We start from the raw sequence: 72,089 nt of genomic DNA on the forward strand, positions 1-72,089 counted from the left end.
ATCTTTCATCAGTTTGCTCTGTTCTGTGGGGTGTACATGTTGATCGTAAACATGACTCTAAACGAATGATGCCATGCTAATACGTGCACCTGTTACTTATAAGGTCCATAGCTGTCGTTATTTTATGGTCGCCTCTGCAGATTGGAACAACAATTTGTGGATGCACATGTTCATAAAAGTTGCTGCCTGATAGAAAGCCAGGCTATAGGTGATCGCCAGGAGCCACAGCCAGTTGAACACACTGACTAGTCAATGGTTGGGATGGTAATTTGCTTTGGTGAATCATTGAATGCCTTCCAAGGTCTTTAAACAAGCTGAACATATCTTAACGATCCGTTTGTAATGAAAATAATGTTAACATCGTGAACTGAAGGTAAAAGCTTATCAAACAGTTAAAGGTAACGGACAGATCACTTGGATTGTTCATGTTGCCGTGGCGTTGTTGTAAAGGGGAGGAATCTATTATTTCCAACTTGCCGACTGGTACACGGGTGCTGTGGGCATTTTCCTGTTTGGCATATTGGAGTGCATCATTTTCATGTGGATATACGGTAGGTGTACACTAGAACAACACTGAATGCTATGTCTACCACATCTACAGCAACCCAAGTTTGTCGGGTTGATAACGTCATCGGGTTGTCAGGCTCATTGCATTGGTTGATGCATCGTAACTCAATTGCGTAGATCGATGCTCAAGATGTCAATCACTGGACTGTCTCGTCCAGACCGGGTTAAATACAGACACAATACAATACAATAGATTATATGATATAACAATTATTCTTCGACCTGGCATTACAAGTACCAGACCATTATGTAGGGTATTAATATTTCTTTTGCATGTCTAAATTGCGTAACCTGGAGTTACTTGTATCCTTCTTAACCTATTCGCAGGCTCCAGGAGATTCAGTGATGACGTGGAGTTGATGCTGGGCAGGAGAGTCCCTATGTTCTTCAACATGCTGCTGGGCTATGTCACGCCTTTACTTCTTACCGTGAGTTAGTGAGTGAATGAGTTGGGTTTTAACGGTTATATCACGGCGTGTCAGCTTTAAGCCCGAAGTGATGCCACATTACTGAAACTACGGGTATGGGTATCGTGACGCAAAACCTAGAAACATAATCGGGGCGAACCGGGATTCGAACCCACAGTCATAGGTTTCTGGCGTGCCGTAGGGACGCGACTCGTGTACGACTTTGCCACCAGTTCCCCATCTGTTGCTTTGCCTTTATATTGGGAACCTAAAGCTTGATAACTAGTAATCGTATTTCTAAGGTTAATTTACACATTATATCAACTGAAAACACGTTTAGCTAAACTGAAATTGGAAACGCTAATATAAAACCAGATAACCTGTACTGGGCAAAGATTAACCTGTTACTGGATATATGTTTGAAATCACCCGAACATATTCATTGGTGTGACTTGATAGATATATGGGAGAAGTTGCAATGCAATGAAATCTAATTTCACAACTATGGCAATATGTACGGACACTAACATCTGATAGTAACGCACTGATGGTTCGGTTTTCAGACAATTAATGCTCCTTTGTTGGGGCCATACTCAGTAATATTCCAGCAGTAGGGTGCTGCTGGTAAATATTCGAGTGTGGACCAGACAATCCTATGATTGAAAGTTTGAGCAACAATCCATACTGCTTGGGTAGAACAACACACACCACCCCATCCATTAAGTCGCCTCTTACGACAAGAGTAGGTTCCCAGGAACCAGGCATAAGTTAGAATCTTGTTCACTTCTACATTTCGCCTAGAGGGTTCTCAGTAGGCTGTTTTACCGTTACTCTGTATTGTTCTGGAAGCGGATCCTTCCAAACTATATACTATGTTATGACGCCCTAAACGTGAAATCTCACAGGGTATTAAATATGCATTGGTATTTTGATAACAATTTGAAAAGTGTATTCATAAACAATGAGAATGTACAACACAGTATTCCAATTACACGTCATCCAAGTATTGCCACCACGAGGGTGTGGTGACATATATGTAAGATACTTTAATCAAGACACTAAGTCTTGTAAGAAGTATTGACAAAACTGTTGACAATCGTTGCGTTTGTGCATTGGTTTACAGGTGGAAACAGAATAATTAATGTCTGTTTTCATGAAACCTCACAAAATATGTTGTCTATTCACCTTGTCCTGAGATCGACCCCTGTCTTCTCACCGTCCGTCTCAGCTAAAATGATCAGTGTCAAACTACTGTACAGAGGAGATAATTCCGTTCACTTGTTCAAACTATTAGTACGACCAGCGCCTAAAATGTTCCTACGCTAATATATCTAACTGTTTTTCTTTTCTTCTGCTTAAATTCAATGATTATGTATCAAAGTATTGCATTTACTCATATCATATCATCTATATGATTAATTCTGGTTTTGTTTCCCTGGCAGGGAACAATTTTTAAATGTCTCATTGTTTGATAGATGGGGCGGGGAACGGAATGCACAGTCGTCTAAGAAGTTGTTTCCGTTAGTTGTGTCAGGATCCATGAATATAGTTGGTTTGAAACCCGGTTTGATTCGACCTGGTTATGTTCCTTGATTTGGTATCCCTCAAATTAATTTGAAACATTACGAAAGAACTGAAATACTGTTCAAACATCACAAAAACGTGTTATGCTGTGAGTTGAGCTTTTGTTTTATTGCGAGAGAATAAAAACAATGGCTGCCTATTTTCCAGATCGCCTTGTTCCTGGTTCTGTGGCAGTTCAAACCACCGACCTATGGCGACTATCAGTACCCCTGGGTGTGCAGGATAGCAGGGTGGATCTTAGCCTCCTTGCCTGTCATTCCTGTACCTGTCATTGCGGCTGTCACCGTGTACAAGGCCAAAGGGTCCTTCATCGAGGTTGGTACAAATTACTGATATCATATTCTGATATTTCTAGGAAAGTGCTATTGCTTTGTAGCTTGCCTTATTTGCAATATTCATAACAACATGCTGGTGATTGCTTCGTGTACTATTATCTTGTGTCCTTAGAACTGTGAATACAATTATAAAACAATAATAATACCACATTGTCAGTGAATGCCAAGCTTTGGCACAAAGTATCTGAAACGACATGATGGTGTGGCTCGAACATTGTATTACCGTCTTCGCCATGCTTGTGGTTTTGACGCAGGAGTCCATCCATGGTACGACCCAAGATATGAAGAGGGCGTACTGGAAAATGATAAATACAAACTTCTTTGAAATAGACCCGTATACAGCCTCAGACGTATCCATGCTGACAAACCAGATCTTTCTGATAAATCCAATGAAATCATTTTATATATTTGAATTTGCTGTAACTTTTGGCACTAATGTGATAGACAAGATTTAGGAAAAATATGACAATTATGCGGACATCGCTTTCAAAATGTCACGCTGGCATCTCAAATACCAAGTTGTCCGACTCCCCATTGTCCTCGGTGCCTTTGGTTTGGTACCCTTTCGCTGTCTGAGCTGCGTGTAGAGGGGGCAAGGGCCCTGAGCTGATGAGCCTAACCAACCTGACTGTGCCAGGATCACCCAAACACTCTTTGCTGCATTTTTTATTTTAATCTGTACATCATATTACTAATAATAAACGACTTCGGGCAGAGTACAAATATAAGACCCGTGAAGATTCCGGGGTAGAATAGGTCTTCAGCAACCCATGCTTGCCGTAAAAGGCGACTATGCTCGTCGTAAAAGGCGACTGACGGGACCGGGTGGTCAGGCTCGCTGACTTGGTTGATCCATGTCATCGATCCCAATTGCGTGGATCGATGCTGATGCTATTAATCACTGGATTGTCTGGTCCAGACTCGATTATTTACAGACCGCCGTCATATACTTGGATATTGCTGAGTGCGGCGTTAAACAACAAACCAACCAACCAATCCTATCTTTTAGGATCTGGAGTTCACATATCTTGCTGTTGCCGATATATTCAAATAAGATAATCATTTCTGATGACCGAACACATTGCATCATGTTCCAGAGGCTGAAGGCAAGCTGTACACCAGACAGTTCCTGGAAGCCCTCGCTGAATAAATACAAGGAGCTGTATAGAAAACAAAATGGCGACATGACTGGCGATTGTTGAATCCTCTCACTCCCTAGATCAGAGCTCATGTGCCAGGAAGGCAGCGCTTTTGTAGCCAGTGTCGGACATGATCTTATATAAACTGTATGTTTTGTATATCGAATTTTGTTTCGTCTTGAAGTTAGCATTCATACTGTTTGCTTGATTGTTTGGTCCATATAGATAATATTTTGATATTCTTATGTTTAAATACGAAGTGCATGTCCTAAATTATATAACTGCATTATGTTACAGTTTGCTAGCAGCATCTAGCTCTTTTAATTTTTTTGCAAAATCAAAAAGCGACTAACTTCAAATATCTTCAAACATTTGATTGTTAACTACTGACTAGATCTCTTAAATCATAACACCCTTGTCAAAAATTTACTTTATCAATATCATACCATTAATGATGCACATGGTCTACATGTTCCTATATTTTAGACCCGTGAAGATTCCGGGGTAGAATAGGTCTTCAGCAACCCATGCTTGTCGTAAAAGGCGACTAACGGGATCGGGTCGTCAGGCTCGCTGACTTGGTTGATACATGTCATCGAACCCAATTGCTTGGGTCGATTGCCCATGATATCAATCACTGGATTTTCTGGTCCAGACTCGATTATTTACAGACCGCCGTCATATAGCTGGACTATTGCTGAGTGCGGCGTTAAACAACAAACCAACCAACCAATCCTATCATTTAGGATCTGGTGGAACCAATACAACCGCTAAAACTGTTACCACTCTTTAGCCACGGGTGTGGTTGGGAATTGTCTTTTGTATTTCAAGGCTGTTTTACCAAGTTTGATTTACCGGGTTTGGGTTTGTGCCAGACTTTTCACCAAGTTTCCATTTCTTGGTTTTGGTTTGTACCGTTTAGGATTTTGGCCACTATTTTGGAAAACCAACGTTTTGTTTAGTTTGTTTGGTTTGTTGTTTTACGCTGCACTCAGCAATATTCCAGCTATATGACGGCGGTCTGTAAATAATCTAGTCTGGACCAGACAATCCACTGATTTACATCATGAACATCGATCCACGCAATTGGGATCGATGACATGCATCAACCAAGTCAGCGAGCCTGACCACCCGATCCCGTTAGTCGCCTTTTACGGCAAGCATGGATTGCTGAAGACCTATTCTACCCCGAATCTTCACGGGCTACGTTTTGTTTGGAAGTTGATTTTGTATATTTTATCGGCAAAAGATTTCGATCATTGTAACTGCTTAAAATCCGGAAAATCCAACAATAATATCTATATGATGTAAATAATGCTGTCTCCAATATGGTGTAAAAATATGGTATTTTCATGCTATTTTCACATTCATGTATGATTTCTTTTGAAGATTAATTTAATTTGGTTTGACTTCTATACTTTTTAGGCTTTGTTTATGTTATTACAGCTTGTACCAGTCAATGTACCAGTCTCAGTCATTCAGTCAAAGTCAACTTTGTAAACCAGTGAACATTATCACAGTCGGTCTGTCAGTCAAGATTATACAGTCGGTAAATCACAATATGTTGTCAATGTTGAATTGGTCAGCCAAACTGTTTGAATGATGATTTGGAGTAATGTGAAATATGTGACATTTGTCTTTCTGTCTACGGTCAGTTGGAATTGTGACATGGTTCGAAAAATTTGTTTAACAGGTGCGATTGTTGAATAAATGACTGCATACAGAAATATTGCCTTAAATTTCATTACCTACAACTATAGGTGTTCTAATGTCAGGGAATGTCTCCCTTCTCTGTAGCAGCAGAGGGAAGCTATAAAGTTCAAGGAACAAAGTTTCCCCTCGGCTTGTCCAAGTTTGCTCTCACTTGAGAATGAGGTCAGTTTCAAGGCAGGAGCAAAGTGTTTGGCTGACAATAATTTTTGGTTTAATATAAGGTTTACAGTACATGTTGCTATAAGATATTAGTTATATGATGTGTGTGAGGAAGATACGCACACTGGAACTTTATACGTCTCAGAACAATGTAGAGTTGCGTCCCTTGGGCACGCCAGAAACCTGTGATGGTGGGTTTGAATCCCGATTGACCCAGATAATGTTTTTAGTTTTGACAGATTATATTTGCCCTGATTATGTTTATTGGTTTGTGCTCATGGGTTTCACCAAAGCAGTAAAGTCTGAGACCTGCTTCGCTACCGGCTTTCCCCCACATTAAGTTAACAAGCCGTGATATAACTGGAATGTTCAAAGCGGAGTTAAAACCCTACTCACTCATTATTTGAGGAAACCATTAACCAATTTTCAATGCTTTTCTCGTTCGTTATTCCCCAATCTTCACGAATTTATCATTTCCTGTCTAAAATTATTGAAACCACCAACAAAACTATTCAAGACATCTTCTTTGTATTGTGTTATGATAATTTTCTGTCTAATATCTAAATAATAATTATTTGATATTTACATCTTCCATTTGTTTTTCGAATTATATATGATCCTTCATGTCCAAAAAATTATTTTGTATAAACGTATTCAAAATTTAAGTAAATTATAATCGTAGAGATTTATAATTAGAAAAAACCTTCTGTTAGAACATAGGCTGTTAGACATACTGAGATTTTAGAGATACAATTAACTGCAATACTCTGCATTAAAATGACAGATAGTAGCTAAGAAACATATATTTGAATGGCACAAGTGTATAAAATCTTCATTTGGAAAGAAAGTCGTATTTATGCTAGCATGGAAAGATGACATTTACCTCAGTGTGCTTTGTAAAAAGGCCAAGCTGAGCCTGTGTTCTCTGGTGAGCACAGTAAAAACTTAGGCCAGGATTGCTTACTAGCCAGTGAGCTATTCAAAGTGTTGTGCCGGCCACATGCCACACCCCTTAACGACACTGACAGTCTGCATTGTCCAACATGGTTCAGTTATGCTGTGAGGAAGATTCAACCAGGGGTATAAGATTACAAGATATGAGGGGTGTCCCTACATTATTCACACAGTAATTCCCACATTCACGTACTTACATTCACAATCACACAAGAATGTTTTGCAAAAGTGTATTATTACAAAAACAATTAATAATTATTCGACGAAAAGGAAAGATCAAGAATGTTGATTTACACATTTTAGAAGCATTGTGTCCACGGAGATCTTGGACAGACGACTTTCTTCATGCTCGGCTTATCGGTGATTGGTTGGTGGCGATGCGGGACCTGCCTGAATGTATGTCCTTTTGTCCATCTGGCATGGTCTGTCTGATCAAGGAGCAAACCGTGATACACATGCCACTCCAACCTTAAGTAACGAAGTAATAGCAATGTCAGTAAAGGACAGTATAATAATCATTGCAATTTATAACTTATCACTTCAAATACAAATACAATTACATGTTATTATCATGTATTTCAGTATTTAAATGTTATACCATTAAATATGGACTTCTAGCAACCTAACGTTACCATGAGGACTTTCAGCACATGTGAGATGTGCATGACACGGCTGCAAGATGGGTGTGATGATGTAGTGTTTGTTTGTTTTGTAACGCCACACTCAGCGATATTCCAGCTACACGATGACAGCCTGTAAATAATCGAACGTGGACCAAATAATCAAGATATTGATAACATAAGTAGCGATGGTCTCTGTCGGGGTACGACGACATGCAATCAACCAATTCATCGAGGCTGACAATCCGATCCATACATCCACATCATGAAAATGAATCTTCCTCAATATACATTAAATAAATTAGGTGTAATTTGCATCGCGTGTGAAACTATCCCTTGCATATCCATCTAAGGTGGCAGCAAAATAGTAGGCATGTGTAAAAAGTGAACATAGAGGTTGTTAATTACTGTGCATTACCAATTACTCTTGAAGATAAACTGTCACATGACTATACCATCTGTCACCATCCTATACTTTTCTTTACATAGGTGTAAAGAATCAGGTTTAATGGTATAGTGATCTTACCAATCAGGAAAATGAAGCAAGCAATGAGCTTGAGAGAAATAGATACAATAATGAAGGAATAATACGTCACGGCAGTCTGTACATAAATGAGGCAGGCAGAGCACTATGGTCACTGGCTGAAGGTACACACCATGTGATTACAGACACAAATTTTCACCAGTACTAATAATAGTATGGCGACTTCTGACTAAACGTGGTGGCCAGATGTCTACACAACATTTACAACACTTCTAATTTCAAAGTTACTTTTTTCTTCTTGTTTAGATATATTAAAACGAGAGTTGGGGAATCAGATTGCTTAGCAGAGGGACCACTGTACACGACAAACCCACACAACACAAGATCTGAGCGAATAAACAGTCAGCTTATTAGTATTTATACCAATTCTAGCTACTACAGATAATCTCATTTGCTTAATAAACTCACGATAAAGTTGTTATTGTGAACTTTAGTGGTGCAATCTCGACACAATTACATAATTTAGTTTGACCGAGGCATTGATGATAAAGGTGTTTAAAGTGTAGTAAGAGTAATAGCTTACTAGTTGCTAGTACCAGGGCTGGGCAAAGGGTTTCTAAGCCCAACTTCAACTATGGGCCATAACAAAGTGAACTAGTCAATGTAGTGCATTGTTTGAGTAGTTAGTTGCAAGTGTATTTGGTCTGTTGGGACCCTTTGTATATTTGTGACAGCCAGTTGAACGAGATGGGTGTCAAAATGGACACAGAAATGGAAAAGAATGAGTACAGAGCAGTCATGAAGCTTTTGATTTCAGAGAAAAAGTACTCCCCACGAAATTATTGACCACATGTCACAAGTGTATGGGAATAAGTGCCCTAGCTATTTCACTGTTAAACGTTGGGAAGCTATGTTTAAGGCTGGGAGAACAAGCCTTGATTGTGACCCTAGGTCTGGACGTCCCTCAACTTCCATTAATGAAGATTCAATCAAGGAAATAGAAAAATGTATACCATCAGATCACCATTGCTGGACTTGAGGGATACACAGGTCTAAGCCATGGATTCTTGAAACTATTATTCATGAACAGAAACCGATGAATAAGATATCTGCTCACTGGGTGCCAAAGTTTCTATATTCTGATCTTAAGGGCAAAAGAGCTGACATTGCTAGAGAACATTCAGAGCTAATTGAGGAGGATTTCGTCAAATTCAAAAAGAGATTAGTAAAGGATGATGAAACATTGGTCTTCCTCTACGATTCCGATTCAAAACGTCAATCCATGGAATGGCACCATTCAACTTCTCATGCACCAAAGAAATTCAAGTCTTCAAGATCAGTGAAGAAAATGATGGCCACTGTATTCTGGAATGCAAAGGGTAAGATCCTTGTTGATTACTTAGAAAGTCAAAAGACGATTACCGGTGCCTACTATGCTTATTTGCGTCATCGTCTGAACGATTCTATCAAAGAAAAGCAGGAAGGAATGCTGACTACTAGAGTTCTATAACTTCATGACAATGCCAATTCTCACACACATCGACTTGCGAGGGCTGTTGTGCGATAATGTTGGTTCGAAGACCGCCACACTCGCCAGATCTTGCACCAAGTGATTTCCACTTAAACTAAAAAAAATATAGCCCTTACAACGAACCTCAACGGCTTCAAAATCAGAAAACTCCAAGAAGCCATCCACATCAAAATACAGCAACCATCAGTCAACCGTGATCAATGCTATTACATTCACCCTGCGTACCATCAACTCATCAAAGACTCCAAATCAGTCATAATCCGCTTCACCCGTTAAGATGTATCACCCCTTTTGTTTACATAACAGGCTTCTCCACCCCATTGTAACTACATCCCCATTCACTCATATGTATAAACACTGCCTCATATCGGTTTGTATATATATACAGGCAAGAATGTAAACACTCAGCGGACGGCCAAACTGGCCTACGAGACACTAAAAGACTCATACAGACAATATTTTATATATACTCTTAAAAACACACACAAAGACAGATCTGTGTGAGGTAGGAAAATACAATTATACGAGAAACCGTACAAGGTATTGAGCCAAATGTTGTGGAGAGAACACTTGATGATTGTATCCCAGTTATCGTTACATAGGAAAAGTCCAAGTTGAAGATCAATAACGCGTATGTCCTCCATTGGAATCAATAGCAGCCTGACATCTCCTGCCCATGGAAGAGACGACTAAACGAATCACATCCCGTGTAATGGTAGCCCACTCGGCCTGCAACGCAAAAGCCAACTACTGCAACGTCTGGGGTTAAGGTTGACGTCGGCGTAGCCGTCTCTCCAATTCATCCCACGGGTGCTCTATCGGGTTCATATCCGGAGATCTGGAGGGCCAGGGGAGAACATCAACGTTGTTCTTCTGTAAACAGGTCTTGTGATGCATGCTGTATGCGGTCGAGCGTTGTCCTGCTGGAATACATCGTTGCCCTTAGCTGCAATTGGGAGGACGTGTGGTAGGATAATTTTCGTTTATATATCGTTAAGGTGTAAGATTGCCCTGGATATAGACCAAACCTTTCCTGCAATAATGAGAGAAAGCCGCCAACATCATAACACTAACCCCACCAAACCTGTCCACTTCCTGTGCGCAGTTTCCGGCGCAACGTTCTCCCCGAAGTCTGTAGACCCGTGCTCTTCCATCCCCTCGACGGAGCAGAAATCTCGTCACTGAACCAGGCATCTCTCCATCAAAGTTGAGGCCATACCCTGTGTTGACGACTCAATATGATGCGTCGAACAGGACTTCTCCTACTCGTAGACCTGCTGCTCTTAAACGGTTTTGTACGGTCTGGTCGGAGATTATGCGCAGTCTGGGTATTAGGGATGCGGTTGAGGCTGCTGTGCTCGTCCTTTCACGTAGGTGGCGCAGTCGGATATAGCGATCTTGGGCGGGGATGGTTACTCTTGGTCCTCCCGACATTGACCGATCATGTGTTGGCCCATGCTGTTAAAACCGATCCCATAGCCTTGTGATGGTGCTGGGCGCTACAATGAAACCCCTGGCTACAACTGATCGGGATTCCCCTGTTTGCAAGCAGCCTATGACGTTTTTTCTTCGTACTTCTGTTAATCGTGGGATGTTGCACTTTAATACCGTTCATAGTGCTGTGCACGTGCAGTACGTGAGGCTCCATGCCCCTTTTGTTAATGCACTGGGTGCGTTTTTCCGAATCGAAGGTGGTTCCCGACTAATGGTTTGCATGTCCTTGTTGTGATCACTTTGATCCAGGGAATCTGTCACTGACACGGTAACACATTATACTCCTTCATTTTGCACCTCTTGGTTCGCTAATGTTGCTTTTATGGCCAAACACATCTGTATTGCGTTTCTTATTTTGAAGAGTATATATACACACCACATTTAATAATAATTATGAAACTAACATTCATAAAATCCCCCGTACAAGCATCCTGTATAAATACAACCACATTCATTCATTCACCTTGGCTGCCTGAATAGCATACGATACATTGCAGTGCGCAATGGAGCTGTTCGGGTAAGGGAGATAATCACTCACTCTCAGTGATACAGCTTGAATAAGATACGATGTACAGCATTGCAAGCTTAGTGCTCTATACCACACCTACAGCTCAATGAGATAATCGCTCATTGCTCAATAGTTTATTCCTACAAAATATTAACCGGTTAACTTTAGCAAAAGGAGATATATTTCACCTACGCACTTTTACCTCTTTTAAAAATAAAATGAACAAATTGCATGGATTATCTACATTACGAAACATGACTAAATCACAGAATGTGAAAGGTGATTGGTCAAAACATGTCTGGATTAAGTCTCTCTCATTTCATTTTCAAACCTCTAATTTTTTAGAGAAACCAAAACGGCGCTCCTTTTCCGTCAAAAACAAACTAACCCTTATGCTTCCCCGCCTTCAGACTAAGACGTTATTAATATATCACTGTTCTGTCATAGGTGTACCATATGAAGCTTAAAATTGGTTAATTGACATCGATAAATATGCCGTCAACTGGACTTACAGGTATAACCACCTATAAAAGTAGCAATTGAGGTTCACCTGAAAGAACCCATAACACATGAATTGGAACAGATACACCCATCATGTACCCCGTAGTTATTTATGATATTCTTTCAAAAAGACATTCTTCTTCTTTGGCTGATAGAGTGGGCTCAGTCTCGCTGTCTGATATGGCTGGGATAATCAGTAACTCATTGATTTCGTACGAAATTGATAATCAAAAAGACACAAGTAGAAATAAAACGATTTCATGTGGGCACAATTGAGTTAAATTGATATTTATGTGGGCAATTTCTTTCGATAAAGGAATTATTACTTCGTGGAATTTAATCTGATCTGTCATTATCAAATATCACCTGAAACCATATAACCAGAGTATTCCATTACCAGTAGTGATCGCGTACGATGTTTTGTGAGTTGATGGTATCGTGTTTTTGCATGAGCTTCTCGCTGAATATCAGACATTCAGCGTTCAATAACATCAATAATTCCGTACACAATAACATACCTGTGTAATAATGTAGCATCAATTACTGCGATAAAACAGCTTAGCCATTCTGTGAAGGACCCCGGGGAGATTCAACCCTCAGCACTCTGTCCGGTCTCAGTCAATGGTAAATACAAACCTCAACATGCTGCTTTCAGATATACCGAGGCAGGCAAAATGAATCAAATTATGTATTTTTTCAACAAATGAGCCATTTTGAAAAACTTCATTTTTTTTTTGACAACACAAAAGGTATATAAATATATAGAAGTGTCATCACACCTAGTTATAATTTTTAACACAATTTACCATTTATTAGCGTATAACATCATTAGGCAAATTAGTCTTTGCGCAGGAGTTTCATTACTGAAGCCCCTACGGTTTAGTAATAGTATTTCCTATTTTTTTCTTATCCATATGGATGAGGTATACATTTTCCTACACATCTCTAGATAGGAAAACTGTTATGAAATATATGTGTCATATCGAATACCAGGTCCATAATTGGTTTCTCCATGGTGATGACCTTTGCTCAGATTAACACGGACTAATTTCCTGATTCATTCATAAGTCGTGCTTCACTCGAATTCGCCAAACTCTGTGCCCGTGTCACGAAATATATTCGCCCCCTGAATAAAATCTCCCCCCGGCGATTTTTTACCGGTACAGTTCCGCCCCTCTCGAACTAAACTCTCCCCAACCCTACGAAATAAAATCTCCCCCCAGAATATATCCTCCCCCGGTCGTTTTATAAATTCTTGTGTTTGGCTTGTGTTGGGTCCGACTTGGGCCGGACTGTCAAAATCCACTTTAAACACACAGATGTATCATCAAATGTGTTTACATCCATAGACAAGCCAAACACTTCTGATAGAGACGATGTTGAGAATGTGGAGTGAAAAGGGCTTCACTTTGAGCACTGTGTTTTCTTTAACTACCGCAATATGAGACAATAAAGTGGTATATAGGTAGATATAATACTAGTCGTTAGATATAAAGAATGTTTAGTAACTTTAGAAGTTCTAGGACAGTTATTATACCCCCGACAAAATGTCGGGGGTATATAGTTATACCAAGATTCCGTCCGTCTGTCTCTCCGTCCGTCCGAAAACTTTAGCCGCGCGATTTCTCTTAAACTATTCAGTGGATTCATCTCAAATTTAGTACATAAAATCTGTGTAATATGGAGGGGTGCAGTCAAAAGAAAAAAATTGTTTTTATTAATGTTCCATTTTTTTAATGAATTTTTCAAACCCTAACGTCCGTCCGAAAACTTTGTCCGCGCGATTTCTCTTAAACTATTCAGGGGATTCATCTCAAACTCAGTACATATAATCTGTGTCATATGAAGGGGTGCAGTCAAAAGAAAAACAATGTTTTTATTAATTTTCCATTTTTTTAATGAATTTTTCAAACCCTAACGTCCGTCCGAAAACTTTGTCCGCACGATATCTCTTAAACTATTCAGGGGATGCATCTCAAACTTAGTACATATAATCTATGTCATATGAAGGGGTGCAGACAAAAGAAAAAAATTGTTTTCATTAACTTTCCTTTTTTTTAATGAATTTTTCAAACCCTAACCAGGGTTTCCCCTGATGCAGAATTCTTGCGTATATGACTCTCAATTAAGGAAAAATACGTCCAGAAATAAATGACTGCGTCATGACTGACGCAATTTCAAAATATCTATGTTGTTACATAGGTTACAACTACTCACCTGAACTTAATTTATAAACCGATAGCCGGTAGAGTATTTGGTTGCAGTTTGATGTATGTTTGCACATGTGTTGGTCATATTAGATCGAGAAAATGATATCCATTTTCTACACCTTTATCCGTTTGTTAGCCTTACCCTTTCGTTTTACTATACTTCTCACCGTAATCATTGTGTTCTTAAATCAGAAATGCGGAATTGCTTTGAGATAAATCAAGTCCGCGAAACTAGCATGCGTTGAACGAAAAATAATGAACAGCTGAGTGCATAATCGGCATGCGGTAGAATTCAGCACTTTCGCTGGGAACGACGAGAGGCGCATCAATCAAATGTCATTCAAGAAAGGGGAGGAGCTTGATAAAATCATAATGTAAATTCCGATGTCAAAGAACGACACGTTTTCGGTGCAAATGCGATGCTAAGAAAGCGTCCAAAAGGCAACGTATTTCCATCCAACCAACATACGGGTAAAACAATCCAACGGCTTCGTGTTTGCAGTGACAACTAGTTCTCTGTGAGCATATTTTCTTAATCAGGATTAGCCATTCTTTTGCGTGATGGAGGTTCATGTAGTTTAATCGTTCAATCTATTTTCTGTGACCATTTGTGAAGGAAAATATCCTAGTATATACACAATGTCATCTGAAATGACATGTATCATTCTGTGTACAGTATTGATGATGGAGCCATTGTTCAGCGAGCCTGCTGTCCATTTCCATACCATACACTATGAGAAGATCGCTTCACCATTTAGGGATGAGGTACGTAAACAGGTAACGGCACTGGCACAACAGAAAATGGTTTCACTCATAGCGTGCACCATACTGTCCATACAGGAACGAAAGTGTATAACATATGAATACAAACGTTCAAAATCAAGCTGCATCACTTACCGCATCTTCAAGGCAAGCCACGGCAACACTATTCCGGTTACTCCAAGTTCAAGTGCTGAAATCTATTTTCCTATAGGTAAGTATAGTTGAAGGCATATCTTATAACATCCCAAACGAGAACGTATTCATTGATTGCGTAACACAAAAGAGAAGATGCTATTTCATCTTTGATAGGAAAGATGTCCCTGATGACGTCATTACTGCTTTACAATGTGAGCTTTCATGTTGCTACCTCATGCAGTAACACTTCTGTATCGTAGGACAAACTTTATGTATGTATAAAATATGTATTCACAATATATAATACTTTACTGATAATCCCCGCGAAGATACGTCGTAGAATTGGTCTTCAGCCACCCATGCTTGTCGTAGTAGGCGATTGACGTAATCGGTTGGTCCTCCTTGCCGACTTGGTTGATGCATGTAATCGTACTAAAAGCTTTACTTATAAACATGTTATGTCTTATGTGCAGACATTATTAAGTTTTGTCGTTGGTCCACAATCACCAGAATCATCTGCTTCAGCAACATCCACACTACGATTCCGAGTACATACTGTGCCAAACATGTAGGGGATAATGAGAATCATCAAGATATGGGTTCTAATTGTTGGTGTGATGAGATGGTGGCGCACTAAGTCTTTAAAGAGGTCGGGGGTCATATTCGAAATTTGCATTTTGCAGCACGAATATTGCTTAAAACTGACTCTGTTGGCCAGAATTCTTCGAGGCATGCTTCTGATGAGTCGACCAATGACAGTTTGACTCATGTTGTTCCATTCATCAAGGAGAGCAACATCGAGTTCAATTAGAGTGGTGGTTGGTTTATGACGTCCTTTTAGGGAAAGGTCAGGACTGATGGCTAGCCATGACAGGACATGGATGTTTTGCTGTTCGAGGATTTGGGTCACAATCCTGGCATAATGAGCATGTGCTTTATCATTTTGAAGGGTGAAACGTTGCCGAACACGTTGTGCAAATGACACCACGAGTGGTGCAATGATGTACCGATAGTATTGACCTGTGACTCTGCCACGGACAACGTGGAGCGCAGTTTCGACGACGTTAACGTCCATAAAACGCTCATTAGGACGTCTCCAAACTCGATTCCTTCGGTCATGGCAGCCGAGAATGAACCACGATTTGTCGGAAAAGATGACAATAGCCCAACGTTGATTATCCCAGTGCTGACGCTCCCTACATCGCTGATGCCTCCAATTCAAAAGACGTGCAGTAAGACAGGGATGACACGTGGACCTCATGCACACAAATGCTATCTGTGCAGACAATTTCGCACTGTGTGGGCATGTTCTCTTTCGGTGGTCAGATTCGCTGATTTGGCTGATGCATGTCATCATGTCCCAAATGCGCAGATCGATGCTTATGATGTCAATCACTCGATTATTTACAGACAGCCGTCATACAGCTGAAATATACGCTGTTAAACAACAAACAAACAAATTCTTACACCAGCTGTCTGTTAGAACCAGTTCCTTATTTGAGTGGCAGTTTGCAACCGATTTCTTAATGCTACGTTCTGACAAATCTGTCCTGCTCTGGAGTTGTTACCCTTGGGCGTCCAGAGCGGTGTCGATCATCCACGTTGTGTGTTTCTTGGTATCCATCGGGCCCACAATCTGCTGATGACAGATTGAGAAACATGCAGCGTTTGGGCAACAATATTCTGACGTGTGCCCACCTGTAGCATGCCTTTGGCACATTAACGTTCAGCAGGTTGCTAACGTCGTATGACCAATGCTTTTGCTTCCTTAATGATTAAATGTATTTGCTTAGGTGTCTTTGAGCGTTTGCTTCCATGAAAATATGCGTCTGTTCACAACCGAGTCTGAGTGGCATTTGCAGATTGGGTGTACCATCTCTTGCACGTGCTCTCCGAAGTCATGTGCTTCAGGACTGTCACATTGTTGTGTTTGGGAGCGTGATGTCCTCGGAAATGTTTTTGCCACATAAATCACTTTCATTGCCAGACATTGGTGTATTTTCACCTTCGTTTTTTTGCATAGTTTATTATAAGCATGTTTTACAAACTATGCTCATATTATAAACATGGGTGGAAGTTCTGAATTTACAAAATGCTCTTCTCGGTGCTTTATCTTCTACAACAGTTACCTATTTCTTGACGTTTTGAAATTTGAATATGTGGATACGGATATATAATGATTATGCCAATATTGGCGAAACAGTTATCGTGAAATAATAGAATAATACTTAATAATACCAAACGTCTTGAGAGATACACACACATAATCAGAAGAAAATTCGTATTCCTACTGCAGTAAATTATTCTTTCAATTCTCATCTATATTGCATTAACGTATGATTATATTCAATACAACGCCGAAACATATCCATCAATAACAATTCAATTACATATTTCATAACTCATAACCGAATAAATAGAAAATAATGTAAAACAACCAGTTTCACCAAGGATGGCCTTCGAGAACCAACGCCAAAATATACTCTTAAAAAAAAGAAACGCAAAGTAAGATTTGTGTGAGGTAGGAAAATACATTTATACGAGGAACCGTACAAAGTATTTGGCCAAAATGTTGTGGAGAGAGTACTTGGTGATTGTAGTCATCTCAGTTATCGGTACATAGGAAAAGTCGAAGGTGAAGGTCAGCTACCATCTGCAACGTCTAGGGTTGTGGTTAACGGTGGTATAGCCGTCTATCCAATTCATCTTACAGGTGCTTTATCGGGTTCAAATCCGTTGATCTGGAGGTACAGGGGAGAACATCAACGTTATTGTTTTGTAGACAGCTGGCTCTTGTGGTCCGTGCTGTATGCGGTCGAGCGTTGTCCTGCTGGAATACAATGGGGAGGACGTGTGGTAGGAGACTTTAGTTGATGTATCGTTGAGCTGTAAGATGATGAGAGATAGTCGTCCACACCATAACGCTACACCCACCAAACCTGTCCACTTCCTGTACGCAGTTTCCGGCGTAACGTTCTCCTCGATGTCTGTAGACCCAATCTCCTCCATCCCCTGGACGGAGGAGAAATCTTGATTCGTTGCTGAACCAGACATCTCTCCATCGCAGTTGAGGCCATACCCTGTATTGACGACACCAATGCAGTTGTTGTTGACGATGTTGTCGACTCAATATGACGCGTCGAAAAGGACGTCTTGCTCGTAGACCTGTTCTTAAACGGTTTCGTACGGTCTGCTCGGAGATTTTGTACGGTTTAGGTGGCTGCGGTCGTCCTTTCACGTAGGTGGCACAGTCGGACGTAGTGATCTTGGGCGGGTGCGGTTACTCTTGGTCGTCCCGACCTTAGCCGATCACGTGTTGACCCATGCTGTTGAAACCGATTCCATAGCCTTGTGATGGACCTGGGCGCCACATTGAAAAACCCTGGCTACAGTTGATCGGGATTCCTCTGCCTGCAAGAGGCCTGTGACGTTGTTTCTTTGCACTTCTATTAATCTTGGCATGTTGTTGAACTGTGACTGTTCGATTGACGCAGATGGCAGGCACTGCAATCGTGCAGTGCTTGTAGCTCCATGGCCCTTTTGTTGATGCACTGGGTGCGTTTTTTCCCGAATCGTACGTGTTTCCCAACTATTGGTTTGCGTGTCCTTGTTGTGATTATTTTGATCCGGGAAATTTGTCACTGCCACTGTAACACGTTAAACCTCTTCATTTTGCACCGCTTGTCCGCTAATTTTGCTTTTATGTTAAAAAATATTCGCATTGTGTTTCTGTGTTTGAAAAATATATATCTTGAACTTTTTCCACATGTTTTCGATATTTGGTCCCTAAAAATACGGAACTATATAACAGAGTAGGTGCAATTATACTATCAAATAAAGAGGAATCAGTTGATCATATATACACGATTTTCTTTGAACAGTTGGAAAAAAGGCATAGATCCATTCGCTTGATTGCCCATATATCACATTACTCTGGGGGATAACATCCAACCTAATGTATAAATCAGGATTTGAACTGGTCAATAAGGCCTTTCGTCAAGGGATATTTCTTCTTTATTCGTATTTGAGAGAAAAAAACTTTGCATTCTTCAGGATCTTTTGCTTAAATACGATCAGGGTTTTGAAGCGGTGCACTTTGCTAATTTGGGTTTTCAAATGTTTTTCGTTTCTTTTTACATTTCCATACAAATAAGGGGTGTGTGGGTTTGGAAGGTTTCTTCAGAAGAACCTAAACACCCTTCATTAATCATTTATGGAACAGTGTTCCTGTGCCAATCGGGCTAGATATCGACAAAGAAATTGAATCTGTCCATCTTTTTGCATGTGAGCAGTTTTTAGTGATAAAGTCATCCACGTCAAACCAAGTCTAAAATTAAGCTGCTTTTGTATACTGTACGTTTGCCTTTGGGTATATTTGCCAGAGTCAGGGTGCCGATTTATCTAAACTGTATATTTCTGAATTTGTAAAACATTTGAAATCGGCTTATGAACAGGACTGGCACTCAGCAATTATTAGCTCAAGGATGCACCAATATGTTCTTTTTAAATCAAACTTCACTGTGGAATATTATTTATCAGTTGTAAATTGAGATAAATTCCGCTGCAGCTCACATTCTTTACATAAAAATAACACATATGTTAAGCTTCGCCAGCAGCATATTCCAGAAAAGTTTCATGTCCATCCCACATTATCTAAGTTTAATATTCTAGTGTCAAACCCAGATAATCTGTTATTAGAAATGTTACACTGCGTACACTACGTTTAAAAAGAACACGATTATAACGAACTGGCGACCTTATTTTGGGGTCCCAGGCAATTGCTGTATATATGCTTATAACGAACTACGGTTATAACGAACTAATATTAGTATTCCCTTTGAACTCGTTACAACCTTAGTTTACTGCCACGTACAGCCATGTTTGTACATCACGCAATGAATCGCCGTTTGATCATACTGTCTTCTGTCGACCCTCAATTGTACCATTGGCCGCAGGTCTACACAAGCACTGAATAAAGAATAAGAAAGCTATCCTAAAGGTAAGATTGGTTAAATCGCCAATAACCTTTCATTGCCTTTCCATCCGGAACCAGAACTAGAAACCAGTGACACCGTGTCAACTGGTTGGTATTTAGATCTATGCATAAATATTCATAGTGACAAAAAAAATCTCTACCAGACAAGAGGGACGAAATGGAGTTACCAACACTGAGTAATTGAATTGCCCTTGCATGTGTTTGTGATGGGTGCCACAGCTCACTCTTTATGAACACCTGGTACAATGTACAGAAATGGTTTGCTCGCTCTTATCTATGAATGATGTTGCAGGAAGGAACTGTCCATCCGATTTCTGGTATAACTTGAAGCTGAATTTGTGCTTCAAGCTGATCCATACCCCCCTAACTTGGAAGAACGCCCAGGGTGACTGCTCAAAGTATGGTCAGGGTGGACGACTAATTATTCTGGATGACAATAAAAAATATGATGCTGTCCAGGAATATCTACAGGAACCAAATCAGGGTATAGTTCTGTTTTTTATCATTCAATTCTATTGTTACTTGGTTCTATACAGAGTTCAAATGTATCTGCCCTTACATGTACTTATTTTTGGGAGTCATGGATTTAAAGTACACATTCAAGTGTTTGTATTCTGAAAAGTGTGCCAAGCCACTATAGCTCACCTAGATATGTAGACAACAACATGTCTGCAATAAGAGCAACAGAGCAAACGCAGCTGTTGACAAATTGCAAATATTTTCTCATACATATTGAGAACGAATTGAGAAATATCAAACAAGTAACTAATGTAAGATTCTATAATTTAAAGTTTGTGTCTGATGTTTCTTTGGATATTGATGTCAAGAATTACCTCCTATTCTCCCCCAAAATATATAACCTTCCAGTTGTGTTCAGCCCCAATCAATATAAGTCAACCTTCACTTACAGAAAATTTCAGGTAACAGTAACTAGAAATGTTTGTATAACATACATCATCATTATGACCTTTTATCCCATACTTGCTATTGCCTTTGGCGAAAGAAACATTAATACATTTTGGTATGAAAATGTTCTTACATTTTTGTGAGTATCTTCGATCACATATTGTACCCTATTCTTGCAGACAGTGTCTCTTGAGATTAAACTGTGACCTTACCAAGACTATAATAGCCTGAAACGCTCTATCCCAAATTGCAGTGTTGCTCCAGGAGAGAGCGATCCACGACTGACATAACCTACTTACTCTCACATTTATTTAATTAGAAGCTTTGCAAAAAACATCTGTGTACATAGCCAAAAATTCATTTTAAGAACGTATTATCTACAGCACAGAATAAGTGCAAAGGTCAATGTAAGGGCAACATGCATACTATAGCATACACATATAACAAGCATGTTATGCCTCATTACTTTTAAAATATATATCAAATGTCATTGCATATTAAATGAAATATAACGACTGAAGATGACGCCATTGGGGGAACAAAGGCATGCTAAAATTCAGCTTCTATTGCCCACTTTGTTCTTGAAACGACATGTTATAGACGCCAACGACGGTCGAAATTGGCTTTATAGATGGATGCATATTGTGTTAAAAACCAAATGGCATGGCACTGTATCTCCTCTACGTGTGTGGGGAAATTCGATGATTTACAACAAATAATTGTGTACAAGGGGCACATGCGCAGTGGGTTACCTACCTCCCTGAATTTCTCTCAACTAATTAATCTTCTCAACAGTGTGCTATTGTCTAATTAAAGCAGGTTGTGATGGAATCCATGTATGCTTTGGTACCATTGCAGTAGCATCAACAGACAGTTCTTCTTATATCTGTTTTTCTCATTTCAGATTCAAGCATTGGAAAGGCTGTGTTTGTAGGCGGCACATGCAAATCACGCTGGTGCAAATGGGCAAATGGTAGAGTCGTCAATGAGCATTTATGGGGCCCTGGTCAACCTGATGATAGTGGAGAATGTATCTGTATGTGGAAACCATATGGATACAACTTTGACAACGTCAACTGTGAGTGGCCGTGCATTTTTGTGTGTGAGGTGCCTATGAGGTGACTGCTACATCCGTTCTAACTCATCCTTACCTGTGTGTGATGTACAATCTGCAGCTCAGCATCGAATGTGCTACACATTCACACAGGCATGAAAGCTGGAACTGTAGGCCAACCAAAGTCATTCAATATGTATATTCCAAAATCAAATTCTAAATATGAAATGTCACGGCAGAAAATAACCATTTCTCAGCAGAAACAGATTCAATTGGGCATAAAATGTGAAATAGCAGTGAAAAGTATTTGAACAGATCACTGAAAATCAACGATGACAGTAGGTAAAAGGGTAAGCATGTTCTGCCACTGCCACAATTTAAAGACAAAAGAAAGTGAGAGTCTGTTGCCCGAGGCAGCTCAGAAGAACCTCTGCCATACAACGGCATCACGTAAAAAACACAAACAAGCAATAGATTGAGTTCTCTCATTGACCCAGTTCAAGAAGATATAGAACATCAACGCTAGGGAATAACACGAAATCCATTGACTGTGAGAGCTTGATGTTGTAAACATTAACATCCACTCTCGACGTGCCGCGATAACTCCTTCCTACGTCAAACTTAATTACTGTTAGAAAATATTAAGTGTAAGGGAATATTGAGGATGCGTTTGATAGGTGATTTGTACAATATTTTTATTTCAGAAGTTTATATGTTTTCATGTTTACAAATCCCACAACTGTGGAGAAGCAATATGTACAGAAAAATCCAAACTTCGTAGCCTGGAAGATATCACTGATATTAAGCAATAAAAGGTTTCGACTGAAACTACTTTCCTTTGAATCAAACAGCTTATACAGCATACAGAGAGCCTTTCAGACAATACATCTCATAAGTTGAATTATGAATGACATGCAGTTGTGAACAATAGCTTATCTGAGACCACTTTCTAGTCACTAAAAGTTCAGCTTCATTTTTTTAGGAGACTTGGAACCAAAAGGATAGAACCAATCAAAGAAAAAGTTCGAGGTCACCGTTTCTAACTAACGCAGCAATGGTTCCCATACTCATTTTCGCCAAGACTCTTAAAAGATCCCAATCAAAGCATGCGGTTATATAGAGTTTAGTTTCCAATTGTGATTTATATGACGTATCATGATTTAAGTGAGACAGTGAGTGAGTTAAAATTTAAAGTCACATCGGCAATATTTCAGCCATGTAGTGACTATCATGATTTAAGAATTGTTAATCTTTTAACTCAAGTTTTGTACAACAATGGCAATACGTCTTCCCTTGAACAACTCCATAAAAAATGTCCATTATCTCCACAATCCTGCGATATCCAGGCTTCACAAAAAACAGATTCAAACGAAAGCATTCTCACATGAGATGCCCAATTAACACTACCGTTATCATCTTGTTTTATAACAAGCGTGTGGAAGTCTATTTGCATTTATGCGTAATAGTCTACATCAATATATTATACATCAGCTGAAACATTAACATTTAGATACTAACGACCAAACTCACCAAGAACAGCATTAGATGATGCCTTATTACTGATTAACAGATATCTCTTGAAAAAAGAACTTTTGACTTTTTCTATGCATTCTCTAAATGTAAATCCCCAAATTTCACTTCCACAACATGCAATCGGAGCTATTTATACTATCAAATATAGAAACAATTACCTTAAATGTCGGGTACGGATAATGCTTAGTCAACATAAGAATAGGAAAACATGCTTTTTTGGCCTGTGTGGCTCGGGTTTCTCAGACCTTTGACCACAGAAGATGACGATGCCCAAGTATTTATAATATGTTAGTTTTTCATTTCTGAATCTTTAAAGCACCATTTTCCAACTCGTTTAATACCGCCACCATTTCGGAATACAATTATATTTGATCTATCTATATTGAATTCCAGACCCCAAATGTCACAAAAAGATTCCAATTTGTCTAATTTTCTATGTGACGCAATTACAAAGTCCACTACTTGGACAACGTCACCCGCAAACAGCAGCAATTTCATTTCATCAATAAACTCATTCACGAAAATACCTGCAGCTGTTTATTCACTATTATCTAAATATGTAGCAGGTTGGTTTATAAAGAATGTAAATAACAGTGGGCCTAGAATACAGCCCTGTCGGACACCACTGGAGTTCTGAAATGTGTCAGTTCTAGTATTTCCCATACTAAGAACAAACACCCTTTACCAATTTAAACATTTGGACATGTATGCCTTTCTGTAAAAGCACATTCAAACACATACAAACATATATATAGGTTTGAGCTAAGTCAAAATACCAGCGATGAATCACCTTAAATGTGACACAAATTATGATAATTTGATAAACCATTCAAAAGGAGGTGAAATAGGATTTTATGTTGCGTTCAAAATTGTTGCAGTTATATAGCACGTGTTTTGGGCTGATTGTACTAGTTCAGACTAATGCCGATTTTATAACGTGGCCCACTGAGATACCATGCTGCAGTTTAACATGAATAACCCACTCAGACACAGTATACTGACTCCGAGCCGACCCGTCCTTGACAGGTTAATAACGAGTACTATCTTTTAACGTGTTTTGGTACGACGCGGCCAGGGATCAAACCCACGACCTTCCGCTTTCCGGGCAGACGCTCTATCCACTAGACCACGGCGTAGGTCGATAAATCATTAAAACCGTAAACTATTTCTTTGCAACTCTCTAAATACTGATGAAGGATAAGATAACATGGATTTCGTCCTCGACAGAATCTGGCCAGACGAAACAATGTCTCTTAATTGGAGGTACATGTCATATTTTCCTGTCTCTAGAAGCAAACGAGCTGCACCACATCGACAACCGATCTAGCGCACGTCTGTTGCTTCTGCACATATTTCTTGAGACATAGCCCTCTACCTGATGAAACTCCTGCAAAGGTCTGTTGGTTCGTTGTTCTGACCTACTTCCCAAATGCTTGATTTTTCGTCAACCAAAAGACCACGATTTTAAAACTTTATCACGGGCCCCCTTTGATGATGAAGGCAGGAGTCTGCAGTGGTGTGTATCGTGTATGTCGGCGAGGCAGGGCTAGACACAGACGTCTTAATCAATGTTGTGGATGACTTGCCAGTAATGTTGCACGGTCTCCAAAGTTCATTCTACAGGTGGTCGACGGGGTTCATATCGGGCGACGACTGTTCTATCATAGGTAAACGTCTGGAATGTATTCCAGATTGTATATGCCTATTTAACTTTATCAAACATATTCGTAACGTCCTTTGAGAATACAGCAGTCAGTAAGCAATATCTTACTCCAATATTTTACCATTTTAATTGTATACATCTAAGAGGGTATCGACCAAGTTCACAGTTGATCATTGTACTTTATGTAGATCTCATACATGAAGCATACAATATGTTTACAATAACCCAGATGTACTCTTTCAATATTACCATCGTTATGTGAACCTTCTTTGTCTACAAGGCTGTTGCTTTCATCTGTTGCTGCCTGCTCACTAGGTGTGCCACCTCGGGCTGTGGTCTCTTCAGTTTGCGTTCAAAGCAGATATCTACATATAAATGTATTTTTGAAGAGGGATTGAACATATACATATCTGAGAGCACATGGTTTGGTGTCGTGTTAACATGATCTCAGTATCACGCGTCGCCCCTGACGCCCTATATCAACCTGTGTCTACAGGGGTATCAATACAATAGGTTAACTAACCCACACATCCAGCAAAATCATAGTTTCAATCCAATGAGCAGAGTTGAATGAAATTTATCAACACAACTTGAAATACTCAATGAAACAACACAACATAAGCTTCTAACACGTGAACATCCAGGCAACTTTCACCTTGACGTAAGCAATTACTTTGGGTTCCAGGTGCTTTATCTTCAGTAAATATTGTTTCAGTGAGTTCAGCATTTTAGTTGCATCAGTTGAGTCAAAGCCTAAATGTAGCAGGTCATAATCGGTGCGAATCCAGGTTTCGAGCCATGCTGCCACGGTAACTTGACATAACTCACAGCGAAATGTGTCGGGTCAAATGTGTCTCGCCTTTTCAGCGAACAATGTTTTCCAAGCATGCACATGCGACATCTTCCCGAGGCAAGTTTATCACATGACTGGTGGTCCATCAACATAGTCCTTCATTCATCCATGCTGACTCATCTTTCCGAGGCAAGGGATTTAACTGACAATAAAAGTCCAGTTTCCACCCTTGACGAACTGACTAGATTTTCTATGCTCGATCGTAGCGCCACTAGTGGCTATTGCGAGTTATGTCCCTTCTATGTTCCTCCTATTGACCAATCAGATTTCATCTCTCATATCACTTGCATTTGCTTCAAACAAAATGGCGGCGCCGAGTCAACACGATCTGTTTGATTATCAAGGTCTATATTGTAATAAAACGGGTCTTTCCCCGGAAAATGCATCAAATTACGTGAGCACATTGATGAAAAGCATGAAAGACCTTGGAAAATATCTGTCGACGAAATCTCCTCGTTGAAATCCATGTTCTTTATGAACCGGACGCCGAGTTTGTTACACGATTTTCATTGGACTATGCATAGACTCGTTAGTCCAGCCATAATTGGCAAGGGTGGAAATTGGACTTTGATGGCCTCTTGCACCTTGAAGTTGATTGATCCCGGTTTTCCCCTGCATCAAGACACACGCTTGGGGCCAACATCCAACCCCAGAAACACACAGCATCACTTGTGTTTATTAAATGTGACATCGTCGGGGACTGTACAGTGCGATCATAATTCTAAAACCATTACTGACTTCTCTCATGACAGACGCTGGGAAAGATGACGTCAGTATTAGATTCATCATAATCTATGGAGTCGAGATCTAACTCTCGCGGAGTCTCGTCAACGCTGCACGATCTTGCGAGACCCGGTATCAGAGCGTCACGAATGACGTAGTCACGAAGAATGACCCTAGACACACTGACGCCTGTAAATGACAAGACATATTATAAGACAGGTTATGTGGTGGTGTTTCATGTTGAGGAAGACCTGCTATCTTTGACCATTGGCAGAGTGATTGCACAGTGGAAATAACTATCTCCCTTTGAATTGGGATTAGCAATGAGTTGGTATTTGGTGAACATAATCATGAGCAAAAAGCCACATTTGACAAATATGTACACACTACCCCTACACATAGCCGTTCTCTACTATAGAATTTCATTATTGCCCCGAACCCCGAGGATGGTTCACCTGCAGCATCGGCTACAATATGGAGTCGTGAGTTCTGTGGAATGGACAGCATTGATGTCTTCACAGTAAGGACGTCGTGACCGTTGACGTAGACGTGTGCGGCGGCTCCTTCGGACGCTGTAAGGACGCAATGGTTCCACGTTGGCATGAGGGTGATCCCCGTCTTGCTGTAGACGTTGCTAGGACAATATGTAACGTCAATTAGACAGACAACCTGGTCCATATTGTAGTGACGGGTTTATATCGCGATTCCCGTGAAGATCCGGGTTTGACTTGGTCTTCAGTCACACGCGCTTGTCGTAGCAGGCGTCTAGCGGGATCGGTTGATGCGTGTCATCGTATCCCAACTGCGTGATTCGATCATGCGTCCAATAACTGGATTGTCTGGTCCAGACTTCATTATTAACACACCGCCGTCATATTGCTGGAACATTGCTCAAAATGTGGCGTTAAACAACAAACAAATAAAACGGGTATGCTGAAATGTCTCTTGCTGACCTGGTCCAAGTCAGTCAGCTCGTCTGAGGGTTTGTCTTGACCATTCTCTCTATGGCTTAAGGGCTGTGGGGTAGCCTAGGAGTTAAAGCGTTCGCTCGTCACACCGAAGACCTGGGTTCGATTCCCCACATGGGCACCATGTGTGAAGTTCATTTCTGGTCTCCCCCGCCGCGATATTGCATGAATATTGCCAAAACACTCACTTACTCATCATGACCGTTATAGTAAGCAGTTTAAGAAGCCGCCTGTAACGCAGCACATGTGCATGTCGCATGTAGAATGATTACGATGCATTATCTTTGCAAGTGTTTTACACTGATGCTTTAAAATGCTAACAAACAATATCAAACACACACAAGGGCCGGCTCTGATACGGACTGATGTTGCAATTGTGGCTTTGTTAGCTTACCCTTGAGAATAGAAGTTGACGGTGCCGTTCGTTATTGATAGCGCTACGACCTGTTGTGCGGCATTTGTTGACCATTGTCCGAGCATGACATCCCCTTGGATGGAATCATGCAGTCTGAACCACATGGAGTACGTCCACTGGTTCAGATCCCGAGCGTGTTGTCTGAACAACGCCTTCCCGTGGCCAGCGATAGTCACGTCATATGCTGGAAATAGAAAATATCATGAACTTCGTGGTATCATGTGTAATAACCTTCCGATAGCCATTATTTAAGAAATAAACGATTCGTGGTCGTTGTTTATCGTACAATATAACACAGCAGAGAGAATAACCATGAAGGGCTTAGTCGTATCGTTTATTTCTTATATGAGATATCAACATTATGTACAGCCTCTTAAAGGATGCTGAAAAATATTAGCCACTTTTCAAATGATCCTCAATAAAATCCGTCCTCGACAACGTCAGATAAGTCCATTTTATGCACAGGTGGATATTTCCCGCATACTCTCACAATCCTCAGGTCGATTTTCTGTACCTTTTCTCCCAATACCGATTGCCATATCGCTCCCGGTTTTGGATGCGATCGTTCGGACATCGCGTTTATCCGTGTTACCCTGTTACATTTATGGGGAACAACACGCTAGACACTCCCCTCTCAAAAATAACGTCGTCAAACATACGACGTCATCAAGTTGCGAGCGCATGTTCCAATCTCCAGAAATGACGTCATGATAGAACAATGTTTTATCGTGAAATAAACCACGCTTCGTTCTTCATTGTTTTCTGCCATTTGTATATGGGAATACCGAACAGGCTACATGCAGGGAAGAACGCCGTAACAATGTAATTCCTCACAGAAACAATTGTCCATGCATACCAATTATTATTTTAAGAATGAAGGAATCAATTGTTTGTTAAATTAACAATGGATAACAATATTTTAGACTTTCAAAGCCTTCATTGTGTAGATCATATACCTAATACACACCAATCTCTGTACAATCACAGCTGAACATATTACCAATCCTCGTGTATGAATTCCTGACCTTGACAGTCCTGTATGGTCACAGCGCCATCTAGTGGAGTGATGGTTCCAGGTGGGCACCTGCGACAGGACGTGGAGCTGTGGTCAGGCTGGAAGGTGCCGAGCGGGCACAGTGAGCAGGGAGACAGGCCGGTGTCCGAGAACTCCCCTGGGGGACAGCGGGCTGCAAGGAGCTCAGCGTTATGTATACTTCACACTGAGGACCAGTGGACAGTATTACCATTACTCGTCAAAGAATCTAGCCGTACGATTGGCCGGTTCCTGTTTTGTAGAGACACTTTTTACAGGTCTCTACATATGTGGTAGTGTCACAATGATTGATATATGATTAGCCCTAGCCTGCTTGCATGAGTGACAATTCTGAAAGTCAATACAGATCTATTTTGCTGTACAGCACGCTCATTTACTGGGTGAAAGAATATAGGCCGCAAATAGCAATATTCCAGTAATATCACGGCGGGGACTCCAGAAATTGGCTTCACACATTATACCCATGTGGGGAATCGAACCCGGGTCTTCGACGCTTTAGCCGCCAGGGTACCCCACCGCCTCGATGTCACAGACATCATCTCGGCCTGACACATTCTAAACTGGACTCGCAATGAAAGATAAACTATCTGTGCGGAGATGCAAACGGAACCACGAGGTCGTTTAATGTATACGTTAAAGACTTGCCGGTTCTCCCCATACCTACTGGCGCACTCCGTGAACGATGTTGCTGCACTGGTAGACGTGGTATGACGTAGAGGGCATGGCTGACACCAGGGGGCGCTGTCCCTGTCCTGGAAGTACCCTACAGGACATGCTACACAGGTCTCGGTCACCCGGTTGAGGACATACCCAGGACCACAGCCGGCTGAAATACAACTCACAGTGCGCGTACAGTAGACACGGAGTAGGATAGTTACCATTATCTTCAACCATAAATTGGTCAGCTGCATGTGGATTGTTTGAACATTCTCAGTTGAATATTTCTTTCAATTGAGGCAATGTCCCAAAGAGTGAACATTCACTGCCTTGCGAGTTGCACGACAGTATGAAGCAATTCTAGAGCATTGTGCAATAAGTTATCCGCTGACCACATCCCTTATGGAATATACATTGACCTCCATACTTACAGCATGTATCATTGACTGTCTTCTGGCCCCGGCGACATCTGGGGGAGAGCTCCTCAAATGAGGTGAGGTGGCTGTCCAACAACAGATGTTTACTTCCAATAGTCAGCAACTTTGCTGATCCTTTGATTCCTTTCACAAACGTGTCCTTGAACTTCATTAGGCCCCTGGCAGTGGTATCATTACCCAGGAGCTTGTAAGGAAAGGTGAACTTGACCTTGACCCGTATCACTGGTTTGATGTCTCTCTTAGTTAACCGTGATCCACATGTGACCCTGACATTATCAGCCTGACACGCCAGAACGTCTTTACACATTTCCAACCCGAACATGGATGCCTTGAGTGCGAGTATGAAGTTGCGTCTCACTAGCTGGAGGTGTGTCTGGTCACATTGGCCACGGTAGTAGAAGTTGCTGGCCATGCTGATGGAGTAGAATGTGCTGGTGGCTGCGGGGAAAACAATGCATTGGGAGGTGACAATGTTACCTATTCTCCTTCATCATTGTAACTAAAGGAAATTATTACCTAAGGCTGTGTGTAATTCAAGGACGCTGTCGAATTATCTCCACCAAACGATTATATATATATATAAACATGTTTTAAATAATAACGTTCAAATAAATGTTATTCTAATTATTTTCAAATTTATCGCATTCAAGTCAAATCCACAAAGCGTATATCAACTTTTTGGTTCTTGCAGCAAAGACTCCACAAACTCCAATCCTCACAAAATATTCATCTATGTTAATTCCCAGAATTGACCAATTGTATCGGTGCCGGTCATGCTGTCATAAGCTGTTTGCCATCAATTCTATGTTATCTTTTTATATAATGTTTGTCATTTGCTTGTAAAATGTAACCGTGAGCAACCCTGTAAAAAAAATGCGAAAAGAAATTGTTTTAAAATGTTGTGAACATGGGAATGAATTGTATTGGTGTTGTACATACAAGCATTCATACAGATTATTCCTATTCTTCTTTCACCTCAGCATGGTATGCATATATGCCTGGGCGTTTATCCAGACTTGCCGAGTGTTGCAAATGGAACCACCACTTTAGAAGTGCTTCTGCCTAAAAGACCTGTGCTAGAATCCCTCTTCTCGACGTACGGGTAGTGTTCAATTGAAGGATAGCGTTTGATGTTCTGGTAGTGTTCAATGTAAGTGTAGTGTTCGATGTATTGGCAGTGTTCAATGTTCTGGTAGTGTTCAATGTACGGGCAGTGTTCATTGTTCTGGTAGTGTTTAATGTACGGGCAGTGTTCAATGTTCTGGTAGTGTTTAATGTATGGGTAGTGTTCAATGTACGGGCAGTGTTCAATGTTCTGGTAGTGTTCAATGTACGGGTAGTGTTCAATGCACGGGTAGTGTTCAATGTTCTGGTAGTGTTCAATGTACGGGTAATGTTCAATGCACGGGTAGTGTTCAATGTTCTGGTAGTGTTCAATGTACGGGTAATGTTCAATCTTCTGGTAGTGTTCAATGCACTGGTAGTGTTCAATGTTCTGGTAGTGTTCAATGTACGGGTAGTGTTCAATGCACGGGTAGTGTTCAATGTTCTGGTAGTGTTCAATGTACGGGTAATGTTCAATGCACGGGTAGTGTTCAATGTACTGGTAGTGTTCAATGTTCTGGTAGTGTTCAATGTACGGGTAGTGTTCAATGCACTGGTAGTGTTCAATGCATGGGGAGTGTTCAATGTACGGGTAATGTTCAATGTTCTGGTAGTGTTCAATGCACGGGTAGTGTTGAATGTTCTGGTAGTGTTCAATGTACGGGTAGTGTTCAATGCACGGGTAGTGTTCAATGTTCTGGTAGTGTTCAATGTACGGGTAATGTTCAATGCACGGGTAGTGTTCAATGCACGGGTAGTGTTCAATGCACGGTTAGTGTTCAATGTATTGGCAGTGTTCAATGTACGGGTAGTGTTCAATGCACGGGTAGTGTTTAATGTTCAATGCATTGGCAGTGTTCAATGTACGGGTACTGTTCAATGCACGGGTAGTGTCCAATGCACGGGTAGGGATCAATGTTCTGGTAGTGTTTAATGTACGGGTAGTGTTCAATGTACGGGTAATGATCAATGCATGGGTAGTGTTCAATGCACGGGTAGTGTTCAATGTTCTGGTAGTGTTCAATGTTCTGGTCGTGTTCAGTGTACGGGTAGTGTTCAATGCACGGGTAGTGTTCAATGTTCTGGTAGTGTTCAATGTACGGGTAATGTTCAATGCATGGGTAGTGTTCAATGCACGGGAAGTGTTCAATGTATTGGCAGTGTTCAATGTACGGTAGTGTTCAATGCACGGGTAGTGTTAAATGTTCTGGTAGTGTTCAATGTACGGGTAATGTTCAATGCGCGGGTAGTGTTGAATGCACGGGTAGTGTTCAATGTATTGGCAGTGTTCAATGTACGGGTAGTGTTCAATGCACGGGTAGTGTTTAATGTTCAATGCATTTGCAGTGTTCAATGTACGGGTAGTGTTCAATGCAGGGGCAGTGTTTAATATTCTTGTAGTGTTCAATATATTGGCAGTGTTTAATGTATTGGTAGTGTTCAATGTACTGGTAGTGTTGAATGTACGGGTAGTGTTGAATGTACTGTAGTGTTCGATGTTCTGGTAGTGTTCAATGTACGGGTAGTGTTGAATGCACGGTTAGTGTTCAATGTTCTGGTTGTATTTAATGTACTGGTAGTGTTCAATGTACGGGTAGTGTTCAATGTACTGGTAGAGTTCAATGTACTGGTAGTGTTCAATGTACGGGTAGTGTTCAATGTATTGGCAGTGTTCATTATACGGGTAGTGTTCAATGCACGGGTAGTGTTCAATGTTCTGGTAGTGTTCAATGTTCTGGTAGTGTTTAATGTATTGGTAGTGTTCAATATATTGGTAGTGTTCAATGTACTGGTAGTGTTCAATGTACGGGTAGTGTTCAATGTACTGGTAGTGTTCAATGTACGGGAAGTGTTCAATGCACGGGTAGTGTTCAATGTTCTGGTAGTGTTCAATGTTCTGGTAGTGTTTAATGTATTGGTAGTGTTCAATATATTGGTAGTGTTCAATGTACTGGTAGTGTTCAATGTACTGGTAGTGTTCAATGTACGGGTAGTGTTCAATGTACTGGTAGTGTTCAATGTACTGGTAGTGTTCAATGTACGGGTAGTGTTCAATGTATTGGCAGTGTTCATTATACGGGTAGTGTTCAATGCACGGGTAGTGTTCAATGTTCTGGTAGTGTTTAATGTATTGGAAGTGTTCAATATATTGGTAGTGTTCAATGTACTGGTAGTGTTCAATGTACGGGTAGTGTTCAATGTACTGGTAGAGTTCAATGTACTGGTAGTGTTCAATGTACGGGTAGTGTTCAATGTATTGGCAGTGTTCATTATACGGGTAGTGTTCAATGCACGGGTAGTGTTCAATGTTCTGGTAGTGTTCAATGTTCTGGTAGTGTTTAATGTATTGGTAGTGTTCAATATATTGGTAGTGTTCAATGTTCTGGTAGTGTTCAATGTACTGGTAGTGTTCAATGTACTGGTAGTGTTCAATGTACGGGTAGTGTTCATTGTATTGGCAGTGTTCATTATACGGGTAGTGTTCAATGCACGGGTAGTGTTCAATGTTCTGGTAGTGTTCAATGTTCTGGTAGTGTTTAATGTATTGGTAGTGTTCAATATATTGGTAGTGTTCAATGTACTGGTAGTGTTCAATGTACGGGTAGTGTTCAATGTACTGGTAGTGTTCAATGTACGGCTAGTGTTCAATGTACGGGTAGTGTTCAATGCACAGGTAGTGTTCAATGTATTGGCAGTGTTCATTGTACGGGTAGTGTTCAATGCACGGGTAGTGTTCAATGTTCTGGTAGTGTTCAATGTTCTGGTAGTGTTCAATGTACGGGTAGTGTTCAATGTATTGGCAGTGTTCATTATACGGGTAGTGTTCAATGCACGGGTAGTGTTCAATGTTCTGGTAGTGTTCAATGTTCTGGTAGTGTTTAATGTATTGGTAGTGTTCAATATATTGGTAGTGTTCAATGTACTGGTAGTGTTCAATGTACGGGTAGTGTTCAATGTACTGGTAGTGTTCAATGTTCTGGTAGTGTTCAATGTACTGGTAGTGTTCAATGTACTGGTAGTGTTCAATGTACGGGTAGTGTTCAATGTATTGGCAGTGTTCATTATACGGGTAGTGTTCAATGCACGGGTAGTGTTCAATGTTCTGGTAGTGTTCAATGTTCTGGTAGTGTTTAATGTATTGGTAGTGTTCAATATATTGGTAGTGTTCAATGTACTGGTAGTGTTCAATGTACGGGTAGTGTTCAATGTACTGGTAGTGTTCAATGTACGGGTAGTGTTCAATGTACGGGTAGTGTTCAATGCACGGTTAGTGTTCAATGTTCTGGTAGTGTTCAATGTTCTGGTAGTGTTTAATGTATTGGTAGTGTTCAATATATTGGTAATGTTCAATGTACTGGTAGTGTTCAATGTACTGGAAGTGTTCAATGTACTGGTAGTGTTCAATGTACGGGTAGTGTTCAATGTATTGGCAGTGTTCATTGTACGGGTAGTGTTCAATGCACGGGTAGTGTTCAATGTTCTGGTAGTGTTCAATGTTCTGGTAGTGTTCAATGTACGGGTAGTGTTCATTGTATTGGCAGTGTTCATTATACGGGTAGTGTTCAATGCACGGGTAGTGTTCAATGTTCTGGTAGTGTTCAATGTTCTGGTAGTGTTTAATGTATTGGTAGTGTTCAATATATTGGTAGTGTTCAATGTACTGGTAGTGTTCAATGTACGGGTAGTGTTCAATGTACTGGTAGTGTTCAATGTACGGGTAGTGTTCAATGTACGGGTAGTGTTCAATGCACGGGTAGTGTTCAATGTTCTGGTAGTGTTCAATGTTCTGGTAGTGTTTAATGTATTGGTAGTGTTCAATATATTGGTAATGTTCAATGTACTGGTAGTGTTCAATGTACTGGTAGTGTTCAATATACTGGTAGTGTTCAATGTACGGGTAGTGTTCAATGTATTGGCAGTGTTCATTATACGGGTAGTGTTCAATGCACGGGTAGTGTTCAATGTTCTGGTAGTGTTCAATGTTCTGGTAGTGTTTAATGTATTGGTAGTGTTCAATATATTGGTAGTGTTCAATGTACTGGTAGTGTTCAATGTACGGGTAGTGTTCAATGTACTGGTAGTGTTCAATGTACGGGTAGTGTTCAATGTACTGGTAGTGTTCAATGTACTGGTAGTGTTCAATGTACGGGTAGTGTTCAATGTATTGGCAGTGTTCATTATACGGGTAGTGTTCAATGCACGGGTAGTGTGCAATGTTCTGGTAGTGTTCAATGTTCTGTTAGTGTTTAATGTATTGGTAGTGTTCAATATATTGGTAGTGTTCAATGTACTGGTAGTGTTCATATTGGTAGTGTTCAATGTACTGGTAGTGTTCAATGTACGGGTAGTGTGCAATGTACTGGTAGTGTTCAATGTACTGGTAGTGTTCAATGTACGGGTAGTGTTCAATGTATTGGCAGTGTTCATTATACGGGTAGTGTTCAATGCACGGGTAGTGTTCAATGTTCTGGTAGTGTTCAATGTTCTGGTAGTGTTTAATGTATTGGTAGTGTTCAATATATTGGTAGTGTTCAATGTACTGGTAGTGTTCAATGTACGGGTAGTGTTCAATGTACTGGTAGTGTTCAATGTACGGGTAGTGTTCAATGTACGGGTAGTGTTCAATGCACGGGTAGTGTTCAATGTACGGGTAGTGTTCAATGTTCTGGTAGTGTTTAATGTACTGGTAGTGTTCAATGTACTGGTAGTGTTCAATGTACTGGTAGTGTTCAATGTACGGGTAGTGTTCAATGTATTGGCAGTGTTTAATGTACTGGTAGTGTTCAATGTTTTTGTTGTGTTCAATGTACGGGTATTCACCTAGACAGTCTGGAACGTCTGGCGGGAACCATGTCTTGTTGTCATGGCCACACACGAAGATGCCACTTTGAGCCGCTGAGGGGAAGGTGAAGCCGTCCTTACACTGCATCTGACACAGGGCGCCGGTGTCCCAGCCGTCACACGAGAGGGCGCCACCGCGGGGAGACCGTAGAGCAGGACAAGACCGCACTACACGCAGACATGATGACATGTATAAAGTTCCTGTACTAGCACAATAGCACACAGAGGATAATGTGATTTAAAACAAAAAGGTTTTCATTATTCATTTTTGAACGTAGCATAGTTTCAGATTAAGTTGGTCAAAGTTTATATTTAAAGCCTATTCTGAGATTCTTTGCTAAAAGATCAGGGCAAAACTTTATTTTATTACACTTCACATGGGGGAAGGGTAAACTTTATTTCTGAAGTCTGAAGCAGTAAGGTTCCACTTGGCAACACTGTGTGAGGTAGTACGTTTAAATGAGGCCCAATATGTACAGTGGTAAGTTAAGATGTCGCACAAGATGTATACGCACTGAACTCTTGATCAACTATAACAAAACAAACGTCCAATGGGCTTTTCGGAAAATATAAACAATTGCTAAAGACCTCATCAACATAAACACAGTTTGGTGTTTGGTCAAGCATCCCACCCTGGCAGTGGGGCTGCACGCCAGTCGTTGTGTTCCACCGCCACTGTGCTGATGGGGGGAAGAAGTTGTCCTTCTCACACACGATCTTCCTCGGTCCTGCCAGGTTACCATGGTGACAGCTCAGCAGACACTCACTTCCGTGGATGCGGTCATTCGGACATGCGTACTGGAGCAGAAGTTTGTTGTCCAGCCGTGGAGCCGAGCAGCGGACAGCTGGTGAACGACACACGGAAACCACAGTCTCATCCTCAGCAAATGTAGGATAATTGTAGTCACTACATTCCGAAAACTTTACCTTGTTGCTTGTCGAAGGCATTCACTTGATAATCGGTTTGTTTTTTCGTTTACGCATATTTTTTAACCTTAACATCGAATGCTTACACATGTTTTAAATCTAACATTGAAAGAAATAGCGTTGAAAAACTTATATTAAAGAGCCTTATTATATGCAGTTGAAAGTAAGAACTGACAGTCGTTATATTTTGAATAGGATATAAAAGATAGCAGCAGTGATGTATACTGTAAGTATGTAACCAATTCATCTAAAAGTGTTAATATTTTATATATGCTTCAATAGAAAGTAACAGTGTTTATACTTTGTGTAGTCGGCAGTGGGGTAACCTTGTGGTTGAAGCGTTCGCTCGTCACACTAAATACCAGTGTCCGAATCCCCACATCGGTACAATATGTGAAGGCCATTTTTGGCCTACACCGCCGTGATATTGCTGAAATATTGTTAAATCGGCGAACAACTAGACTCACTCACTACTTTGAGAATTCTACCCAACAGTGTTTATACTGTGTCTATGCTCCAATATAATGTAGCATTGTTCATATTGTGTATATGCAACAACAGAATGCAACAATGGTGTCTTTTGTACACGCTTTGTCACCTTGCACCGTGACGTTGAAGGAACACGGATGAACAGCAACGTTCCCAGCGGCGTCTACGACCTTGTACTCTACATGGTGACGTCCCTCGCCCACCACTGACCCCGGGGGTGGACCCTCGGTCTGTACAACAAGGGGAGTGAGAGCAGTTGGTGGATCAACCCCTGTTACCCTCACCCATCTGACTGTTGTGGAGGTGCTTCCCCTGTCAGCCACATACACCTTGGAGGCTGGGCAGTGGTTTATCAACGGGGGCTTCAAGTCTGTAACAGTGCAGTAAGATTCTGTGGTGACGAGTTCAGATGAACGTGCTTGACAAGATACGACACTGCCAATGCGGGAGACTGACATACCACTTGTATGAGAATATATCGACATTGACAGGGTTTGGGATATTTACCAAACAGAACCTGGTATGAGAAAATATCGACATTGAGAGGGTTTAGGATATTTATCAAACAGAACCTGGTATAAGAATATATCGATATTGAGAGGGTTGTGGATATTACTGAGACAGAATCTTGTATGAGAATATATATCGATATTGAGAGGGTTGTGGATATTACCCAGACAGAACCTGGTATGATACTATTTTGGCATTGAAAGGGATTGTTCATATTACCCAGACAGCTCTTTGTAGGAGACTACATGGATATTGAGAGGTTTGTGGATGTTACCCAGATTGCCCCTTGTATGAGAACATATCGGTATCTAGAGGGTTGTATACATTACCTAGACAGCCCCTTGTATGAGAACATATCGTTATCCAGAGGGTTGTATACATTACCTAGACAACCCCTTGTATGAGAACATATCGGTATCTAGAGGGTTGTATACATTACCTAGACCGCCCCTTGTATGAGAACATATCGTTATCTAGAGGGTTGTATACATTACCTAGACAGCCCCTTGTATGAGAACATATCGTTATCTAGAGGGTTGTATACATTACCTAGACACCCCTTGTATGAGAACATCTCGGTATCTAGAGGGTTGTTTACATTACCTAGACAGCCCCTTGTATGGGAACATATCTTTATCTAGAGGGTTGTATGCATTACCTAGACAGCCCCTTGTATGAGAACATATCGTTACCTAGAGGGTTGTATACATTACCTAGACAGCCCCTTGTATGAGAACATATCGTTATCTAGAGGGTTGTATACATTACCTAGACAGCCCCTTGTATGAGAACATATCGGTATCTAGAGGGTTGTATACATTACCTAGACAGCCCCTTGTATGGGAACATATCGTTATCTAGAGGGTTGTATACATTACCTAGACAGCCCCTTGTATGAGAACATATCGTTATCTAGAGGGTTGTTTACATTACCTAGACAGCCCCTTGTATGAGAACATATCGGTATCTAGAGGGTTGTATACATTACCTAGACAGCCCCTTGTATGGGAACATATCTTTATCTAGAGGGTTGTATACATTACCTAGACACCCCTTGTATGAGAACATATCGGTATCTAGAGGGTTGTATACATTACCTAGACAGCCCCTTGTATGAGAACATATCGTTATCTAGAGGGTTGTATACATTACCTAGACACCCCTTGTATGAGAACATATCGGTATCTAGAGGGTTGTTTACATTACCTAGACAGCCCCTTGTATGGGAACATATCTTTATCTAGAGGGTTGTATACATTACCTAGACAGCCCCTTGTATGAGAACATATCGTTACCTAGAGGGTTGTATACATTACCTAGACAGCCCCTTGTATGAGAACATATCGTTATCTAGAGGGTTGTATACATTACCTAGACAGCCCCTTGTATGAGAACATATCGGTATCTAGAGGGTTGTATACATTACCTAGACAGCCCCTTGTATGAGAACATATCTTTATCTAGAGGGTTGTATACATTACCTAGACAGCCCCTTGTATGAGAACATATCGTTATCTAGAGGGTTGTATACATTACCTAGACAGCCCCTTGTATGAGAACATATCGGTATCTAGAGGGTTGTATACATTACCTAGACAGCCCCTTGTATGAGAACATATCGTTATCTAGAGGGTTGTATACATTACCTAGACAGCCCCTTGTATGAGAACATATCTTTATCTAGAGGGTTGTATACATTACCTAGACAACCCCTTGTATGAGAACATATCGGTATCTAGAGGGTTGTATACATTACCTAGACAACCCCTTGTATGAGAACATATCGGTATCTAGAGGGTTGTATACATTACCTAGACCGCCCCTTGTATGAGAACATATCGGTATCTAGAGGGTTGTACACATTACCTAGACCGCCCCTTGTATGAGAACATATCGGTATCTAGAGGGTTGTAGACATTACCTAGACCGCCCCTTGTATGAGAACATATCGTTATCTAGAGGGTTGTATACATTACCTAGACAGCCCCTTGTATGAGAACATATCGTTATCTAGAGGGTTGTTCACATTACCTAGACAGCCCCTTGTATGAGAACATATCGTTATCTAGAGGGTTGTATACATTACCTAGACAACCCCTTGTATGAGAACATATCGGTATCTAGAGGGTTGTAGACATTACCTAGACAGCCCCTTGTATGGGAACGTATCGGTATCTAGAGGGTTGTATACATTACCTAGACAGCCTCTTGTATGAGAACATATCTTTATCTAGAGGGTTGTATACATTACCTAGACAGCCCCTTGTATGAGAACATATCGGTATCTAGAGGGTTGTTTACATTACCTAGACCGCCCCTTGTATGAGAACATATCGGTATCTAGAGGGTTGTAGACATTACCTAGACAGCCCCTTGTATGAGAACATATCGGTATCTAGAGGGTTGTTTACATTACCTAGACCGCCCCTTGTATGAGAACATATCGGTATCTAGAGGGTTGTATACATTACCTAGACAGCCCCTTGTATGAGAACATATCGGTATCTAGAGGGTTGTAGACATTACCTAGACAGACCCTTGTATGGGAACATATCGGTATCTAGAGGGTTGTATACATTACCTAGACAACCCCTTGTATGGGTCCACCGTCTGTCCGCTTGACACGTGACAGACCTCGCCGTTGTGTCAGCCGTGTAGCCTTCGTCACAGGTCACGTGACATGCGCTGCGAAACGTGTTCCCGTTACAACTGAAGTGTCCATTGGTGATCGGTGTCGGAGAGCCGCACGGCACAGCTACATGATATAATTAATAACAATATACACATTGAAAAACATGACTAGGATGTGAAAGCAACTTCAGGCTGTGAACGCTGCCTGTACGGATCAAGTGGGATTTGAAACTCGATTTTAAAACGTCCGCATCTCTCTAAACGTTACCTGAAGTACATGAACAGGGAAGCATTTCTGTGTGAGAAATGTTACGAATTAGGCGTGGATTGAACCAGAGGTCAGGTCAGTGAGTTTTAAATGCTAGTAATTGATTCATACGTATGCATGGTTTATGTATGGTTTGGAGTAGTTCGTTGTTAGTATGCTTACGTTTGCAGGTCGGAGCACTGCTGGACCATCGTCCATTGAGGGCGCACTTGCTGCTGCCTGCCCCTGCCATCTCGTAGCCCCTGCTGCATTCGTATCTACATGTGTCCCCGTACACCATCCTGCCGTGGGTGCCTCTGCACATCATGGCGCCGTTATCGGGGGCAGCCGCCGGGAGAGAACATCGAACAACTGATGGATCAGAGCAGATTAAAACAAACACTGTTAATATGAAGAGTGACTCAAGAGTGGGTATATTTTTAACGGAAAATTACAGACATGCATTTGATCGGACCACCCGCATACCTGCTCGAGGAAATCGATCTATGTGTGATGAACCCAACCAACACGAGACTAACGGTGTGACTGCACGAGACTAACGGTGTGACTGCACGAGACTAACGGTGTGACTGCACGAGACCTACCCCGGACTACAATCTTCACGGTGCAGCTGTTGGAGAGACCGGTCGAGCTGTCCTTGACAGTGTACGTCACTGATGTCACTCCCTCTGGCAATATACTGCCTGGAGCCGGGCCGCTTCTACTTGCCCTGTAGAAACAGCACACGTTAATGCAGCGTGACTTTAACGAAGTCCCTTCAATGAGGCTGAAGTCAGGACGATATCTTTTACCGAAGACACACAAAACATTGATATGAAAAACTAACCACACTGAAGAAGGTCTTCAATGATAGAACTATAACCACACTGGTATACAACTATAGAGGGTGATACTACGAATTGTGTATCTGGACATTCGGCCTCAACAAGGTGATGTGCTGAGCCTCAGCTGCAGATACTTACCCTGCATGTTCAGACCACGTGACCTTGACACTGGTTGCTCTGGGCGGCGCTGTGACCGTGGGGACCGTGGGACAGCTGATGCTGGGAGGGTTGTGCACAACCGGATCAGTACCTGGTATTTAGGACACGATGTTAAGTCAGGTGCTACCTGGCAAATAGCTGCAAATTTGCATATGTGACAGTGCGACGTTGAAAAAACGCCCCGCGTTATTTCACTCTTCAAACAAACACAAACAAGACCTGGACATGAAGTTGAATCTGATTCTCTCCTGACAAAGATGCCCCCAAAGCACAAATTCGCGAAAATGCGTAATTCCAACACATCATTCCAGTCGGTTTCACTGTTCCGTTCTTTTAAGCAAATATAAAACATCAACGCCGATATTAATCAGGCTCGACTATCAACCGAAATATATTCCATTCGGCGTAAAAGGTAAAATAGTGATTGGAAGTGTATGAGTGCTTCACTGGAAATCAGTCATGACACAAGATTTTCTAGACAAGGGTAAGCATGCCTTGCTCTTCAGGAAGCACGCGCCACCAACACGAGTTGTATACAGTAGATATGACTGTCTATATTAGGAGAGTAATGTTTGTGATGCAAATAAAAAATGGTTCAAACATATTTTTAGCTTTTTGTAAAATATATTTTATGGAATAATGATGCTGGTACATTAGATACTAGATACTATTTTAATGCGATATAGCCGTACATTTATTTTGTGGCAAAATTTGCTTCCTCGCCTTCTCGCAACTTTCCCTTTCTCAAACATTTCACTGTTTTTTATGCGTCGATACTGCGACATGTGAGCAATACGTATTAGACCTTCGTTTCAAATCTTTGTCATGTTTCTGCTGAGGTGTAAAGACAGCTATGGGTTTTAAATACTTACCGCCACCACCACAGCCTGCAACATGACACTTGACTTCATGTACCACGTGATCTATTCCATGTCCAACTTCATGTACCGCGTGATCAATTGCATGCCCAATACTTCCGATAAATCTTCGTGATGGACCTGCAAATACGGCATGAAAAGAACTACACATTGGCTAGAACTACACATTAGCGAGAACTACAGATTGGCAAGAACTACAAATTGGCAAGAACTACACTTTGGCGAGAACTACACATTGGCGAGAACTGCACATTGGCGAGAACTACAATTGGCAAGAACTACACATTGGCGAGAACTACAAATTGGCAAGAACTACAAATTGACAAGAACTACAAATTGGCGAGAACTACACATTAAGGAGAACCAGCATCTATATCAGAGGACTGTTCAAGGATTGGTTGATGTTAGAAAGTACCAAGTAAGAGAGTTGGTTGCGTTTAACGCCACTTTATTTCAGTTACATCAGCTTGATGGTGGAAGAAAACCGGAAGTGATCAAGCAGGTCACGGGCATGGATAGGGTGCCCGGTACTGACACACCAAAAAGGACAATCATAGCGAATCTAACATTCGAAACCACGAAATTATGTTTTTAGCACTTCTAAGGGCCAGACACATGACTATCTCAAAGGATATGCTCACACAAATGACGGCCGATTGTGACCGCTATGGCAGGCTATTATAACAGAGAGGAATGCCAAGTGTTATCGCAATGGCAGGATATGCTCAGAGAGAAGACTACCGAGTAGTTATCACCATGGCAAGATATGCTCACACAATAGACTGCCGGGTGTTGCCACGTTTACAGGATATGCTCACAAAAAAAGACTGTTGGGTAGTTACCATCATGGCAGGATATGCTCACACAAAAGACTACCGGGAGTTGCCACGGTTACAGGATATGCTCAAGCAAAAAACTGTTGGGTAGTTACCATCATGGCTGGATATGCTCACACAAAAGACTACCGGTTGTTGCCACGGTTACAGGATATGCTCACGCAAAAGACTACCGGGTGTTGCCACGGTTACAGGATATGCTCACGCAAAAGACTGCCGGGTAGTAACCATCATGGCAGGATATGCTCACACAAAAGACTACCGGGAGTTGTCACGGTTACAGGATATGCTCACAAAAAAAGACTGTTGGGTAGTTACCATCATGGCAGGGAATGCTCACACAAAAGACTACCGGGATTTGCCACGGTTACAGGATATGCTCAAGCAAAAAACTGTTGGGTAGTTACCATCATGGCAGGATATGCTCACACAAAAGACTACCGGGTGTTGCCACGGTGACAGGATATGCTCACGCAAAAGACTACCGGGTGTTGCCATGGTTACAGGATATGCTCAGGCAAAAGACTACCGGGTGTGGCCATGGTTACAGGATATGCTCTCGCAAAAGACTGTCGGGTAGTTACCACGGCAGGATATGCTTACACAAAAGACTGCCGGACAGCTAAGACCATGGCAGGATATGCTTACACAAAAGACATTATTAATTGTTTTCATTTCAATTTCCTGCGATAGATGTGCCATGTTCCTAATTAGAGTCTGACACATGGGGAAAGGCTTACTTTGTTCCCGCCGGCAAGATGCGAGTGTCAGGGCGGATAGTATGCACAGGACACTTGGTAGCAGCCCTGGCAACCTGAAAATAGCCATCAGCATACGACAAATACAAACATGGGTCAACAGCTACAAGTTAGAGGCGGGTGACTGTGAAGAGCAAACGTTAATGTCGCTATAGTTCGCATTTACTTCTCATGTTGTCATTCCTCCGAATAAATAGTTGTTTAACATTTCATGAGAAATGGGAACGTTTGTTGGATTTGCAATATCAAACTGTAAGACGCATAAACTTACATCGTGCATGAGTTGGATGTATAACGTCAGTAAGTCTTCGTGAGAAACAGGGTCAGTCATACCACATGTTTCTCACACTCATAGATAAAAAGATACAAAAAGACTCAAAGAATCTGTGCTGACGAGCGTGCCCCAGAACTTATTCAGCTGCCTACCACACATGTATGGAGTCGAAAAGGCTCTTATCACTGCTCACTTTATTTCAGAAGGCGCAGTAAAGTGGCCGAGTTGTTAAAGAGTGGGTCTGTCACGCTGAAGGCCCGGGTTCGATGCCTCAAATGAGTACAGCATGCGAAGCCTAATTCTGGTGTCGCCCTGCCCTGATATAACTTGAATATAATCCTATTTGTTTTGTTCAGGGCAGAGGTTGTTGTGGACTGATGCATGTGCATGCCATCGTGGATTGAGCTCAATGTCTCCAAACTTGCATATGATGTGTGAGATACAGCGTCATGCCCAACTATCCAATTTGTTTTACGGGGTCTCCACTGGTCAACCTTTATAATAAGTGTGTCAATACTGCCAACCTTTTATAATGATGTCTCTACTGCCCAACTTGTATAATGGTGTCTCTTCTGCCCAATTTGTATAATGGTGTCTCTCCTGGCCAAGTTGTATAATGGTGTCTCTCCTGAACAATTTGTATAATGTTGTCTCTCCTGGCCCACTTGTATAATGGTGTCTCTTCTGGCAACTTGTATAATGGTGTCTCTCCTGGCCAACTTGTATAATGGTGTCTCTTCTGGCCAAGTTCTGTTATGGTGAATCTACTGCCCAACTTGTATAATGGTGTCTCTCCTGGCCAACTTGTATAATGGTGTCTCTCCATGACAACTTGTATAATGGTGTCTCTTCTGGCCAACTACTATAATGATGTCTCTTCTGGCCAACTTGTATAATGGTGTCTCTTCTGGCCAACTTGTATAATGGTGTCTCTCCTGGCAAACTTGTATAATTGTGTCCCTCCTGGCCAACTTATATAATGGTGTCTCTCCTGGACAACTTGTATAATTGTGTCTCTCCTGGACAACTTGTATAACGGTGTCTCTTCTGGCCAACTTGTATAAAGGTGTCTCTTCTTGCCAACTTGTATAATGGTGTCTCTCCTGGACAACTTGTGTAATGGTGTCTCTCCTGGCCAACTTATATAATGGTGTCTCTCCTGGACAACTTCCATAAAGGTGTCTATTTTGGCCAACTTGTATAATGGTGTCTCCCCTGGATAGCTTGTAAAATGGTGTCTCTCCTTGCCAACTTGTATAACGGTGTCTATTTTGGCCAACTTGTATAATGGTGTCTCCATTGGATAACTTGTAAAATTGTGTCTCTCCTTGCCAACTTGTATAAAGGTGTCTCTTCTGGCCAACTTGTATAATGGTGTATCTTCTGGCAACTTGTATAATGGTGTCTCTCCTGCCCCACTTGTATAACGGTGTCTCTTTTTGCCAACTTGTGTAAAGGGGTCTCTTCTTGCCAACTTGTATAATGGTGTCTCTCCTGGACAACCTTTAAAATGGTGTCTCTCCTGGACAACTTGTATAAAGGTGTCTATTTTGGCCAACTTGTATAATGGTGTCTCCATTGGATAACTTGTAAAATTGTGTCTCTCCTTGCCAACTTGTATAAAGGTGTCTCTTCTGGCCAACTTGTATAATGGTGTATCTTCTGGCAACTTGTATAATGGTGTCTCTCCTGGCCAACTTGTATAATGGTGTCTCTCCTGGCCAACTTGTATAATGGTGTCTCTTCTGGCAACTTGTATAATGGTGTCTCTCCTGGACAACTTGTATAACGGTGTCTCTCCTAGACAACTTCTTTAAAGGTGTCTCTTCTGGCCAACTTGTATAATGGTGTCTCTCCTGGCAAACTTGTAATGGTGTCTCTCCTGGCCAACTTGTATAATGGTGTCTCTCCTGGCCAACTTGTATAATGGTGTCTCTCGTGGCCAACCCGATAATGGTGTCTCTCCTGGGCAACTTGTATAACGGTGTCTCTCCTAGATAACTTGTATAAAGGTGTCTCTCCTGGCCAACTTGTATAATGGTGTCTCTCCTGCCCCACTTGTATAACGGTGTCTCTTTTTGCCAACTTGTGTAAAGGGGTCTCTTCTTGCCAACTTGTATAATGGTGTCTCTCCTGGACAACCTTTAAAATGGTGTCTCTCCTGGCCAACTTGTATAATGGTGTCTCTCCTGGCCAACTTGTATCAATGGGTCTCTTCTGGCCAACTTGTATAATGTTGTCTCTTCTGGCCAACTTGTATAAAGGTGTCTCTTCTGGCCAACTTGTATAATGGTGTCTCTTCTGGCCAACTTGTATAATGTTGTTTCTGCTGGACAATTTGTATAATGGCGTCTCTTCTGGCGAACTTGTATAATGGTGTCTCTTCTGGACAATTTGTATAATGGTGTCTCTCCTGGACAATTTGTATAATGGCGTCTCTTCTGGCGAACTTGTATAATGGTGTCTCTTCTGCCCAAATTGGTATAATGTTGTCTCTCCTGGACAACTTGTATAATGGTGTCTCTTCTGGCGAACTTGTATAATGGTGTCTCTTCTGCCCAAATTGGTATAATGTTGTCTCTCCTGGACAACTTGTATAATGGTGTCTCTTCTGCCCAAATTGGTATAATGTTGTCTCTCCTGGACAACTTGTATAATGGTGTCTCTTCTGGCGAACTTGTATAATGGTGTATCTTCTGGCAACTTGTATAATGTTGTCTCTCCTGGACAACTTGTATAATGGTGACTCTCCTGGCCAACTTGTATAATAGTGTCTCTCCTGCCCCACTTGTATAACGGTGTCTCTTCTGGCCAACTTGGAAAATGGTGTCTCTCCTTCCCCACTTGTATAACGGTGACTCTCCTGGCCAACTTGGAAAATGGTGTCTCTCCTGGCCAACTTGGAAAATGGTGTCTCTCCTGGCCAACTTGTATAAAGGCGTCTCTTCTGGCCAACTTGTATAAAGGTGTCTCTTCTTGCCAACTTGTATAATGGTGTCTCTCCTGGACAACTTGTATAATGGTGACTCTCCTGGCCAACTTGTATAATAGTGTCTCTCCTGCCCCACTTGTGTAACGGTGTCTCTTCTGGCCAACTTGGAAAATGGTGTCTCTCCTGCCCCACTTGTATAACGGTGTCTCTCCTGGCCAACTTGGAAAATGGTGTCTCTCCTGGCCAACTTGGAAAATGGTGTCTCTCCTGGCCAACTTGTATAAAGGCGTCTCTTCTGGCCAACTTGTATAAAGGTGTCTCTTCTGGCCAACTTGTATAATGGTGTCTCTCCTGGACAACTTGTATAATGGTGTCTCTCCTGCCCCACTTGTATAACGGTGTCTCTTCTGGCCAACTTGTATAATGGTGTATCTCCTGGACAACTTGGAAAATGATGTCTCTCCTTGCCAACTTGTATAAAGGCGTCTCTCCTGGCCAAATTGTATAAAGGTGTCTCTTCTTGCCAACTTGTATAATGGTGTATCTTCTGGCAACTTGTATAATGGTGTCTCTCCTGGCCAACTTGTATAATGGTGTCTCTCCTGGCCAACTTGTATAATGGTGTCTCTCCTGGCAAACTTGTATAATTGTGTCCCTCCTGGCCAACTTATATAATGGTGTCTCTCCTGGACAACTTGTATAATTGTGTCTCTCCTGGACAACTTGTATAACGGTGTCTCTTCTGGCCAACTTGTATAAAGGTGTCTCTTCTTGCCAACTTGTATAATGGTGTCTCTCCTGGACAACTTGTGTAATGGTGTCTCTCCTGGCCAACTTATATAATGGTGTCTCTCCTGGACAACTTCCATAAAGGTGTCTATTTTGGCCAACTTGTATAATGGTGTCTCCCCTGGATAGCTTGTAAAATGGTGTCTCTCCTTGCCAACTTGTATAACGGTGTCTATTTTGGCCAACTTGTATAATGGTGTCTCCATTGGATAACTTGTAAAATTGTGTCTCTCCTTGCCAACTTGTATAAAGGTGTCTCTTCTGGCCAACTTGTATAATGGTGTATCTTCTGGCAACTTGTATAATGGTGTCTCTCCTGCCCCACTTGTATAACGGTGTCTCTTTTTGCCAACTTGTGTAAAGGGGTCTCTTCTTGCCAACTTGTATAATGGTGTCTCTCCTGGACAACCTTTAAAATGGTGTCTCTCCTGGACAACTTGTATAAAGGTGTCTATTTTGGCCAACTTGTATAATGGTGTCTCCAATGGATAACTTGTAAAATTGTGTCTCTCCTTGCCAACTTGTATAAAGGTGTCTCTTCTGGCCAACTTGTATAATGGTGTATCTTCTGGCAACTTGTATAATGGTGTCTCTCCTGGCCAACTTGTATAATGGTGTCTCTCCTGGCCAACTTGTATAATGGTGTCTCTTCTGGCAACTTGTATAATGGTGTCTCTCCTGGACAACTTGTATAACGGTGTCTCTCCTAGACAACTTCTTTAAAGGTGTCTCTTCTGGCCAACTTGTATAATGGTGTCTCTCCTGGCAAACTTGTAATGGTGTCTCTCCTGGCCAACTTGTATAATGGTGTCTCTCCTGGCCAACTTGTATAATGGTGTCTCTCGTGGCCAACCCGATAATGGTGTCTCTCCTGGGCAACTTGTATAACGGTGTCTCTCCTAGATAACTTGTATAAAGGTGTCTCTCCTGGCCAACTTGTATAATGGTGTCTCTCCTGCCCCACTTGTATAACGGTGTCTCTTTTTGCCAACTTGTGTAAAGGGGTCTCTTCTTGCCAACTTGTATAATGGTGTCTCTCCTGGACAACCTTTAAAATGGTGTCTCTCCTGGCCAACTTGTATAATGGTGTCTCTCCTGGCCAACTTGTATCAATGGGTCTCTTCTGGCCAACTTGTATAATGTTGTCTCTTCTGGCCAACTTGTATAAAGGTGTCTCTTCTGGCCAACTTGTATAATGGTGTCTCTTCTGGCCAACTTGTATAATGTTGTTTCTGCTGGACAATTTGTATAATGGCGTCTCTTCTGGCGAACTTGTATAATGGTGTCTCTTCTGGACAATTTGTATAATGGTGTCTCTCCTGGACAATTTGTATAATGGCGTCTCTTCTGGCGAACTTGTATAATGGTGTCTCTTCTGCCCAAATTGGTATAATGTTGTCTCTCCTGGACAACTTGTATAATGGTGTCTCTTCTGGCGAACTTGTATAATGGTGTCTCTTCTGCCCAAATTGGTATAATGTTGTCTCTCCTGGACAACTTGTATAATGGTGTCTCTTCTGCCCAAATTGGTATAATGTTGTCTCTCCTGGACAACTTGTATAATGGTGTCTCTTCTGGCGAACTTGTATAATGGTGTATCTTCTGGCAACTTGTATAATGTTGTCTCTCCTGGACAACTTGTATAATGGTGACTCTCCTGGCCAACTTGTATAATAGTGTCTCTCCTGCCCCACTTGTATAACGGTGTCTCTTCTGGCCAACTTGGAAAATGGTGTCTCTCCTTCCCCACTTGTATAACGGTGACTCTCCTGGCCAACTTGGAAAATGGTGTCTCTCCTGGCCAACTTGGAAAATGGTGTCTCTCCTGGCCAACTTGTATAAAGGCGTCTCTTCTGGCCAACTTGTATAAAGGTGTCTCTTCTTGCCAACTTGTATAATGGTGTCTCTCCTGGACAACTTGTATAATGGTGACTCTCCTGGCCAACTTGTATAATAGTGTCTCTCCTGCCCCACTTGTGTAACGGTGTCTCTTCTGGCCAACTTGGAAAATGGTGTCTCTCCTGCCCCACTTGTATAACGGTGTCTCTCCTGGCCAACTTGGAAAATGGTGTCTCTCCTGGCCAACTTGGAAAATGGTGTCTCTCCTGGCCAACTTGTATAAAGGCGTCTCTTCTGGCCAACTTGTATAAAGGTGTCTCTTCTTGCCAACTTGTATAATGGTGTCTCTCCTGGACAACTTGTATAATGGTGTCTCTCCTGCCCCACTTGTATAACGGTGTCTCTTCTGGCCAACTTGTATAATGGTGTATCTCCTGGACAACTTGGAAAATGATGTCTCTCCTTGCCAACTTGTATAAAGGCGTCTCTCCTGGCCAACTTGTATAAGCGTGTCTCTTCTTGCCAACTTGTATATAGGTGACTCTCCTGGCCAATTTTTTTATAATGGTGACTCTCCTGGCCAACTTGTATAATTGTGTCTCTCCTGGCCAACTTGTATAAAGGCGTCTCTTCTGGCCAACTTGTATAAAGGTGTCTCTTCTGGCCAATTTGTATAATGTTGTCTCTCCTGGACAACTTGTATAATGGTGTCTCTTCTGGCGAACTTGTATAATGGTGTATCTTCTGGCAACTTGTATAATGTTTTCCCTCCTGGCCAACTTGTATAAAGGTGTCTCTTCTGGCCAACTTTTATAATGGTGTCTCTCCTTGGCAACTTGTTTAATGGTGTCTCTGCTGCACAACTCGTATAATGTTGTCTCTACTGGCCAACCTTTATAATTAATGTCTCTTCTGGCAAACTTGTACAATGGTGTCTGTCCTGGCCAACGTGTACAAACGTGTCTCTCCTGGCCAAATTGTATGACGGTGTCTCTCCTGGCCCATTTGTACAATGGTGTGTCTCCTGGACAACGTGTATAATGATGTCTCAACTGGCCAACTTGAAAATAATATCTCTTCCAGCCAACGTGTATAATGATGTCTCTACTGGCCAATTTGTATAATAATGTCTCTACTGGCTAACTTGTATAATGATGTCTCTATTGCCCAACTTGTATAATGATGTCTCTAATGGCCAACTTGTATAATGATGTCTATAATGGCCAACTTGTATAATGATATATCTACTGGCCAACTGGTATAATGATGTCTCTAATGCCCAACTTGTATAATGATGTCTCTCCTGGCCAAATTGTATAATAGTGTCTCTCCTGCCCCACTTGTATAACGGTGTCTCTTCTGGCCAACTTGTATATTGGTGTCTCTTCTTGCCAACTTGTATAATGGTGTCTCTCCTGGACAACTTGTATAATGGTGACTCTCCTGGCCAACTTGTATAATAGTGTCTCTCCTGCCCCACTTGTATAACGGTGTCTCTTCTGGCCAACTTGGAAAATGGTGTCTCTCCTGCCCCACTTGTATAACGGTGTCTCTCCTGGCCAACTTGGAAAATGGTGTCTCTCCTGGCCAACTTGGAAAATGGTGTCTCTCCTGGCCAACTTGTATAAAGGCGTCTCTTCTGGCCAACTTGTATAAAGGTGTCTCTTCTTGCCAACTTGTATAATTGTGTCTCTCCTGGACAACTTGTATAATGGTGTCTCTCCTGCCCCACTTGTATAACGGTGTCTCTTCTGGCCAACTTGTATAAAGGTGTCTCTTCTGGCCAACTTGTATAATGGTGTCTCTCCTGGACAACTTGGAAAATGATGTCTCTCCTTGCCAACTTGTATAAAGGCGTCTCTCCTGGCCAACTTGTATAAAGGTGTCTCTTCTTGCCAACTTGTATAATGGTGACTCTCCTGGCCAATTTTTTATAATGGTGACTCTCCTGGCCAACTTGTATAATTGTGTCTCTCCTGGCTAACTTGTATAAAGGCGTCTCTTCTGGCCAACTTGTATAAAGGTGTCTCTTCTGGCCAATTTGTATAATGTTGTCTCTCCTAGACAACTTGTATAATGGTGTCTCTTCTGGCGAACTTGTATAATGGTGTATCTTCTGGCAACTTGTATAATGTTTTCCCTCCTGGCCAACTTGTATAAAGGTGTCTCTTCTGGCCAACTTTTATAATGGTGTCTCTCCTGGGCAACTTGTTTAATGGTGTCTCTGCTGCACAACTCGTATAATGTTGTCTCTACTGGCCAACCTTTATAATTAATGTCTCTTCTGGCAAACTTGTACAATGGTGTCTGTCCTGGCCAACGTGTACAAAAGTGTCTCTCCTGGCCAAACTGTATGACGGTGTCTCTCCTGGCCCATTTGTACAATGGTGTGTCTCCTGGACAACGTGTATAATGATGTCTCAACTGGCCAACTTGTATAATAATATCTCTTCTAGCCAACGTGTATAATGATGTCTCTACTGGCCAATTTGTATAATAATGTCTCTACTGGCTAACTTGTATAATGATGTCTCTATTGCCCAACTTGTATAATGATGTCTCTAATGGCCAACTTGTATAATGATGTCTCTATTGCCCAACTTGTATAATGATGTCTCTAATGGCCAACTTGTATAATGATGTCTATAATGGCCAACTTGTATAATGATATATCTACTGGCCAACTGGTATAATGATGTCTCTAATGCCCAACTTGTATTATGATGTCTCTCCTGGCCAAATTGTATAATAGTGTCTCTCCTGCCCCACTTGTATAACGGTGTCTCTTCTGGCCAACTTGGAAAATGGTGTCTCTCCTGCCCCACTTGTATAACGGTGTCTCTCCTGGCCAACTTGGAAAATGGTGTCTATCCTGGCCAACTTGTATAAAGGTGTCTCTTCTGGCCAACTTGTATAATGGTGTCTCTCCTGGCAAACTTGTATAATTGTGTCCCTCCTGGCCAACTTGTATAATGATGTCTCTAATGCCCAACTTGTATAATGATGTCTCTCCTGGCCAACTTGTATAATAGTGTCTCTCCTGCCCCACTTGTATAACGGTGTCTCTTCTGGCCAATTTGTATAAAGGTGTCTCTTCTTGCCAACTTGTATAATGGTGTCTCTCATGGACAACTTGGAAAATGATGTCTCTCCTGGCCAACTTGTATAAAGGCGTCTCTTCTGGCCAACTTGTATAAAGGTGTCTCTTCTTGCAAACTTGTATAATGGTGACTCTCCTGGCCAATTTTGTATAATGGTGTCTCTCCTGCCGCACATGTATAACGGTGTCTCTTCTGGCCAACTTGTATAAAAGGTGTCTCTTCTTGCCAACTTGTATAATGGTGTCTCTCCTGGACAACTTGGAAAATTGTGTCTCTCCTTGCTAACTTGTATAAAGGCGTCTCTTCTGGCCAACTTGTATAAAGGTGTCTCTTCTGGCCAATTTGTATAATGTTGTCTCTCCTGGACAACTTGTATAATGGTGTCTCTTCTGGCGAACTTGTATAATGGTCTATCTTCTGGCAACTTGTATAATGTTTTCCCTCCTGGCCAACTTGTATAAAGGTGTCTCTTCTGGCCAACTTTTATAATGGTGTCTCTCCTGGGCAACTTGTTTAATGGTGTCTCTGCTGCACAACTCGTATAATGTTGTCTCTACTGGCCAACCTTTATAATTAATGTCTCTTCTGGCAAACTTGTACAATGGTGTCTGTCCTGGCCAACGTGTACAAAAGTGTCTCTCCTGGCCAAATTGTATGACGGTGTCTCTCCTGGCCCATTTGTACAATGGTGTGTCTCCTGGACAACGTGTATAATGATGTCTCAACTGGCCAACTTGAAAATAATATCTCTTCTAGCCAACGTGTATAATGATGTCTCTACTGGCCAATTTGTATAATAATGTCTCTACTGGCTAACTTGTATAATGATGTCTCTATTGCCCAACTTGTATAATGATGTCTCTAATGGCCAACTTGTATAATGATGTCTCTATTGCCCAACTTGTATAATGATGTCTCTAATGGCCAACTTGTATAATGATGTCTATAATGGCCAACTTGTATAATGATATATCTACTGGCCAACTGGTATAATGATGTCTCTAATGCCCAACTTGTATAATGATGTCTCTCCTGGCCAAATTGTATAATAGTGTCTCTCCTGCCCCACTTGTATAACGGTGTCTCTTCTGGCCAACTTGTATAAAGGTGTCTCTTCTTGCCAACTTGTATAATGGTGTCTCTCCTGGACAACTTGTATAATGGTGACTCTCCTGGCCAACTTGTATAATAGTGTCTCTCCTGCCCCACTTGTATAACGGTGTCTCTTCTGGCCAACTTGGAAAATGGTGTCTCTCCTGCCCCACTTGTATAACGGTGTCTCTCCTGGCCAACTTGGAAAATGGTGTCTCTCCTGGCCAACTTGGAAAATGGTGTCTCTCCTGGCCAACTTGTATAAAGGCGTCTCTTCTGGCCAACTTGTATAAAGGTGTCTCTTCTTGCCAACTTGTATAATGGTGTCTCTCCTGGACAACTTGTATAATGTTGTCTCTCCTGGACAACTTGTATAATGGTGTCTCTTCTGGCGAACTTGTATAATGGTGTATCTTCTGGCAACTTGTATAATGTTTTCCCTCCTGGCCAACTTGTATAAAGGTGTCTCTTCTGGCCAACTTTTATAATGGTGTCTCTCCTGGGCAACTTGTTTAATGGTGTCTCTGCTGCACAACTCGTATAATGTTGTCTCTACTGGCCAACCTTTATAATTAATGTCTCTTCTGGCAAACTTGTACAATGGTGTCTGTCCTGGCCAACGTGTACAAAAGTGTCTCTCCTGGCCAAACTGTATGACGGTGTCTCTCCTGGCCCATTTGTACAATGGTGTGTCTCCTGGACAACGTGTATAATGATGTCTCAACTGGCCAACTTGTATAATAATATCTCTTCTAGCCAACGTGTATAATGATGTCTCTACTGGCCAATTTGTATAATAATGTCTCTACTGGCTAACTTGTATAATGATGTCTCTATTGCCCAACTTGTATAATGATGTCTCTAATGGCCAACTTGTATAATGATGTCTCTATTGCCCAACTTGTATAATGATGTCTCTAATGGCCAACTTGTATAATGATGTCTATAATGGCCAACTTGTATAATGATATATCTACTGGCCAACTGGTATAATGATGTCTCTAATGCCCAACTTGTATTATGATGTCTCTCCTGGCCAAATTGTATAATAGTGTCTCTCCTGCCCCACTTGTATAACGGTGTCTCTTCTGGCCAACTTGGAAAATGGTGTCTCTCCTGCCCCACTTGTATAACGGTGTCTCTCCTGGCCAACTTGGAAAATGGTGTCTATCCTGGCCAACTTGTATAAAGGTGTCTCTTCTGGCCAACTTGTATAATGGTGTCTCTCCTGGCAAACTTGTATAATTGTGTCCCTCCTGGCCAACTTGTATAATGATGTCTCTAATGCCCAACTTGTATAATGATGTCTCTCCTGGCCAACTTGTATAATAGTGTCTCTCCTGCCCCACTTGTATAACGGTGTCTCTTCTGGCCAATTTGTATAAAGGTGTCTCTTCTTGCCAACTTGTATAATGGTGTCTCTCATGGACAACTTGGAAAATGATGTCTCTCCTGGCCAACTTGTATAAAGGCGTCTCTTCTGGCCAACTTGTATAAAGGTGTCTCTTCTTGCAAACTTGTATAATGGTGACTCTCCTGGCCAATTTTGTATAATGGTGTCTCTCCTGCCGCACATGTATAACGGTGTCTCTTCTGGCCAACTTGTATAAAAGGTGTCTCTTCTTGCCAACTTGTATAATGGTGTCTCTCCTGGACAACTTGGAAAATTGTGTCTCTCCTTGCTAACTTGTATAAAGGCGTCTCTTCTGGCCAACTTGTATAAAGGTGTCTCTTCTGGCCAATTTGTATAATGTTGTCTCTCCTGGACAACTTGTATAATGGTGTCTCTTCTGGCGAACTTGTATAATGGTGTATCTTCTGGCAACTTGTATAATGTTTTCCCTCCTGGCCAACTTGTATAAAGGTGTCTCTTCTGGCCAACTTTTATAATGGTGTCTCTCCTGGGCAACTAGTTTAATGGTGTCTCTGCTGCACAACTCGTATAATGTTGTCTCTACTGGCCAACCTTTATAATTAATGTCTCTTCTGGCAAACTTGTACAATGGTGTCTGTCCTGGCCAACGTGTACAAAAGTGTCTCTCCTGGCCAAATTGTATGACGGTGTCTCTCCTGGCCCATTTGTACAATGGTGTGTCTCCTGGACAACGTGTATAATGATGTCTCAACTGGCCAACTTGAAAATAATATCTCTTCTAGCCAACGTGTATAATGATGTCTCTACTGGCCAATTTGTATAATAATGTCTCTACTGGCTAACTTGTATAATGATGTCTCTATTGCCCAACTTGTATAATGATGTCTCTAATGGCCAACTTGTATAATGATGTCTCTATTGCCCAACTTGTATAATGATGTCTCTAATGGCCAACTTGTATAATGATGTCTATAATGGCCAACTTGTATAATGATATATCTACTGGCCAACTGGTATAATGATGTCTCTAATGCCCAACTTGTATAATGATGTCTCTCCTGGCCAAATTGTATAATAGTGTCTCTCCTGCCCCACTTGTATAACGGTGTCTCTTCTGGCCAACTTGTATAAAGGTGTCTCTTCTTGCCAACTTGTATAATGGTGTCTCTCCTGGACAACTTGTATAATGGTGACTCTCCTGGCCAACTTGTATAATAGTGTCTCTCCTGCCCCACTTGTATAACGGTGTCTCTTCTGGCCAACTTGGAAAATGGTGTCTCTCCTGCCCCACTTGTATAACGGTGTCTCTCCTGGCCAACTTGGAAAATGGTGTCTCTCCTGGCCAACTTGGAAAATGGTGTCTCTCCTGGCCAACTTGTATAAAGGCGTCTCTTCTGGCCAACTTGTATAAAGGTGTCTCTTCTTGCCAACTTGTATAATGGTGTCTCTCCTGGACAACTTGTATAATGGTGTCTCTCCTGCCCCACTTGTATAACGGTGTCTCTTCTGGCCAACTTGTATAAAGGTGTCTCTTCTGGCCAACTTGTATAATGGTGTCTCTCCTGGACAACTTGGAAAATGATGTCTCTCCTTGCCAACTTGTATAAAGGCGTCTCTCCTGGCCAACTTGTATAAAGGTGTCTCTTCTTGCCAACTTGTATAATGGTGACTCTCCTGGCCAATTTTTTATAATGGTGACTCTCCTGGCCAACTTGTATAATTGTGTCTCTCCTGGCTAACTTGTATAAAGGCGTCTCTTCTGGCCAACTTGTATAAAGGTGTCTCTTCTGGCCAATTTGTATAATGTTGTCTCTCCTAGACAACTTGTATAATGGTGTCTCTTCTGGCGAACTTGTATAATGGTGTATCTTCTGGCAACTTGTATAATGTTTTCCCTCCTGGCCAACTTGTATAAAGGTGTCTCTTCTGGCCAACTTTTATAATGGTGTCTCTCCTGGGCAACTTGTTTAATGGTGTCTCTGCTGCACAACTCGTATAATGTTGTCTCTACTGGCCAACCTTTATAATTAATGTCTCTTCTGGCAAACTTGTACAATGGTGTCTGTCCTGGCCAACGTGTACAAAAGTGTCTCTCCTGGCCAAACTGTATGACGGTGTCTCTCCTGGCCCATTTGTACAATGGTGTGTCTCCTGGACAACGTGTATAATGATGTCTCAACTGGCCAACTTGTATAATAATATCTCTTCTAGCCAACGTGTATAATGATGTCTCTACTGGCCAATTTGTATAATAATGTCTCTACTGGCTAACTTGTATAATGATGTCTCTATTGCCCAACTTGTATAATGATGTCTCTAATGGCCAACTTGTATAATGATGTCTCTATTGCCCAACTTGTATAATGATGTCTCTAATGGCCAACTTGTATAATGATGTCTATAATGGCCAACTTGTATAATGATATATCTACTGGCCAACTGGTATAATGATGTCTCTAATGCCCAACTTGTATTATGATGTCTCTCCTGGCCAAATTGTATAATAGTGTCTCTCCTGCCCCACTTGTATAACGGTGTCTCTTCTGGCCAACTTGGAAAATGGTGTCTCTCCTGCCCCACTTGTATAACGGTGTCTCTCCTGGCCAACTTGGAAAATGGTGTCTATCCTGGCAAACTTGTATAAAGGTGTCTCTTCTGGCCAACTTGTATAATGGTGTCTCTCCTGGCAAACTTGTATAATTGTGTCCCTCCTGGCCAACTTGTATAATGATGTCTCTAATGCCCAACTTGTATAATGATGTCTCTCCTGGCCAACTTGTATAATAGTGTCTCTCCTGCCCCACTTGTATAACGGTGTCTCTTCTGGCCAATTTGTATAAAGGTGTCTCTTCTTGCCAACTTGTATAATGGTGTCTCTCATGGACAACTTGGAAAATGATGTCTCTCCTGGCCAACTTGTATAAAGGCGTCTCTTCTGGCCAACTTGTATAAAGGTGTCTCTTCTTGCAAACTTGTATAATGGTGACTCTCCTGGCCAATTTTGTATAATGGTGTCTCTCCTGCCGCACATGTATAACGGTGTCTCTTCTGGCCAACTTGTATAAAAGGTGTCTCTTCTTGCCAACTTGTATAATGGTGTCTCTCCTGGACAACTTGGAAAATTGTGTCTCTCCTTGCTAACTTGTATAAAGGCGTCTCTTCTGGCCAACTTGTATAAAGGTGTCTCTTCTGGCCAATTTGTATAATGTTGTCTCTCCTGGACAACTTGTATAATGGTGTCTCTTCTGGCGAACTTGTATAATGGTGTATCTTCTGGCAACTTGTATAATGTTTTCCCTCCTGGCCAACTTGTATAAAGGTGTCTCTTCTGGCCAACTTTTATAATGGTGTCTCTCCTGGGCAACTTGTTTAATGGTGTCTCTGCTGCACAACTCGTATAATGTTGTCTCTACTGGCCAACCTTTATAATTAATGTCTCTTCTGGCAAACTTGTACAATGGTGTCTGTCCTGGCCAACGTGTACAAAAGTGTCTCTCCTGGCCAAATTGTATGACTGTGTCTCTCCTGGCCCATATGTACAATGATGTGTCTCCTGGACAACGTGTATAATGATGTCTCAACTGGCCAACTTGTATAATAATATCTCTTCTAGCCAACGTGTATAATGATGTCTCTACTGGCCAACTTGTATAATGATGTCTATAATAGCCAACTTGTATAATGATATATCTACTGGCCAACTGGTATAATGATGTCTCTAATGCCCAACTTGTATAATGATGTCTCTCCTGGCCAACTTGTATAATAGTGTCTCTCCTGCCCCACTTGTATAACGGTGTCTCTTCTGGCCAACTTGGAAAATGGTGTCTCTCCTGCCCCACTTGTATAACGGTGTCTCTCCTGGCCAACTTGGAAAATGGTGTCTATCCTGGCCAACTTGTATAAAGGCGTCTCTTCTGGCCAACTTGTATAAAGGTGTCTCTTCTTGCCAACTTGTATAATGGTGTCTCTCCTGGACAACTTGTATAATGGTGTCTCTCCTGCCCCACTTGTATAACGGTGTCTCTTCTGGCCAACTTGTATAAAGGTGTCTCTACTTGCCAACTTGTATAATGGTGTCTCTCCTGGACAACTTGGAAAATGATGTCTCTCCTGGCCAACTTGTATAAAGGCGTCTCTTCTGGCCAACTTGGAAAATGATGTCTATAATGGCCAACTTGTATAATGATGTCTCTAATGGCCAACTTGTATAATGATGTCTCTAATGGCCAACTTGTATAATGATGTCTCTAATGGCCAACTTGTATAATGCTGTCTCTAATGGCCAACTTGTATAATGCTGTCTCTTCTGGCCAACTTGTATAATGATGCCTCTAATGGCAAACTTGTATAATGATGTCTCTAATGGTCAACTGGTATAATGATGTCTCTAATTGCCAACTTGTATAATGATGTCTCTAATGGCCAACTTGTATAATGATATCTCTACTGGCCAACTTGTATAATGATGTCTCTGATGGCCAACTTGTATAATGATGTCTCTAATGGCCAACTTGTATAATGCTGTCTCTATTGCTCAACTTGAATAATGATGTCTCTTCTGGCCAACTTGCATAATGATATCTCTACTGGCCAACTTGTATAATGATGCCTCTAATGGCCAATTTGTATAATGATGTCTCTCATGGCCAACTTGTATAATGATGTCTCTAATTGCCAACTTGTATAATGATGTCTCTAATGGCCAACTTGTATAATGATGTCTCTAATGGCCAACTTGTATAATGATATCTCTACTGGCCAACTTGTATAATGATGTCTCTAATGGCGAACTTGTATAATGATGTCTCTAATGGCCAACTTGTATAAGGATGTCTCTAATGGCCAACTTGTATAATGATGTCTCTAATGGCCAACTTGTATAATGATGTCTCTAATGGCCAACTTGTATAATGACTCTTTCCATGCAGTCTCGTGGATAGTAATTGGTATGTATGCTGTCATAAACATTCTGGGTATTTGTCTGTGGTTGTGAAAATATAAACCTCATGAACACTATATTAGTTCTTTACATTTTTTATTGCCTTGTTTATTACAGACGATGTATTATTATTATGACAGACGGTGGTAGTCCATCGAACGTGCTGCTGTTTACTGGAGAAATTCTGTCAAAACAAAAATAATTGTGAAAATGAACATGAATTACATATCCCTGGATAACATTCGTTTAAGCTTATTTTATTCACAAAATGTGAATAGGATTGGGTACAAGTTCTACAACTCAGGACACCTTCTCCGGATACTTACAGATATGGTGCACAGGTTGTACTGACATAAACAGAACAGGAGGAAAAAAAGATTAGGAACAGTGAACAGTGAGAAAAGTAAGTTTACATAAATATCTCTTTGTATTAAAACCCTGTCGACTTTTCATATTTACTGCCAAATGACCGTTCTGCAGTGTCTTGAACTCCTAGTCTACGTAAATCATAATTTAACTGACTTCCCTTACATCTAGGCTCAATGTGTAAAATATTATCCTTTCTATGTCCAAAGGACAAGTACGATGAGGCCTTGGGCTGATTTTGACTTACACTTGTCTTAAAATGTTGAGCTGAGCCACACATGAATGTTGGTTATTCTCATTTCGATACACGAGGTGTTACATGAAACAAGCCGTAGGTTACTGAATATGAAGTGGCTCACCTCCACAGACGCTAGGGATGACGTGGTTGACGCCGTCGGAGAGGTCGGTGAGGTCGGTCTGGTCAATAATGTAGTTTGTGTCGTGTGTTGAGCAGGAAGCAGCAAGGTGAGAGATGGTCGTACCCGGGACCACGGAGTCGTACACCATCACGTGGGAGAGCACAGCAGGCACTGGAGTGAGTGAGTGAGTGAGTGAGTATTTGGATGAGTGAGTGGGTGAGTGAGTGTTTGGGTGAGTGAGTGATTGAGTGGATATGTGTTTGGGTGAGTGAGTGTTTTGGGTCTGGTCGGGTGGGTGAGTGAGTGAGAGAGTGAGGGAGTGGGTGTGTGGTTGGGTGAGTGGGTGAGTAAGTGTTTGGGTGAGTGAGTGAGGGAAGGAGGGAGTGGGTGTGTGTTTGGGTGATTGAGTGAGTGAGTTGTAGGATGAGTAAGTGAGTGATTTAATGTGTGTGTGAGTGGATGAGTGAGTGAGGGTGTGTTTTGGTGAGTGAGTGAGTGTTTGGGTGAGTAAGTGAGTAACTGAGTGATTGAGTGGGTATGTGTTTGGGTGAGTGAGTGAGTGAGATGGAAGCAAGATGGAAGCGAGATAAGAAGAATATATTTTTGTGTACATGAATTATGACCAGCAAGAATTGGGCAGCATATTAGGAGAGACAGCTACAGCTCCACGTTATATATGGCTTCATATTCGCCATAGAGTCAAACATCAATATCAACTAGTTGTGCTAATCATAACAACGAAGACAAAGAGCCCCCATACAATCATAACATTCAAAACTCGGCAACTATCATTCCAACCATTCCATACATCCGTCCTGAATAGCAAGACGTTGGAGTTATCAGTCACCAGGCATAAGATTAAGTCTTCCCACCGTTGTTGCTGGTCCTAGTGGTGAGGCTGTGGCCGGCGGGGATGAGTGTTCCAGACAGGGCCATGTGCTGCGTCCCTGCCACTTGTCCATTGACGTACACAGTGACATTCCCTGACTGACTGTCCGCCTGTAGGGCCACATGTGTCCACTGTCTGGCCGGTAGCCGGACATCGGTCACTGCAGACGACCTTGACGGACATAAGATAGCATTGTAGTATGATCAATGAAGACAACCTGGGACGGGCGTGGGTTTAACATTGTAGTATGATCACTGCAGACAACCTGGGCCGGGCGTGGGTTTCACACTGCAGAACACCATTGATGGGGCATTGGATAATATTCTACTACTACTACGCTTGGAGCACAGGCCTCTTGTGGCAGTAAGCAGCATTTGTGTGTGAGATACTATGCTCCATCTAACTGTTACTGACAGCTTTGGTCACCTAGATGTCTGCCTTGGATCTAACTGGTACTGGAAGCTATGATCACCTGGTTTACTGCCCTGAACTTAACTGGTACTTTCGCAAGACATCCTGCTGACAGACAGAGGTGTGAATATCAGTTACTCCAGTGACCTGGGCGGACTGTCGTAATTACCTTCCAGCAATAAGTTCAAGAGACTTCCTGAGAACAAGCGCGAAAGACGTCGTCATTGTGAAAGGATCTTGCCACGTGGCAATGTCGAAGGACTCCGTAACGGTGTCGTACAGATATAACCACGTCACAAATGTCAGCTGACTCAGGGCCTGGGGCTGTGCCTTGAATATCGCCACACTATTGGCTTGCAGGGACAGGTCGAAGTCTGAGGAGAGAGAAGGAAAAAGCGATCGCCATTATCAATGTATTATTGTTTGAGATGAGATTTAATATGACTGTTCGAAACTAGTCAGACATGCCCCTATTTACTATGAGTCCACGACCGTAACTTAAACCTTCCTCTATCCGTAATACTAAATCGCATGATATTTGAATCTAACATCGGTACAAACTTTAAAACATCATGTCCCATTACAATGAAATATCTATTGCCATATCATTCTCTACAACAAGAAGTCTTGCATTTACAGTACCTGTGCAGTCTTCGTGTGCAGCCGACGCGGTTGACTGAGTTGTCTGCCCTTTTGGGCAGGAGGAGCAATGTTGGTTTCCTGGCATTCCTTGGAACGTCCCCATTGGACAGGGGCTGCACGGTTCAAGGCCATCAGGGGAGATAAAGCCGGGTTGACAGATATCTGTGACAAAATGTTGGTAACATTATCAGTTGTTATTATCTAAAGTATGCTATTTCCGTACATGAATGCATTTGCGTTGGGTTGAGTGAGTATGGTATTTCAGTAATATAACAACGGAGACATACGAAATGGACTTCACACATTCCAACGTGTCGGGAATCGAAACCTGGCCTTGACGAACAATTGCTCTGACCACTTGGCCACCCCACTTCATTTGACGACTGTGTTTGCCGATTTGCAACATAGTATAATTCATATCATTGTGTCAGGATTTAATCCTTTCAGCCGATGCATAGCCATCAATATGTTTGAATTTGAAAAGAAATCGTGCCTCTGCAATCTGACAGGTTTTTCGACCCAGAATCGGCCGTGGACATCCGATCCGGACATCTCGTACAGGTGACGCTGCTGTCTTGGTCCTGATAGCTGCCGACCGGGCAGTCCACACACTTCTGCTGGCTCGCGTCGAGGTGGGAACCTCTCGGACATCCAACTGCAACAAAGTAGACATGAATAAAGGACATTCCATAATTTAGTGAGTGAATGTTGTTTAACGTCTCAAGCAACTGTATTCCAGTTTGTTTGTTTGTTTGTTTGTAGTTTAACGCCGCACTCAGCAGAATTCCAGCTATATGACGGCGGTCTGTAAATAATCGAGTCTGGACCAGACAATCCAGTGATTGACATCATAAACGCAATAGGGATCGATGGCAAGCAAGTCAGCGAGCCTGACCACCCGATCCCGTTAGTCCCCTTTTCATGGCAGTATTCCAGCAATATCACGGTGGGCTATATGGATATTTGATAATCGTGCAGATCCGAGTTAGAATTTGAATAGAGTTAGCAACCCGTGTTTGTCATAAGAAGCGACGAACGGCATCGGGACGTCAAGCTCACACATATTCTCACATATTCGTCACTTTATTCAGTGATAGATATTGTGTTAATTAACTTATGAAATGTAGATATGTTCAGCATGCCTGTGCACACTTGATACCCTTCTGTCTGTACAGATGGGACAACCAGAGAACCTATGTACACACCACACATTCCTTTAGCCATGTCTGGCATCCTTCCCGTGGGGCAGTCCAGAGTGGCTGTCTGTGGCTCTACGTTAGCTTTGTCAAGCTTCAGTCCGAACTTGTCAAGACCTAATGAGTTATTCTGAGCCACCGTCTGTAGTTTCGCAGCCACAGAGTGAAGTCTCTGATCGTTGAAACCCAGCGCAGCAGGTCCAGTACCCTTACTCTCATCGTAGGCAACCACTACGTCAAACGTGATTGTGAGTGAGTCTTTGGATTCCCGTCTGCTCAGGCCTCGAGTCACCTTGCCGCAGGTTACCTGGACGTTGTCTGCTTGGCAAGCTGCAACATTGGTGCAAGACTCAAAGCCGTACTTGAGTGAGCTGGTGACAGCCTTGATGAAGTTGAGCTTGATCTGGTTCTGAACCCCGGGGTTGCCTGGACACGAGCCATTGTAGTAGAAGTAGGCTGGCATCCTCATCGTTGAGAAACCAGAGTATGCTGTAACCATAAAAAATGCGTCATTACTGTTACATTTCGTTCTATCTGGTATTTTCCGACAGAGAGCTACTGCAGATCATTGCAGATTGGGCCAACATTTAGAATTCAGCAACCCACATTTTACAAACATGTCTGCATATAATAACACGACATTCTTTATACTTACCAACACAGTCGGGAACTACATCTGTTGGCATCCACGTGCCCCGCGCTGTGCCGCACACGAACATGCCGTCATGGGGAGCTGAGCGGGGGAAGCTGAAGTTGCTGCTGCACTGCATCTGGCACATGCGTCCGTGCATCCACTTGTCACAAACCATGGCACCGTTATCCGGGGCTGCAAGGTCCGTGCAGTTTCTCTCTGACATCGAAAGTGAGGTTAAGAGTTATAAAACAGGTATTACATAAAAATACTAAAAGACGGCTTAATATTTACAAATATATGTATAGATGAAGTTTGGATTGAAAGTCCACTCCACCAACAACTCATGTTCTCTGCTAAGACGTTTTGTCCCGTTAAATTGTCTGAAATATGCTTGGCAGCCGTGGTACTCACAAGTTTACGCTAAGTCATTATTGTTACTCCATTTTAATATGTGGCTTATAAAGTTGGCAAATTGCCCTTAAAATTCTAAAATTGTCTTGGTAAGGATAAACCGCACACACAGCATATACAGCACATACCCCTCCCCACCATCAGATGCCCCTCCTCATCAGCAGATGCCCCTACCCACAAGCAGATGCCCCTACCCACAAGCAGATGTTCCTACCCACCAGCAGATGTTCCTCGCCAGCAGCAGATGACCCCCCTCCATCAGCAGATGCCCCTCCCGACCTGCACATGACCCTCCCCACGAACAGATGATCCTCCTCACCAGCCCATACCCCTCCCCACCAGAAGATGACAGTCACACCTGCACATGACCCTCCCTACCAGCAGATGACAACCTTACCACCATCAGATGACAGTTACGCCAGAGGATGATAGTCACACCAGCACATGCCCCTCTCTAGCAGCCGATTATGACGCCCCAACACCCACCCCAACCCCGCAACCAGCAGATGACCCCCCCCCCCCCCCCCCCCCACCCACACACACACACACACACACCACCACCACCACCAGATGCCTCCCCACCAGCCTACCCATGCAGTAGGGTGTGAGACCGCTTGTTTTGTTCCATGTCCAGGTAGCTACTGGAGGGAAAGAGGTGTCTCTCTCACACACGATGTGGTCGGGTCCGCCCAAGGGGTAGCCGGACTGGCAGGAGACAGGGCACACCGTCCCATACATGTAGTTGCTGCAGTCATACACCATCAGATTCTTGCCGCCCGGGTGGAGGTTAGGGTGGGGACACCTGATTGCTGGAGAGCAAACCATGGACACAGTATAAAGAGGAAGGACATGCGTGTGATTAACTTTGAGTGTGAAGTGATCTTCATACTCTGTTGTGTCAGTGTGAAGGTCTCCACATACTGTCTACTGTCATCGTGAACGTATCTTGCTACTCTCTACTGCCACCGTAACTAACACTACATCCTGTCTACTGTCATCGTGAACGTATCTTGCTACTCTCTACTGCCACCGTAACTAACACTACATCCTATCTATTGTCATTGTAACTAACACTGCATACTATCCACTGTCATCGTGAACGTATCTTCATAGTCTCTAGTGCCACCGTAACTTACACTACATACTCTCTACTGTCATCGTGAACGTATCTTGCTACTCTCTACTGCCACCGTAACTAACACTGCATACTATCTACTGTCACCGTAACTAACACTACATACTATCTACTGTCATCGTGAACGTATCTTCATACTCTCTACTGCCACCGTAACTAACACTACATACTCTCTACTGTCACCGTAACTTACACTACATACTCTCTACTGTCATCGTGATCGTATCTTGCTACTCTCTACTGCCACCGTAACTAACACTACATCCTATCTATTGTCATTGTAACTAACACTGCATACTATCTACTGTCATCGTGAACGTATCTTCATACTCTCTACTGCCACCGTAACTAACACTACATACTCTCTACTGTCATCGTGAACGTATCTTGCTACTCTCTACTGCCACCGTAACTAACACTGCATACCATCTACTGTCATTGTAACTAACACTGCATACTATCTACTGTCATCGTGAACGTATCTTCATAGTCTCTACTGTCACCGTAACTAACACTGCATACTCTCTACTGTCATTGTAACAAACACTACATACTCTCTACTGTCATCGTAACAGTATCTACACACTGTTCACTGCCACCGTAACTAACACTACATACTCTCTACTGCCACCGTAACTAACACTACATACTATCTACTGTCATCGTGAACGTATCTTGCTACTGTCTACTGTCACAGTAACTAACACTACATACTCTCTACTGTCACCGTAACTAACACTACATACTATCTACTGTCATCGTGAACGTATCTTGCTACTCTCTACTGTCACCTTAACTAACACTACATACTCTCTACTGTCACCGTAACTAACACTACATACTATCTACTGTCATCGTGAACGTATCTTGCCACTCTCTTCTGTCACCGTAACTAACACTACATACTCTCTACTGTCACCGTAACTAACACTACATACTCTCTACTGTCACCGTAACTAACACTACATACTCTCTACTGTCACCGTAACGAACACTACATACTCTTTATTGTCATCGTGAACGTATCTTCATTCTCTCTACTGTCACCGTAACTAACACTACATACTCTCTACTGTCACCGTAACTAACACTACATACTCTCTACTGTCACCGTAACTAACACTACATACTCTCTACTGTCACCGTAACTAACACTACATACTATCTACTGTCATCGTGAACGTATCTTGCTACTCTCTACTGTCACCGTAACTAACACTACATATTCTCTACTGTCACCGTAACTAACACTACATACTATCTACTGTCATCGTGAACGTATCTTGCTACTCTCTACTGTCACCTTAACTAACACTACATATTCTCTACTGTCACCGTAACTAACACTACATACTATCAACTGTCATCGTGAACGTATCTTGCCACTCTCTACTGTCACCGTAACTTACACTACATACTCTCTACTGTCACCGTAACTAACACTACATACTCTCTACTGTCATCGTGATCGTATCTTGCTACTCTCTACTGCCACCGTAACTAACACTGCATACTATCCACTGTCATCGTGAACGTATCTTCATACACTCTACTGCCACCGTAACTAACACTACATCCTATCTATTGTCATTGTAACTAACACTGCATACTATCCACTGTCATCGTGAACGTATCTTCATACACTCTACTGCCACCGTAACTAACACTACATCCTATCTATTGTCATTGTAACTAACACTGCATACTATCCACTGTCATCGTGAACGTATCTTCATACACTCTACTGTACATGGTAACGGTATCTGCACACTGTTCACTGACACCGTAACTTACACAACATACTCTCTACTGTCACTGTAACTAACACTACATACTATCTACTGTCATCGTTACGGTATGTACGCACTGTTCACTGTCACTGTGAAGGAAGACCGGCTCTACGTACTTTCTACTGTCACCGTGAAAGAACATGGTGTCTCGGCTTTGTTCCCAGCGTTGTCGAAGGCGTGGTAAGTCACCTGATGTACACCTTCGTCAAAGTGAGTCCCCCATGGATTGGATGTTGCCAAGACAACCCGAGCAGTCTTGTTGGTTGGAGGGTCACTGGCAGTGACAAAGGGCCATGTGACATTGGTGTGGTTGACTCCTCGGTCGGAGAAGAAGGTGAGGTTGAGGGGGCAGCTGGTAAAAACCGGGCGTATGTCATCTGAATCAAATGGAGTATACACTTACTGATGTGTCACCTAACTGTGAATAATAAAGATAGGTTTACCAGTAGCAACATATAACAAAAAGTAACAAAATCCTTTCAATGGCCAACTGCAATCTAACCATATGTGTATCGAACAACACATCCAGTGTATCAACTCCAATCTAGCCATACATGTATGTGTACCCAACAACAAATCCAGTGGATCAGCTCCAATCTAAACATATGTGTACTCAACACCACATCCAGTGGATCAGCTCAAATCTCGCCATATGTGTTCCAAACACTATATCCAGTCGATCAACTCCAATCTAGCCATGTGTGCACCCAACACCACAGCCAGGAGATCACTCCAATCTTGCCGTCTTTACCCAAGAACACACCCAGTCGATCACTCAACTCTGGCCACAACCTGTAAAAGCTGCTCACCTACACATGGAGCAGACTTTGTCCATGTCCTGTCAGCCTGACACGTGATGTGCTGGTCGCCGGTCCCAGGCCTGGATCCAGTCTCACACTTCAAGTAACATGCTTCTTTAAACTCATACTTTGTACTGGGGCAGGTGTACACACCGTCTGTTATGTTCTTAGGAGCTGGGCAGTGTACAGCTGCAAACAGCAGGTGAAATACAGGGTGAAACGTACGCGCATTTTGATACCTATTACTTTGCTGCATTTCTTCTACACGTATAATGATAATGTTATTGGAACTGCTCAGCTGAGCATAGCTGCACGTGTAGTACGTTTAGTACGTGTTGTACATGACATATCTCTCAAGAAAACATACGTCTCTGCATTTACATCTGTCATGGGATTCAGGCAACTTACGTTCACACTTCGGTAGGTCGGGACGGAAACTGCCTGACTGGTCACATGTGACAGTGGAGGTACCAGTCAGTTTGTAGCCAGCCTGACAGGTATACGAACACGTGTCTCCGATAACAGTGGACCCGGAAGTGTCGGTGCAGGTTCTGATACCGTTGACGATTTCGGGGGGTTTGCTGCATCGTGTCACTTGCAGAGACATTAAACACATCAAGAGACTCTTGCAGATTCGAGTGATAACAGTGTATGTATGATACAAATGTGTTCATGAAAACAATGTATGTACGAGTACAGTGTTTGCATGATAATAATATAATGGTGTTAAACGAGACTTAAAGACAAATGTATTCAGAAACATGTGTCCTCAGCCAATACCGAATGTGTCATATTGCTTTCAGATAACCATGCAGCTTATTGCCGTAACTACTGAAAATAAGTGTATGCTATATCTGAATTAGTCAGTGCATTCAAGCAGCATTCACGATTATTTGAGAACGAAAACTCGATACGAACAGTATTACCCTTATGATTTTAGATTGAGTCGAATGTTTATTAAACTGGTTCGGGGGGTGGAGGGTGGGGGTGGGGGGCTGGGGTGGGGCGGGGTGGGTGTTGGGGGGCAATGGGCATGTTGTAAAGATTAAGGACAATGGTTCTGGGAGGGCAGTGGGCGTGTTATGAATGTTTGTGAAACTGGTTCTGGAAAGGAAAGGGGCTTGTTGTAAGAATGAAATAACTGGTTCTGAGAGGGCAACCGGCGTATTGCACGGATGGAACATGATGGTTCTAGTAGGGTAGTGGGCGTGTAGAAAAATCATGAAATTGGAAAAGCAACGATCATTTTCTGAATATGTGTAAAACTTATTCTGGAAGGGTAATAGGCTTGTTTTAGAAGTTCATGGAACCGGAAGGGCAATGGGCATGTTGTAGAAGTTCATGGATCTGGAAGGGCAATGGGTGTGTTGTAGAAGTTCATGGATCTTGAAGGGCAATGGGCGTGTTGTAGAAGTTCATGGAACCGGAAGGGCAATGAGCATGTTGTTGAAGTTCATGGAACCGGAAGGGCAATGGGCGTGTTGTAGAAGTTCATGGAACCGGAAGGGCAATGGGCGTGTTGTAGAAGTTCATGGAACCGGAAGGGCAATGGGCGTGTTGTAGAAGTTCATGGAACCGGAAGGGCAATGGGCGTGTTGTAGAAGTTCATGGAACCGGAAGGGCAATGAGCATGTTGTAGAAGTTCATGGAACTGGAGGGCAATGGGCGTGTTGTAGAAGTTCATGGAACCGGAAGGGCAATGAGCATGTTGTAGAAGTTCATGGAACTGGAAGGGCAATAGGTGTGTTGTAGAAGTTCATGGAACTGGGAGGGCAATGGGCATGTTGTAGAAGTTCATGGAACCGGAAGGGCAATGGGCATGTTGTAGAAGTTCATGGAACCGGAAGGGTAATGAGCATGTTGTAGAAGTTCATGGAACTGGAAGGGCAATGAGCGTGTTGTAGAAGTTCATGGAACTGGAAGGGCAATGAGCGTGTTGTAGAAGTTCATCGAACTGGGAGGGCAATAGGTGTGTTGTAGAAGTTCATGGAACTGGGAGGGCAATGGGCGTGTTGTAGAAGTTCATGGAACCGGAAGGGCAATGATCATGTTGTAGAAGTTCATGGAACTGGAAGGGCAATAGGCGTGTTGTAGAAGTTCATGGAACTGGAAGGGCAATAGGCGTGTTGTAGAAGTTCATGGAACTGGAAGGGCAATAGGCGTGTTGTAGAAGTTCATGGAACTGAAAGGGCAATGAGCGTGTTGTAGAAGTTCATCGAACTGGAAGGGCAATGGGTGTGTTGTAGAAGTTTATGGAACTGGAAGGGCAATAAGCGTGTTGTAGAAGTTCATGGAACTGGAAGGGCAATGGGCGTGTGGTAGAAGTTCATGGAACTGGAAGGGCAATGAGCATGTTGTAGAAGTTCATGGAACTGGAAGGGCAATGAGCGTGTTGTAGAAGTTCATGGAACCGGAAGGGCAATGGGCATGTTGTAGAAGTTCATGGAACCGGAAGGGCAATGAGCATGTTGTAGAAGTTCATGGAACTGGAAGGGCAATGAGCGTGTTGTAGAAGTTCATGGAA

The 72,089-nt window shown here is 42.1% G+C and overlaps 4 protein-coding genes across 4 annotated transcripts in view; 2 read left to right on the forward strand and 2 right to left on the reverse strand.

The window, feature by feature from the left end:
- LOC124119686 (sodium- and chloride-dependent betaine transporter-like) overlaps positions 1-132 on the forward strand; it is a 5,350-nt gene extending 5,218 nt beyond the window's left edge. The window contains exon 7 of the mRNA XM_048391948.1: positions 1-132. This exon is cut by the window's left edge and continues 152 nt beyond it. Coding sequence (XP_048247905.1) covers positions 1-43 — 43 coding nt within the window. The 3' untranslated portion in view covers positions 44-132.
- Positions 133-458: 326 nt separating this feature from the next.
- LOC125377876 (sodium- and chloride-dependent glycine transporter 2-like) lies at positions 459-4,521 on the forward strand. Its single transcript, XM_048391949.1, has 4 exons — positions 459-551; positions 895-995; positions 2,706-2,873; positions 3,991-4,521. The coding sequence occupies exons 1-4, from the start codon at positions 539-541 to the stop codon at positions 4,093-4,095; spliced, it is 387 nt and encodes a 128-aa protein (XP_048247906.1). The 5' UTR covers positions 459-538; the 3' UTR covers positions 4,096-4,521.
- Positions 4,522-26,768: 22,247 nt separating this feature from the next.
- Positions 26,769-45,001, reverse strand: LOC124119688 (sushi, von Willebrand factor type A, EGF and pentraxin domain-containing protein 1-like). The gene is made up of 16 exons (XM_046482285.2): positions 44,860-45,001; positions 44,571-44,644; positions 42,989-43,114; positions 42,096-42,207; positions 41,718-41,842; positions 41,296-41,484; positions 40,816-40,989; positions 37,834-38,094; positions 36,941-37,153; positions 36,288-36,476; positions 30,357-30,800; positions 29,933-30,094; positions 29,240-29,401; positions 28,194-28,398; positions 27,287-27,465; positions 26,769-27,020 (listed from the first exon to the last, which is right to left on the reverse strand). Coding segments are annotated over exons 1-16 (2,799 nt in total). The 5' UTR covers positions 44,862-45,001; the 3' UTR covers positions 26,769-26,838.
- A 16,010-nt stretch (positions 45,002-61,011) lies between these two features.
- The window catches only part of LOC124119689 (sushi, von Willebrand factor type A, EGF and pentraxin domain-containing protein 1-like), a 15,922-nt gene continuing 4,844 nt past the window's right edge, over positions 61,012-72,089 (reverse strand). The window contains exons 6-17 of the mRNA XM_046482287.2: positions 69,974-70,159; positions 69,575-69,754; positions 68,882-69,142; positions 66,431-66,649; positions 65,451-65,645; positions 64,805-65,284; positions 64,093-64,254; positions 63,600-63,761; positions 63,127-63,331; positions 62,530-62,717; positions 61,658-61,828; positions 61,012-61,116 (exon numbers count right to left, since the gene is read on the reverse strand). Of these exons, the coding sequence (XP_046338243.2) occupies positions 61,103-61,116; positions 61,658-61,828; positions 62,530-62,717; positions 63,127-63,331; positions 63,600-63,761; positions 64,093-64,254; positions 64,805-65,284; positions 65,451-65,645; positions 66,431-66,649; positions 68,882-69,142; positions 69,575-69,754; positions 69,974-70,159 (2,423 nt within the window). The 3' untranslated portion in view covers positions 61,012-61,102. The remainder of the gene's footprint in view (positions 61,117-61,657; positions 61,829-62,529; positions 62,718-63,126; positions 63,332-63,599; positions 63,762-64,092; positions 64,255-64,804; positions 65,285-65,450; positions 65,646-66,430; positions 66,650-68,881; positions 69,143-69,574; positions 69,755-69,973; positions 70,160-72,089) is intronic.

The sequence above is a fragment of the Haliotis rufescens genome, unplaced genomic scaffold, assembly GCF_023055435.1.
Source record: "Haliotis rufescens isolate VD_foot unplaced genomic scaffold, xgHalRufe1.0.p SCAF_102, whole genome shotgun sequence".
NCBI lineage: Eukaryota > Metazoa > Mollusca > Gastropoda > Lepetellida > Haliotidae > Haliotis > Haliotis rufescens.

Excerpts from the sequence above, each read along its gene's own strand:
- LOC124119688 (XM_046482285.2), bottom strand. Across the intron at positions 41,843-42,095 it reads ACGTGGTCTGAACATGCAGG|GGCAAGTAGAAGCGGCCCGG; the intron begins GTAAGTATCTGC and ends CTGTTTCTACAG. Across the intron at positions 40,990-41,295 it reads CAGTGCTCCGACCTGCAAAC|CTGTGCCGTGCGGCTCTCCG; the intron begins GTAAGCATACTA and ends TATATCATGTAG.
- LOC125377876 (XM_048391949.1), top strand. Across the intron at positions 996-2,705 it reads TCACGCCTTTACTTCTTACC|ATCGCCTTGTTCCTGGTTCT; the intron begins GTGAGTTAGTGA and ends CCTATTTTCCAG. Across the intron at positions 2,874-3,990 it reads CCAAAGGGTCCTTCATCGAG|AGGCTGAAGGCAAGCTGTAC; the intron begins GTTGGTACAAAT and ends ATCATGTTCCAG.